Here is a 71,589-nt window from a genome sequence, read left to right on the forward strand (position 1 = left end):
AGCAAAAGAAGAGCACAAATCTAGCAGGTGGTGTAATGAAAGATTGTGGACACTATGTGTTATAAATTTATAGGCCTTCGTCCAACTCATATTCCTGAAAAAAAGAACTACACAGCCCATTACTGAATTGCAACAAAAACTTGCAAATAATTGGCCGCAAAGGAATATATGGGGCAAGGAAGAAGTGCATGTCAATGGCATAATAATAAACTCAAAAGATTTTTTTTTTTCAGGCAACATCTACTCAAGTGTCCTGATAAAATTAGGACACCATCTGAAAAGCATGATCAACTTGACATTTGTTTTCTAGGCATGCAAAGGATAATTGCTCGGACAATCTCATATAGGATTAATGGAGCAATCTCTAGATTTGCACAAGGATGTCACAAAGGAATAATATAGCAGATTTCAGTCGAAGGATCCGAAGAAAGCACTTATATAGGTTTGATGATCTACTCACACAACAAACTGTGAAACTAAGGAAAGGAATCTCCTATATAGCACTAATGCAGCATGGCAATGCAGTTCAGATCAGATTGCTTGCCAAAACTAATGCAACTTACCAAAAGGGCAATGGCTGTTGACAGGTAGCTGTGTAACCTAGAAACAAAAGGTCGAACTTCTCCCTCGACCTGAGCGAGAATCTAACTTATTACCTGAGACGTTCAAGAAGGCTGAGTTCCCATCACGCTCCCAGCACATGAATCGTCATCCTCTGCAGGCCCTCCTAAACTCTATTGCAATCACTGCAGCATATATGCAGCGAAATATGCTGATACATGTTAGCTGGAACATTACATAAGTGAATATATGGAAAGATAAATCCAATATAGAGGAATATATTGAAAGAGCAAGCTATTAGATCAATATCGGTACTGTCAACCAGATTGGTTTGAGATAAAAACCTGATCTCACTCTACTCAGGAAAAAAGCATAAAAGCATCTAAGATCCTGCACTACTATCATGTGAATAAAAGCTAAATGATACCGCTGGACCCAATTGATTGAATCTGTTCAGCATGTTGCTTCCAGAACCAACTTGAGGCATCTGAATTTTCTGATGAAATGGCAAGTTGCCATCTGTATTTTCAGAAAACCATCACAGGAGTGTCAGGTTTTGGTTTTCCTCCACGGTGAGAGTGTCCATCATATAAGAAGAGGCCATTGCACCTTGAGTACCATAGAACCATATTATTTTAAAAGTTTAGTAGAACACTATGGCAGTAGCACATACAGGAATTCATCTTCATCAATGCACATACAGGAATTCAAGTAGTTCTGTGCCCCTGCATTGCTACGGACGAAAAAAAATCCCCTGGTTAGCATTATTGTTAGCACTTCGGAGATCTCTTTATTTCCTTTTCCACCGCACAACAAGATGTCACTCCAATCCCCTTCATGCTGCTAACAAAACTGCATTAATGGTGGAGCTCAGCCCGATGGCCGCCTGTTTGGACTTGCCCTGTTGGCTGTCGAACCAGAAGGACATAAGCGCTCAGCGGGTATGGCGAAGCTTGGAGAGGCAACATTCCTTGATATATTTGCTAAATGAAAATTGATGTTTGCCTTTCCCAGAAAGATAGGAACAATATAAGATTTGATCATGAAACTCTCAGCGCACACAATGCTTTAACTTCAAGAAATAATTGAGGATAACAGAAAGAGGTAAAAGAAACCAAAGGTTCACCTGACAATTTAGTTTCTGAAACTTTTGACCAATTGTATCAAACAATGTTCTCTAATTGTTTGTTTGTTGTTTTCAAACATTATAGTCTTACAAAAATAAATAAGTCATAGAACATGACAGACATTGAGACAACGATTGGTACTTACTAAAATAGAAGACAGCCGTTTTCCTCCTCATCCTGCCATTCGGCTACATCTCTCGAGATAGGAAAAATGGTCCTAGCTGAATCTAACTGCAATCAGCATCAGACACAGGCATATAGCCAATTCAAGGCTGCCGCACACTTGACATGAACAAACGCATGCTTAGTTCCAATCTCACACAGGGAAACAATAATCAATTGCCAAACAGACTGGACTTATCCTCTCGATGCCCGTTGGTAGCGCAACTGTGCCTGGACGAACTCCGGTGAAGACCTCGCGGGCTCATGCCAGACATTCGCTGGCAGAACCGCTGCACAGCGGCTGGCGTGGCCATCACCTGGGCCCCCCTCGCACCAACGCATCCCTCGCACCTGCGGGCGTCTCTCAAGGAGAGGCGGACCTCCTGTAGGCCGGCGGCGGGTGCCGGAGATCGATACCCCGGCGGCAAGCCGAGGTCCACCGGGGAGGCCGGAGGCGTCCGCGACCCGCCGGAGAGGCCGACGTAGCCGCAAATTTCAAGCAGACGGGGGCGCGCCCGCGTCCTAGGAGCGAGGGCGAGGCCGGCAGCGCCGCGCATCGATGACGAAGCGTGGGGGAGGCCAGATGCGTCCGCGCGTGCGAAGATCCGGATGCGGCGCGCCGATGGCAGAGCGACGGGTGAGGTGAGGCCGGGGCAACGGCGGTCGAGGGCGCCGGGGGCGGTGCGGCGGTCAAGGGTGTCGGGGTCGGCGCGGCGGACGTCGGCGAGGGGCGGAGGCGGCGCTGCGGGACAAGCAGGGCCGGGGCCGGGCGACACGGTGAGTCTGGGGCGGCGGCATGCGAGGGGAGGCGGCGCGCCGGGAGCGTGGTGGTCGTCGAGGGTGTCGGGGTCGGCGCTGACGCGCGGCGGCGGACCTCCGGGGTCGAGCACGATCGAGCGTGGGGGACGGCGACAGAGCGGTCGAGTAGCGCGCGGGCCGACGCGGCACGTCGTCGGTCGAGGAGCGCGCGAGCGGGATGGCGGTCTTGGACGGCGTCGGTGTCAGGTGGGACGTCGGTGAGCGAGCGGGACGGCGGCCGGCGACGACGACGAGAGGGAGACCGAGGGGAATGAAATCGATCTAAGTCCCAGAGTATATATATAGGGATACCAGTACGCCCGATACTAAACTGGCTCCCTGTATATTTAGTACCGGATGCTACCAAGGCCCGATACTTAATATGGACACTTTAGTACCGGACCAATGTTTTGCCCGGTACTAAACTGCCTCCACCGGCAGGAAATTTCGTGGAGGCAGTTTAACCGAGCCAAAGCCTTGCCCGCTACTAAAACAAAAAAATTAATATTTTGCAGGCATTATTTTGGTAATGGATTATGCATTTCTAATATGTAAGAAATTGATAAATGCATTTAAAATAGAAGGATATAATATTTTGAACATGCAAAATTATTGTATGGTACTTTTCATTATCAAAATTTTGTAGAATATAGGTATATACGTATAAAAATTGTTTTATTTTCCTTTTAAATATTTTTGGTGTGTAACATATTTAAAAAAATTCATGAAAATGCTAATATATGCTACTTAGATCAAGAAAAATAGTAATAGTGGAGTAGACAATGAAGGGGATCATGTTGAAGAAGGAAACACAGAACGAGCAATTAATACATAGGTAAACAATACTAATTGATATTATTTATGACCACAAAAAATATATATTATTACATAAATTACTTGATCAAATGAACAATAAAGTAAGACATAATGGATACTATGACTTAACATTATTTAATGAAACATTTATAATTTTCCTTTTGACGAGCGTCCCTTGGTCGTGATCGTGGCGTAAATAAGGAGCGTCCTCTTTGACTAACAAGATGCTTGGGTCAACATCAACTGAGAACGGAGGACGGTCATCAAACTGATCAAAGTCTTCTGGCTTATCCGAAATATCCTCAACTCCAATGATTTTTCGTTTTCCTGGTAGAACTATGTGGCGTTTTGTCTCGTCGTCGAACTTGACTGAATTTTTCCTAGGCTTGCTTGACATATTCTTCACGTAGAACACATGTGCGACATCTTTCGCTAAGACGAATGGTTCGTCTTTATATCCAATTTTTTTGAAGTCCACAATTGTCATCCCATACTGATATATCGTTATGCCTCCTCCAGCTCAGTTCACCCATTGGCACCGAAACAAAGGAATCATCAAAGGCCCATATTCTAGTTTCCATATCTCCTGTATGACTCCGAAGTAGCTGTCCTTATTTCCATCATTGCCTATTGCATCTATACGTACATCACTATTTTGGTTGGTGCTCTTTTCGTCTTGAGCCCTTGTGTAAAATGTGTACCCATTAATCTCGTACCCTTGGTACTGCATGATTGTCATTGATGGGCCCCTTGCCCGCCATTGAAGTTTCTTTGCAATCGTGCCGTCACCCATCAATTTTGCTCTAAGCCAAACAACAAAGTTATCTATGTGATGCCTTGTAATCCAGGCCTCAGGCTTCCATGGGTTTTCAGACCGTACGATATTCATGTGCTCATCCATATATGGAGCCACGAGGGATAAATTTTGTAGAATGGTGAAGTTTGCTTTGCGGATTTCACTTTCTGGGTAGATTTCTTCCCTAGTATGCCCTTTCCCTTTAGTCTCCCCTCGTGGCGTGACATGGGGACCCCAATTGGATTAAGATCTTCAATAAAGTCAACACAAAACTCAATGACCTCCTCTGTTCCATAGCCCTTGGAGATACATCCTTCTGGTCGAGAATGATTGCGAACATACTTCTTAAAAACTGCTATGTATCTCTCGAAAGGGAACATGTTGTGTAGGAATATAGGTCCCAAAATATTTATCTCTTTGACAATATGAACCAAGAGATGTGTCATAATATTAAAGAACGAAGGTGGAAACACCATCTCAAAGCTGATAAGGTATTGCACAACGTCATTCAGTAGTTGTATGAGCTTCTCCAGATCGATTGCCTTCTGTGAAATTTCATTGAGAAAAGCACATAACCTCACGATTGTGTCATCAGGGCGTGACAGTCATGAGACTCTAAATTTGTCCAATCTAACATTCTCCAGTAGAATATCCCTCAACGCAACTGGAAGCAATTGTGTCATCGGGACATGACAGTTGTAAGACTTTAAATTTGTCAACTTTTTTTCCTTCATGTTTAATCTTCCTTGTATATTTGACAAGTACCCGGACGGTACCTTTATACTATTCAAGCAATCAAACATGCTTTGCTTCTCCTCTATACTGAGAGTGTAGCTAGCAAGACACAAGTAGTGTTGTCCCTTCTCTCTTTTCTCATGTCGAAGATCTTTTCGTTGTTTCATTTCTTTCAGGTCACGTCTTGCTTCCAGTGTATCTTTTCCCCGACCATAAGTACCAAGGAAACCTAGTACATTCACGCAAAGATTTTTTGTCAGGTGCATGACGTCATTTGTGTTGCGGACCTCCAAGACTTTCCAATAAGGTAGCTCTCACAATATAGACTTCTTTTTCCACATTGGTGCATGCCCGTTTTCATCATTCAGAACTGGTTGGCTGCCGCGACCCTTTCTGAACACTACATGAACATCATTTATCATCGAGAAAACACGCTTTCCGTCACAAAACATAGGCTTAGCACGAGTGTTCGGTTCTTCTTTGAAATGTTTCTCTTTCCTTCTAAAGGGGTGTCTGAGGGGAAGAAATCGACGATGGCCCATATACACGACCTTCCGACAATTTTTCAGGTACAAGCTGTCGGTTTCAACTAGACAATGGGTGCAGGCCTGATATCCCTTGTTCGATTGCCCGGACAAGTTGCTAAGTGCAGGTGAATCATTGATGGTTATGAAAAACAATGCTCGTAGGTCGAAATTCTCATGTTTGTACTCGTCCCATACACATATACCTTCTCTCTTCCACAACAATAAAAACTCATCAACCAAGGGTCTTAAGTACACACCAAAATCGTTGTCAGGTTGTTTCGAGCCTTGGATAAGTGCCGGCATCAATATATACTTCCTCTTCATGCATTGCCAAGAAGGAAGGTTGAACATACAAAGGGTCACAGGGCATGTACTGTGACTGCTTCCCCACTCGTCGAATGGATTCATTCCATCTGTACTTAAACCAAACCTTATATTCCTTGGGTCGCTGTGAAAATTTGGGAATTGTCTATCCACGTTTCTCCACTGAGACCCATCTACAGGGTGTCTCATCATCTGATCTTGCTTACGCTCTTCCTTGTGCCACCGCATCAGCTTAGCGTTTGTTTTGTTTCTTGACAAGCGCTTCAAGCGTGGTATCATCGGAAAATACCTCATCACCTTAGTGGGAACTTTTTTCTTTGCGGGCTCACCGTCGACAACACCAGGATCATTTTGCTTGATTTTATACCGCTTTGCGCCACAGACAGGACATGCATCCATTTCCTCATATTCACCGCGATAGAGGATACAATCATTAGGACATACGTGAATCTTCTGTACGTCCAACCCAAGAGGGCAAACAATCTTTTTGGCTTCATACGTTGTAGGGGGCAGTTCGTTCCCCTCTGGAAGCATGTTCTTTACAATTCCTGGTAGCTCCTCAAATCTCTTATCAGAAACACCATTGGCTGCCTTCCACTGCAGCATTTCCAGTGTGGTACCCAATTTTTTAACCCCTGTTTGCAATCTGGATACAACATTTTCCTGTGATACTCCAACATCTTCTCAAACTTCTTTGACTCCTTCGAAGTTTCAGAGTCTCTGTGTGCATCAACTAAAATCTAACCTAGTTCGTCAGGTGGTTGTTCTTCAGCAGGATTTTCTTCTGCCTCATGCATTGGTTCATCTTTAAAGCCACCCGCTTCATACAAGTGAGCCCAGTCTGGGATGTGATCATCATCATTATCTTCTTTATTGTCTTCCATCGAAACTCCAAGTTCACCGTGCTTGGTGCAAAGAGTATAGTTATCCATGAAACCCTTTTCAAAAAGGTGGACATATAGAGTATATCTTTTTGAGAACTCCTTTTGATTTCTGCAAATGCGGCATGGACAGAACATGAAATCTTTCGACGACTTGTGGGCCTCAGCAGCATCGAGGAAAGTTTTAAGACAGTTAATCCACGTCATTGTGCACCGCTCGCCGTAGATCCATTGTCGATCCATCTACAAATAATATATTCTCGTTGCATAAGCAATTTCATTCATGGAAAGGAACTTCACAGTTTTGTATTAACGAATAATATTATTACATCCAACACAATTTATTCAACAACACATGAGTTTCCAACCATCTAGCATGATCTAGTCAACACTACATATATAGATTGCATTCGAAAGCGAACACAAACATCCCAACAACCAACATGCAACTTAAAAATTCGCACAACAACACATAGGTTTTCAACTGTCCTTGCGTGGGAACGCAGAATACTCTGACGGATTTCTTGCTGGCGCAGAAGAAGATGGCGGAGCTGGAACCTCTGGGTTTGGTGGTGACGAACCGTAACGCCGCAACAAATCCTCAAGATCAAACGGAGGTTCCTCGCCCCTTGCCACACATTCTCTATATTCTTTTTCCAAATAACGGAGCGCTGCCCTATGAAAAGCGCTAGGTTTCTTGGACCGACGACCTACTGGAGTTGTGCCCTTCTCTCTAGAAGGACAACGATCACCCCCACCAGCGCCACTCCCTCCAGCTGTAGAAGCCATATTTAATGAAAAACACTTTTATTTTTCACAACAATACAAATTCTTATAATTACAATAAAACCCGAATAAATTCTTACAATTACAATAAACCTCGAAACAAACTCTTACATTTACAATGTAAATATTAATTACTATTACAATTACAATGATCACATTAATTACTCTTACAAATAACAATGAAAACATATACAAAACACCAATAACTACTCTCACAATTATAATTAAAATATTGACATCATTATATTCTCATATTCGAGTTTCACATGCACTTACCATGAAGTCTGAAATGTAATCAAATTAGAGTTGCTATTGAGGCATTAGTCATCATTGTGTACCGTGCTCTGTCATAGCTTTGTCTAAACCCTTATTCTTTGTCGGTCCTGACCTCACTCTATCTTCATAATGAAGGGTCTAGAAAGATCTGTGACAGAGCAGGCACGATGTGACTAATGCCCCAATAGCAACACTAATTCATTTACATTTCACACTTGCTGGTAAGTGTCTGTGAACTACAATACAAAATCACATTAATTCTCAATCAAAAAAATCTGAATAAATTAATTAAAATAAATCTCTATAACTCCTAATTATTTTGACACCCTTCAGTTTCAGGCGAACACTCTTTTCAATATCTAGAAACCATTTAGAAGAAAAAAATCTTTATTTTGGAAAATGTATATGTCGGTAACCTCGACCCTGCGGTGATGACACTGACTTTCGGGGGACACGGTGCGGTACAAGGACGTCACCAATAGGCCAGTCGTAACACCAATATTTATGGTTGATAGGAACACAGCACTTGGCACAGACAGCATGCTCGTTGATATGCTCTCAGAGCAACAACGGCCATGCTGACTGCGCCAAATGTTGCGTGCGTATCAAACGAAAGTGCTGGTGTTGCGACCAGGCCATTGGCGATGTCCTTATAGCGCATCGTGTATCCCCAAAATGTAGTGACATCACCATTAGATGGAGATTAACGACGTATACTTGTTTCGGAATAATTTTTTAAGCTTTTAGATGGTTTCAATGTGAACCTGAATAAATACATCACTAGAGTGTCAAAACAATCCATTTATAATACAAAAAATTCTATTATACTTCTTTCAATAATTCATTATAAAAAATTTACTTTCCATATATGGTCATATATACAAGTAAATCATATGAACTCTCTAAACTCATTCTAAAAATTTCCATTGTCCACGTATACTCATCTCATTCGAAAAATAAAAAATATACTACAGTCATTTCTAATATATAGAAAATGATTGAAAAACATCTCTACAAATTATCCACATTCAACCTAGCCATAAAAGCTTCGCTCAAATTGAAGTCATGGGTTCTACATACCTCAAATCAATGAATAAATCAAATAAATCATGCTCATTCTCACTATTTCTAAAATCACAAATTCCTCAACTATAGAGCATAAAACGAAGTATGAAGACAATCAATAAAGAGAGAATGAAGTTGCAAATCTTTGGCACACTTGGATGAGTAGAACCCTCACTAAAACTGGAAAAAATGGCGGCACCTCTCTAAGGGGAAGAGGAACCTGAGCTCGAGCTGCTCTGGTGAAATAGAGCTGGCTCGGGCTTGGTGAGGAAGAAGGCGCCAATTTATAGTGGGCGCATTAGTACCGGCTGGTGGCTCGAGCCGGTACTAAAGCGCCACATTTAGTACCGGCTGGAGCCACTAGCCGGTACAAAATTTCCTGGTGGCCATTTAGTACCAGCCGGTACTAAATGGTCTCTAGCCGTTGGAGGCCGCTGTCAGTGGTGCACTTTAGTTCCTTTGGCCGCTGTCAGTGGTGCACTTTAGTGCCGGCTGGAGCCACCAGCCGGTACTAATCGGCTCCCGTGGGCACTGTTCCTTTGGCCCGGTACTAAATTTGCACGTTTGTACCGGCCGAAACCATGACCGGTACTAATTGCCACGGACGAATGTGCAGTTTTCTAGTAGTGGTTGTATAGGACTGGGTGGATAACTGACTGAGACCGCCTCTTGCACACAACCAAAATTCCCTTGTAGGGCACTTCAAAAAAGAAAAATTCCCTAGTAGGTTCTGCTTCATTATTCTCTTCCTTGTCATATATGTAGACCATGCAAATATATTTTTAATTAACTGCGTTTCTTGAAACTAATGGCCATCATAATTTATTTATTTATTTGCTTTTGATGATAGCATTTCTTTTTTTTGTACATTATCTTATGATAAATTCATTATAACTTTTTTGTCAACCCTGTGACTTTGATGTTAAGCTAGAGGACGTCTAGTAATTTCCAACGTTGCTATAAAAATCCTATTACCTACTTTGATTACATGAGTATGTATGGACAAAAATCCCATGAAGTCGACGCCCTCCTGAATTGGTTAATTTCAAACGAAGAACAACATTAATGATTTTATGGTTCCTGGATACTCGGTTGAAAACGTAATAATTTGTTGTCCTCCGTACACATATAATCACAGTGGGGAATAGAAATTTTACGCCAACACTGGAAATTACAAGAAGTTATACCTAGCTTAACATTAGGCAAGTCGGATGGCTGACCTAGCTAGCATAATCTAGTTTAAGTGGTGCACGTGACGCATTCTCGGTCCGTCCTATCAGCAGTGGACAGCGAGATCCTCATGTAGCCAACGCAGAAGCAAACAAAGACCGTGGTGTGGTTGCCCATGAGCCCATCATCTAGCGAAAGGACCTTTCTCTGCTACGCATGCAGTGTTGGATGAATCTAGCAAGTTTGCTTTACTAATTCTAGCCAACTCTTTTATTTGCTATTATCGGGCTAAATTAAAACGACTCTCAAATGGTTATGGTAACCAAATTTAAAGTAGCAAAACGATTATGTTTACTTTTAAAAAGATATCTGCCACAATACGTGAAGCTACCTTAGCTATGAAGGATGTGGCCTTCCCCAAGTTAGCTAGCAAGTATTCTATTATCCAAAGTCCTAGATAGTTGCTTCATAATTTTGTAAACAGAGATAATTTATTTCCTTTAAGAAATGTATTTGCCAAGTATTATATATACTTTGTGTGCACTCTTAAGTGTAACAACTTTTCTTATGTCTATTTGTAATTCGCCTAAGTCAACAGTCAAACAGAGAAACAAACACTTGTACCATATTGGCAGTAATTACACGTAGTACTAGCGCCGGCTTACTAGATTCCGTGTCCCTCTTTATACAACCCTTATTTGGTTTGTGCTATGCTAGAAAATAGTAAAATTTTAACCGCTAATTACGGTGTCAAACAAAGTCAGTTTACAAAACCAACTTCAGAACCCCGCACTAGGAACCCTGAAGAATCTAATGAGGTCTTTGACTGCTTGATTAGAGGACGGTTACTGTAGTATCACTGTAGCCAATTATCGAATAATTACTGTCATTAGATTCATCACGAAAAGTTACACCCATCTCTGAAAAAGTTTTGCAAATAAACTTTATTTAGTACACCATGTATGCGAGATTCTCTTTTCGGTAAACGTGCACGCTAGGAGGGAGGGAGAACCAAACGAGGCCACTGTTATAGTAAGGCCCTGTTTAGTTCCCACCCCGTAAACGCAAAATTTTGCGAAAGAATCTAATGAGCCTACTTAATCCATGATTTGCAACATTGATACTACAGTAACCATCCGCTAATTATTAATTAATTATGAATTAATTAGCATCATTAGATTCGTCTCGCGATTTACAACCCATCTGTGCAAAAAGTTTTGTAAATAGACTTCATTTAGTACTTCAAATTGGTAAGATTCTTTTGCAAAAAATTTTTGAACAAAACTAAACACGGCCTAAGATAGAGTTTCTTTCAGAAACCAGAGTACCGGACTGAGACAACCACAGTTATCTACAGCTAGATGCCTACACCAAAAATGGAAACCACGCAGCACTACTGTTACGAGGGCTGACGCAGAGTCGTCCATGTCAGCTGTTATGGTCTTATCTGCCTTTGGCACTCAATGCATCTGCTTTCACTTAAGTGCCAAAACGAAAAAGGGTGCGAGTCCCATGCAGGTAAAGTCGATGTTTCTGAAACTCGGGTAGAACGGTAGATGCGAGAAAGAATTTAGGGGCAAAAGGTAATCAAGATATCCCTCCGAGATATAATCAAGGAAAGTCGCTCTATGGTGCAACTCCAGATGGCCCAATTTGCAGGCCAGCAATAATATGAGCGAATCAGAGTGAAGCTGAGAAGCAATCGACCATAACCATCTCAATAATTTGAAGCGTGTCGTCTGTACCGAAGAAGACCTGATGGATAACACATATCCCAGTGGGAACTCTATATGAAAGGGACCGGGAGAATGAAGAAATACCCAAACCCAAAGGTAACAGAAGTAAGAAGCTTTTTGTGGCTGGAGAACTAGTACAAGGATTATGAGAGAAGAATTCTACGTCCAAGGCAACGCCATCGAAAGGGCTCAAGACTTTCACAAACAAAAAGGCTCAAGAAAAGAATACATAATGGAAGAAGTGGAAACTGTTACTCAAGCTGAGGGACTAAGGACAAAAAGGTGGACAATCCGAAAGAATGCCAGGCTGTTCTGAGCTTTGATTTTCTGCCAAACAAATCTCAACAAGAGGGTGTGTCGATATTAGTTCTCTCAATCACCTTTGGCGGCCTTTGGATAGTTGATAAATAGTCCAGATTACTCCCTCCCTTTCTTTTTCCAACCTTCCATGCTAAACCAAGCATACAGGTGGATATTTCTTTTGTTTTGCGGTCCCTAAGCAACAAATGGTAAAAACAGTGTAAACGTTGTCTAGACTAGACTTTGCCTTTGATTGTTGTATTTCCCATGATTTGTAAAGGTAGGTGGCAATCGTGCCTATACTCATTGTAATCCTCCACGTCCAAATATATCGCATAAGCCTTTATTACCCGAGCTGCCTGGTTTTATCCAGGAGAAATTGGTAGCCCAAGTAAAAAACTAAATTAACTATCTTACTTTAGATTCTTAGCCTGATAAATTCTTCGTACCCCTTTTCTCTTCAACAGTATGGTGTCCTTGGATGAACTTAAATCTTTGCTCTCACAATTCAGACCACCGTAAATATTTAAGAAAAAATCTGACACTTCTCCTAATTTTCAAGTTCATTATTTTTGTACACTGAAAAGAAAATAGAATTTTGTTTCTTTAGAATTTATGTGTTTTGTTTGTAATTGTATTACATTGAATTTTTTAAATCCCTTGCCCGGAGTCAAGGAGCGTGTTGTACAGTACAACATTCTTTATAACGGGTAAAGTGCACGCGTGTGTATAAAAGATTTTATTGAACAAATATTTATATTTGTAGATACATATATATATATATAAATTGAAGATAAGTTATGCAACATTTTTATCTCTTTCACCTTCAATTTTTTCTGCCTACGCCATCTCTATATACGATTTCTGCATCAAACCGCGGTCGGGGAGCGTGGCCACGTCACCACCATTTCCGGCCGTCGGATTGGCCAGACGAAAAGCTCTGCGAATCTATGTCATTTTGCAATAAAACCCTCGATCTTTTGCGAAATCAACTAATAGTCTGGCCTCCTCTCTTAGGTAATGTTACGACAAAACCCTCAGGTTTTCTCAAAATCAACCCAAAGTCCAACCTTTCCGGTTTAGGAAAATTTGCAAATAAAACCTTAAGTTTTCGTTGAATTAACTTGCCGTCCTAATCCTCTTTCAGTAATTTTTTTAGGAAAAACCCTCACATTTCAATTAAATCAAACCACAATATGTTCCATTCCTTACACTTCTATACGAGCAACATTATACATACAATTTGAATAACAAAAGCAACAAAAGTCCAAAACACATTGGAATCAAAAGTTGTTTAATATAAACCTTGATCTAAAATTTGTAAACTGCAGCTTTATTATAGAAAACCTTATTATAGAGCAAATTTTAGATTTCAAAACGCTATCGCAATTCGTCGCACAAATGCTTACATGCAACCCTTGCACCTAACAATTTGGACACTAAATGTCTTCAAATAAAAAAATGATCAATACAAAAGCGGTTTAGAATCTCAAAATCTATACAAATTTTAAATTCATAACACTTCTAAAAATGATAAAAATTACTCCAAATTTCAAAACCTAAAGATTTGCTACAAAATAAAATTGTAAATTCAAAACATTTTCGTAATTCGTTGAACATAACATCTTCTTTTGCTAAAAATATAGTATTGTACTATTCTTCTTCTATGGATTCTCATGCTACCTCAATAATAACACAGTATATTTTAACATAACCACTTCTTCCTTAAAAAAATAATGTCTATTAATTGCCTATGATTTCCGCTTTCGCAAATACATTGAGTATCCGACTAATTGTGTTCTGCCCTCCCTGATAAATTATTTTACCCCTTCTTTCACCACAATGAATTTAGCAACAAATTTCATACCTCCATTTCGATACCAAAATAATAAACTACTTAAATAATAGGGTCACGGCAATAGAATGCCCAAAATATATACCGAGTGCAACAGTGGGCTGCAGACTATGATATTTTTAAAAAATAACAAAATGATGGATTCATCTTAATTATATTGTTTAAAAAATTATACATTTATCTGTACACAATAACTACTACATCCATGAACTAAAAGTCTGCATCAGCTACAGTCCTACGACGCGGGATTCGGACCCCACGTGGCGTAAGCCGCAGGACAAAAACGGGATCAATATTGGGTAGGTCCATAACCAAAATTTCCTTCTAAACATTGCAAACAAAAAAAGAATAATAATCCTATTCCCACATAGCATACGTAAACTTCCTGTTTTCAAAGCAAACAATATTCTAAGATTAGTGTGGTCCACCTTCAAGTACATCCTCATCTTCTCTCTCCATTCTCGTCTTCGTCCTCGGCCTCCGACCACCTCCTAGCCCAGCCCAACCACCTACCACCTTGCCAAGGTGTCTTTGGTTCCGCTCGACCGGCTCCTCGCTCCGCCGCCGCGGCCCCGCAACTCTATTCGACGGCGGATTTCTCGGCCGGCCACGCCACCACGACCATCTCCTCCAGTGCCGCCGGCTCTGCAGCCGTGCGCCGCCTCGTCTCGCTCGACTGAGGCCATCTTGCCCAGCGCCGATGGATCCGCCCCGCTGTGCCGCCTCAACCGGCTGCGGCGGCCCCACCCAACTATAGTCTGCTGTGCCGCCCAACCATGACTGTCTCGCCCGCTTTCCCGATGGCATTGTTTGGTTGTGCAACAAAACTAGCGCGCACGTTTTTTCGAAAAGAGAATCTCGCATGCATAAAGTACTAAATGAATTCTATTTGTAAAATTTTTTTAGGGATTGGTGTAACTTTTCGCGACGAATCTAATGTCGGTAATTAATCGATGATTAACTATAGTGATGGTACAATAACCATCCTCTAATCGCACGGTCAAAAGCTTTATTAGATTCTTCAGAGTCACTAACGTGGAGTTCTGAAGTTAGTTTTGTAACCTGACTTTATTTAACACCATAATTAACGGTCAAAGTTGTTATTATTCCTACCGCTCTATAATTCTAGTACAAACCAAACAGCCCCAATCTCACTCCGTGGTGGCGCTGCATCCGAAACCATGGGGTCCACTCGGTCCACTCAGTACCGGGCTCTGTTCTACGAGCCTTTGGATGCTGCGGGCAGGTAGGACAGGGCTGGCTGAAAATGAAATAGATTTCACACTCCCCAACCCTCGATGTTTATGGTGTGCATTTCTTCCCACCTCTCTCTCCATTCTAGTGTCTGCATTTCTTCCCACCTCTCTCAATCCTAACAGGTAACAGGTAGGTCCAGCATAAGGGATACGGTGGATCTAATATATGTGAAAAACATTTTGAATGCTTTTAGATGTTTATATTTATAGTATAGATTGTATGATTATTTTGATGTTTCTTTTTGAAGGTATATAAGCAAAGCGACACAATATATTTTTTAAAAGAAACTCTAGAAAAAGGAGAAAAAATTTGCAGTTGTGATTTTTTTTGTTTTTTTAGAATTACACAGTACAATGTAGACGCCCACAACACACACGCATACTCACCCCTATGAGCACACGTACGCAAACTCTACCCCTATGAATACCGGCAGATCTGAAGATTCTAGAAGTTACCACTGGCGTCTCGTTGTCGACAGGAACGTCGCTTACCACTTAACACATAACGTTAAATCCTAGTAAAATCCCAGGAAAATGTGCGAGCACCGGAATTTGAACGCTGGTGGGTAGCGTCCTACTGGACCGTCCTACCATTGGACTATAAGCCAATTCGCATTTGCAGTTGTGATGGGATGTGTGTTCTGAGGCTGACAGCACTGGGACCTCTATCCCATACGGTATGCTAGGATAACATTCAAATTTAACGCACCAAACGTTGCAAGCGGGTACTGGAAAAGGAGCGCTAAAACAGCGGACGGCCTCCGGTTCTGCTAGATAGCGCGGAGGTACGGAGGTCCGGCACCGACCGACGTGGCGCCTGCCTTCGCTCCGACCATCCCTGCTCGCGGCAGCCACCTCCATGCTCGCGCTTGGCCGCCGCACTCGAGGACGGACGCCGAGCCCAGGAGCACCGGTGAGGAGGGAGGAGGAGGTGGGGCGCGCTGGTCTCCGCCCGCCCGCCCGCCCGCCGGGGATGGCCGGTGTCGGGATCTCGCCGGCGGAGGAGGAGCAAGGGGAGGACGCAGGGGCTTGACTTCGAGGATACTGGGCGGAGCTCCACGGAATCCACCTCCACGGCGTCGTCGGGGCACCGCCGGGGAACAGGGCACCCCCAGATCCGCCGTGCGCCGCCGTCCCTTTCACCGCCGGAGACCCCGCCGCCAGTGCTGCTCCGTCCCCCGCCCGCCCCCGCCCGCGCGGCATAGCGGCAAGTGTGGCGGCCACTGTGCGCACACTCGCCGTCGTGGCCGGCCCGCGCACTCCAAGACCACTGCGCGTGCCGCCGCCGCTGCCCGGTCACGCTGCAGCCGCGGCTTCGAGGAGGGAGCCCCGCCGTGGCCTTATGCGCGCCGGTCGAGGGAGCATGGCGGACGGCCGGCCGGCCAGGCTGGTGGCGCGCGTGCACTGGGCGGCGGCGCACAAGGGGACCGGCGGAGCTTGAGGCGAGGAGGCAGGGGAGGGAGGGGCCAGCCGCCGCCAGCCCTACACGCAGCAGCCATGGCGCGGATCCGACCCCGACGCTGGAGGGAGAGGCCGGCCCCCTTCCCTCCGTCGGCCACCGCCATGGGAGGGGCGCCATGGGAGGTGGCCTTGGGAGGCGGCGGCCATGGGAGGGTTGCAGTGGGATGCGGTCATGGCCTAGGGACGCGCCGCCATGGCCCGGAGACGTGCGCGAGGCGGTTGCCATGGGAGGTGCGCGCGATGGCCGGAGAATGGAGCCGAGCTCCCCGTCAGCCGCCACAACAGAGAGGAACAGAGAGAGCAGGGAGGTCGAGAGAGAAGGGAGGTTGGGAGGGGAAAAAAGACGGGAGGAGGCGAAATAGGAAGAGAAAGAAGGGGAAAGAAAGAAAAAAGAGGGGGGAAAGGAGAAAGAGAAAAAGAAGAAAAAAGAAAGAAGAGAAAATTATTATTATTTAACTAAAAAGTTATATTACTAATTTATTGTAAAAGGGAAAGAGGAGAAAAAAGAAAAGGAAAAGGAAAAGAAAAGGAGGCGGAAGAAAAGGAGAAGAAAGGAGATGGTAGTTGGAGATAGTTGAATAAAATATATGGTAGTTGGTATAGAGAATGAGATATAGAGGATGATGGGCGAGGAGAAACTAAGTATAGAGTAGAGAATCTTGATGATTAGAATATAATATTTTTTTAAAGAATAGATTTAGAGTGTGACGAATGCGGAAAGTTGTGATGAGCAAAGAAATGCAGGTGTGGATTGTTCGGGCCTGACCGAAGTAAATTCTCCAGCCAACCCATTTGCCACGTCATGCTACCCAGTCATCCCCTCCTGTAGTCCTGTGTCCATCCAGCCGCAGACAGTGCCAGCTACACCGAGAAGATGGTTGCGCTTCTCCGCCCACTCTCCGCCGCCGCCGCCGCCGCCGCCACCCACTTCGTCGCCCCCGCCGGGCCGCTCACTGGTTCCGCAGTCTCCGCTAGTGCGGCCAGCGGCAGGCGGTGGCGAAGCGTGAGGACGAACGCCGGCGGGGGCTGGCTGTCCGGGCTGTTGGGCGGCAAGGGCGGCGGCGCGGCCACGGCGATGATGGCGACTCCGGGAACCGTGAAGGCCGGTGACCCCGTGCTGCATGAGCCGGCACAGGAGGTGGCGCCTGCTGAAGTGCCGTCCGAGAAGGTCCAGGGCGTCATCGACCGGATGATCGACATCATGCGCAAGGCCCCCGGCGTCGGCCTTGCCGCTCCGCAGATTGGCGTCCCGCTCAGGGTATGTCTAATTCTTTGCCTTGGAAGCATGTTTGCTTGTTTTTAATCCTCAAGAGGACTCCCATTGGTCACCAAATTTCTTTCCTGTCTCAAACAAAGTGGCATTTGTGATGATTAATCGTCGAATTACAGATTATTGTTCTGGAGGATACCCAAGAGTACATCAGTTATGCACCCAAGAAGGACATCGAAGCGCAAGATCGCCGTCCTTTTGATCTTCTTGTCAGTACATTTTTCTACATTATGTTGCATTCATTGCCCATTAAACATGAGCCAATTCCCTGTATGCCATGGGAATTTGATCTGTTCCCTTGTGTGCCAATAAAATTCTACGCTTCCTTGTGTGCCATTGTTTGAAATTTGGCTCACTGAATTAAAAACGATTAACAGAATGATTTACAAACGGCTCACTGGCTTACAAATGATTGGCATAAATGATGATTCACATTCAGACAAATGACATAAATATCTCACATACAATGCCTCAATATTAATTTGTCATACATTAAGAGTTTCATCACACAAGTCATATTAGTCTTAGTTTCTCATCACAAACAAGTGAAATGAGCAGCAAAGTGGGATTAGTTTCTCATCACATAAGTCGTGCTAATCTCATTTCATAACCACATCATACAGACCTTACAAACTGAGAAAAATAATGCCAAAAGCCAAAGCTAGACATTTAGATCCGATGTTTTAAAGGCGACAAGGCGACCCAAGGCGAGCTGGGTACGCCTGGACGCCTAGGCGACAAGGTGTGGCTGTTGCCCAAGGCGAGCTGGGTCCGCCTGGATGCCTAGGCGACGCCTTTAGAACTATGTTTAGATCAGAAATTTTTCTCTTGCTTCTAGTGCTCATTGCTGGGCTGTCAGGGGCCTTGCTTCTGGTGTACATTGCAGGACTATTAGGTGGTGCCATGTTTTGCTGCTTCTTTGACTTCCTTGCCTTTGTCTTCCCAGCCTTTGCCTCTTGTGCATTTTGTTTCTCTGTGGAATGCTTTGGGGGTACCCGGTGGTGCAGTTTGACAATAAGGCAAAGAGTACTCAGTGGAGAGTACCTCAGGTTGGCTGGAGTCACAATGCTCATCTGCAAATTAAGAGTTTTATTAACTTAGTAGCCAAAGAACTGAAAATTGTTAGAGTATATTAGGCAACTCCGGATATTGGTAGTTTAGGATTGATTGTAATCCCGGGATAACCTTCCTTATCTCTAGGAGAGGCTACTTGCCCTCCAAGCCATGTACTCCTATATAATCAGCCCAAGGGGCTCAAACAATACATCCCACACATTATATGCATCCTACTTTCCTACATGGTATTACGAGACTAAGTTCTAACCCTAGGCCTCCGGCTTCCGCTGCCCTCGCGCCGCCCCTGGGGAGATCGATCAGATCGACCTCCGCCGGGGGCCGCGCCCTCGTAGGATCAGCGCGCGGATCCCCATGATCCGCCGCGCCATCACGTCGTCAAGCAGCAGGGGACCTACCTCTTCCCGTCGCCCATTGGATCCATGGCTGCGTCGCCCGTCATCCTCGTCGGGCACTGTGCATCGCCATGGGCCCGCCGCCGGGCCTGCCCTGCCTCCGCGCCGTCGCTCCTCCGGCTCCGCATCAGGACCCGCCGCCCCTTCCGCGCAACGTCCAGGCACCCCCAGCCACCAGCGCCATCGCACCGCTACCCCTGAGCACGGCCACGGAGGAAGTCGTGGGGCCGCCAAGCCACCGCGCCGTCGGGGCCATCGGGCCACCGCACCGCTGATTGACATCGCCACCGTGACGAAGTGCCCAGGGGCTCCGCCCCTCCCGCCTTACATCTCTTGCTCTCTCCTCCGCGCCGTCGAGCTTGCGTCCCCCCTTCATCCTCAGTGCCGCACCCGCCGCCGCCTTGCGCGCGAGGACACGGCTACGGGAGCGGTCTGGGGGGTCGCCAGCCCGCCGCGCAGCTGGGGCAGAGGCCGCTCGGGACGCACCTCGCCGGCTGGCCCCCCTGCTATGCCTCTGTCTCCCTCTCCGCCTTTTTGACTGACGGTGAGAAGAAATAAGGATAAGGTTGGGGCATCCAGGTAGGTGCACCCGAGATTGTACCCGGAGGTCTACCCTGTTGCTGCTGTGTTTCTTTTTTCCCGATCAGAGATCGGGTTTGCGTCGCCCTGCCGTTCGTCTTCGCTCCGTCGTCGACACTCTCGAGGACGAAGTTGTTGTTGCGCCCTCCAGGCTGCAGCGACGTCACTCGTGATCAAGCCACCCCCGCCGGTGTCGCCGCCTCTTCAGGTGGTGGAGCCACCCGCTGCCGGTCCTCGTCAAGCTGGTGCCCGATCCGACTCCACGCCTCTTGCCGTTCTCGCGCGGACACCGCCGCCTATGTTGCTGAAGGAAGACCCCCGTGTGCTTTTCAGCTGCCTGGTCTACCATCGCCATCCGCCGCTCACCGTCCTGCTGCTGTCCTCGGCAAGAAGCTGCTGATTTTGTGTATTCGGACGCCTTCGACGACACTTCGGACCCGCCGCCCTCCTCCACGGCTTCGACCACGTCCACCTCGATTTCGGCTACTTCGGCACTAAGGGGCTACCATCTGCTTGACAAGCCTCTTCGGCTCCCATTCCAGCCACAACATCTGCTGTGCATCGTCGGTTGCGACTGCGGGGGTATGTCATCTGTTCGACTTATTCTCCAGTCTCATCGTTTGCGCGCTCCCGTTGTGACTGCGGGGGATGTTAGAGTATATTAGGCAACTCTGGATATGGTTAGTTTAGGATTGATTGTAATCCCGGGATAACCTTATCTCTAGAAGAGGCTACTTGCCCTCCAAACCATGTACTCCTATATAATCAGCTCAAGGGGCTCAAGCAATACATCCCACACATTATACGCATCCTACTTTCCTACAAAAATGTACCAGTGATCAGAACAATGTGTAATCAACTTGAGCTATCCGTAAGTTTGGATGGGATAAGGCCAAAGAGAGCCAAAAGGGGGATCCATATGGATGACTGGTTACCTCGTGGGGAATTAGAGTGTCTGTGTGTGGGCCAATCTAGTCAATGTAAGGAGGGGCAATGATGACATTTCAAGCTTACTTTGACGGCAACTACAGACGGAACAGTGACATTTAGGTAAGGGATTGACGGTAATGGCATTGAGGGGAGTGTAAATTTCAAACAATGGCACTCGAGGGAAGTGTAGAATTTTAGTGCCACACAAGGGAAGGGATCAAATTCCAATGGCATACAGGGAATTGGCTCATTTAACATTTGGAACTTTCTCATGCCCTGTGCTTTTCCTTGTCATTTCATGAACACAGGTTATTATCAATCCCAAGCTTAAGAACATTAGTAAAAGAACTGCACTTTTCTTCGAGGGTTGTCTGAGGTATATATTCGAATGCTTCTTTCTGCAATATTATCAGTTGTAACTGGCAGTTCATATCTGAAGATACTGTGTATATAAAAGCTGCATTGCATTTTACTTCATTGTATAGTGTATGATCTAATACTTGCTTTATCGGGATGCTAGTGTTGATGGATATAGGGCGGTTGTTGAGCGACATCTAGATGTTGAAGTTTCAGGTTTGGACCGAAATGGCAGCCCCATTAAGGTACAGGCCTCAGGATGGCAAGCGCGCATCCTGCAGCATGAGTGTGACCATCTTGAAGGCACTCTGTATGTTGACAAGATGGTCCCAAGGACTTTCAGAATTGTTGATAACTTGGATCTGCCGCTTCCCATTGGATGCCCTCCACTAGGTGCAAGATAATGTGGATCGCTTGAAATCTTTCCTCATCAAATAGAGGTAATTTCCCTTCGTAGTTTTTCTCAAATAATTTTCCTGTACAATATTGCATTTTTGCTTCTCATCTAACTGTTGCCTTTGCTCAACACTTCAACTATCCAACCAAAGTAGCATTCCTATTGAAATATGAGAATCATTACTACATACCCTCTGATCCAAACTATAAGTGGGCATCTGCATAGTATACAAGGTGACACCTTGACTACTGACTTCTAAGAAAATATGATACTGTATATAAAAGGATTACACATTATGAAAATATTTTCATGAGGAACCAATAGCTTCAGCCCAATCTACATGATTCTTTTTTTAATCTTTATAAAAGTTTGACTGACCAGAATCCTAAAGTTTTTTTGGTGTTGTTGCCCCTGCTTTGAAGTGCAATTGTGGTTTTGGCCCTCATTGTTTTTTAGTTTTCACTTTGACTTGTGAATAAGGCAAAATCACAAAGTTAAAAAAAAATTGGGCAAAATCAAATCACAAAGTTAAAAAAAAATTGGGCAAAATCACAACTACATTTCAAAGTAGGGGCAGTAACACAAATGCCCCAATCCTAAAGCGAATTATATTTTGGTCTGGAGGGAGTAGTTTATATGATGGCTTTCTAGAACTAAAATTAGACATTTTGTTTGGTGCTTTGTTTTTCATCATCTTTGTGACATTCTTGAACTTCTAATTCTTGTCATTTCAATGTAATTACTGTAAACTAAGTTATTACTTGGATTGGCTTTATATGATTGGTCCCCTTTGGTGGCTTGGAATTTTATTATACTCGAAGAAATGTTTATCAGAAGGAACCATATTATAGATTCAGCATCATTGTGTCGTGTACTTTATGGTTTCAGAACCAAAATGAGTATGCAACCTTTTGTGTTATAATACTTCCTGTATTAAATCCATATATCTGTATCAAAGATAGATTGGTGGGTGGTCAAAGGTGAGTCAGTTGGACTATAGATTTTTGGAAAGGTTTGGTATGGTGAAGGCCCTCGAGGATATTCTGGTCTTAGGAGAGAATATAGAAAACGATTGATACTTAGTAGTAGAACTAACCAAAATTACACTTTACAAATGAGAAGAATTTGCTAGACAAATACAATCTCATGAGACTTTGTTGCCCTCAAAATTTAATAATTTCCAATGTCTCTTGCAGGTATTTAGATGGCTCCATACAATCAGGGCAACATAATGATTACTTTCCTTCAATATTCTTACTAGGAATAGGAAGGCTACAGAACTTGGATAACTTTTTCAGAGGCATTAATTTGCAGGTCATGGTAATGAAAAATATAGAAGAGCTTTCAGATGATAAATGTAATCTTCTACTATAATCATAGCCATCAACTTAACATGCAAAATAACACTTGTTCTGATGTGTGCTCTTGCTCTTGAGATTTTATGCTTTACTGGATGCAAAGCAGGCAGCATCTATTTAGTGTAAGGCTACAGGCTTTAGAATCGCAGAAAGGGGCAGATGATAGCCCTGTGAAAGGAAATAAGATAAATAATACAGGGAACACAACTAATGAAATTAGGCTATTGTATCCTTGACATAATAGAGGCATGGAATGATGGAGCAGAAAGAACACTAAAGCTGGTTGCAGTGAGCAGTTGAGGTTTGTTTTATCATGATTCTTAAATGCAATGAGAGTATAAAACGTTAAAAAGATAGAAAAATGTGACTTCGACTTTTAACTTGTTAAGTGTCCATCCATAGGAGCTGCTATGGTTTCATTTTGCATATCATTTGGAACAGACTACAAGAGACAAACTTGTTCATTGTTTAGCATTTTCTCCTTTTATTTATGTTTTCCTGTGATATATCGTCTAATTGTGCAATAATTTGTTCTGATTTGTTTCTGTTCCATAGTCCCATCATTGAAGTCTGATTGTAAGATAGGCTGGGCTGCATGAAATTGATGGGCTATATATGGCTAGTGATAGAGAAAAGGGTGAGATAACCACTGACAAGTTTTCAACTCATTTCCTGGGGATAAGAAGCTTGCCATGGACTGGCAGAAATCTCATAAAATTAAGTTCTAACTCTACTTGACACCTGTAAATCTGTAATATACTAATTGAGCGATGTAGTGAGGTGGTTGAAGTGGTTGAAGACTTGAGGTTCCTTTTCTGTCAGAATGATATAAGGATTATGATCCTCCAAATCTGGCCTTGATGCAGCAACTAACCACCTATGCACTAGCTTTTCTCCATCGTACAGGGCACCATCACCGTAGCGCAGAACAAGGCAACCTGCACATGGTCTGCGGCTTTCTTTATGTTTCTTCTCCTCTTCAAAGAAAAGAAAATTTTGTCCCTTGCCCCCACCCACTCATTGCAGAGTATCCAAACCCATAATCCATTGATTAATTAGTGCCTGGACTATAGGACTCCGCTTGCGTGTGCCATTCTCCACGCTGCTATATAGATGGTGTTAGGAAGACACATACACAGATCCAGAGCCAATAACCAGTTGAGTTGCAGAGATATTAGCAGGCTTGGCAATGGCAGCCCGTCAAGGCAGCAGGAGGACGAAGGCAGACCGGTGGCTGTTTGGTGGGAAGTGGAGGGGAACATCAAAGGAGTCAAGGCATCCTGTTGTTCAGGAGGCTAAGCCTCCGAATCCTCCTATCGTTCAGAAAGATGAAGGCCTCTGCCTTGAGAAGTCTAGAGTGCATGTATCCGCTCTAGATCGGAGAAAGAGCATCGATATCGCGCCTGGGAGGAGATCAATGCCGGAGATGGAGATCAACATGAAAGAAGTTGTTGCTGTGCTCGGGGTGAAGGTCATGGCTGCAGACATGCCGCCGTTCATGCAGTTGCATGCCTTCCGGTGCGCTAAGCGATCCCATGATAGCTTGGACAAGTTCAGTTCAAGGCAGCTGGCCCATGATGTGAAGAAGGTAAGCGTACTGCCTATTGTGATCTGTTTTGCTTTGTCTTCTGAAGAGCATCCATTGTTCTCTTTCTTTCCTTTGCCTTTCAGATGAGTTCTTTGTGAAATCAAACTTTGCAAATTGCCCAGTTAAGCTGTCTGTAACAAGCTGCCAGCATTGAAATCAAAACAGTCCTAATGTTTTCTGGCTTTGGCAGCATGAACCTAATCTGCTTATAGCTTTCAATCTTAAATTGTTGCCATTCCATTTACTTTGTGTTTCAGAGGACAGCTTATTATGAATTAGCATATTTCTTTTGAATAAAATTATGAATTAGCATCTGATGCAGTTTCTGTTGACATCCAACAGGAGTTTGACAAAGTGTACGGGCCCACGTGGCACTGCATCGTCGGTACGAGCTACGGCTCCTTCGTGACGCATTCCCGAGGCTGTTTCCTCTACTTCTCCATGGACAAAATCATCGTGATGCTGTTCAAGACCAAGATAAGGAAAGTGTTGGCATCCTGAGCCCCTGTAATGAAAGTTTTTGTGCCCATCATGAAGGGTTCGGTCGGTCCAGCTCTATGATATCGATACCTGTAAAATATTAGTGCCTGGAGCTGAAGAGCTAACTTGAATCATTGTTGTTTGTGGGTGGCAACTTGCTGCTGAAGGGTGAACGTGGGGCCGTACTGCGGCGCCCTTGTTGTATTGTAGACTAAATTAACAGTTGGAAACATTGATAAAGAGTGCTTGCTTCGGTGGTGTGTACTTTGCTGAGGGACAGTTCTGGCCCTGCCAAGCTGCAGCGATCCCGGTCAAGGTCACGTTGTAAGATTCCTGTTCGGCAGATCTGTTGTCTGCAGTAGCCCATATGGAGGGCCACTGCAAGGAATGACTTGGGCACGCTGAAGCACTACTGTAGTCTAGCATGCTGTTCTACTTTTCCATACGAAATTCCAGATGGATTTTTTTTGTTTTTGTGTTTTGCACTAAGGGCGGCCATGATGTTCGTCACTTAATCAGAAAATTTACAGTAGCCCTTGATGCCATCATTCGGTCAAGGTGCTGAGGCGCAATGTGATCCCAGATGGGTGATTGACCGCAATGGGAGGGGTGTGGTGATCATGAAGTCGATGCTGTCACGCTGGGCAACATGGGGTCGGAAAGATGTAGGGAAAGAGAAAGACGCCGGTAGTGGGATCCTATGATCCTATTCCTATATCGGAGAAGACTAGGACATTGGGCATGTAATTTGATGCCCGTGATGGCAAACCATTTGACTTCATTAGTCCTAAAATTCATTCATGTTCACGACGCCACGACGGGCTGTCCTTTGCAAGTTGCATTGCAACCTGTGCTTTTCTTCTTATAGTTCTTACCAAGTGAGAATTTCCCCGTGAGCATTAGCGTGATCGGTAGGCGAGACAACAAACCAACACTGCAGAGAGATGCGAAACCATACATGCTGGTCGGCACGGAGCGCCGGTTCGGCATCAAATTTAGGGGGAAACGAGATGGCCAAACGCGTAAGCAGTGAATGGGCTAATGTAGCGTTTGGTTCGAGAATGAGTTAGGATATAACAGTTCCATTTCAAATTTTAGTAAGAATGCCATTTCAAATTTTAGAGATGAGATGATTCTATATTACGTGTTTGTTAGATGGATGTGGTACCATTTCATATTTGATTGCGGATGTGAGGATGGAGCTGTCATTGATAAGCACCGTTACGGGGGTCCCGCTTTGTCAGTGACCCAATCCTCTTCTTCCTCCGCCCTCCTAGTTCCCTCAGCTGTGGCTCCTTCCCATGCGCCGTTGGCCTCCCAGTCTCACCCATAGTCACAGGATTCGGGGTCGATGCCTCGTCCCTCGACCCGGGAACGTCGTTCCGATTCGAGGGTCGGGGTCGAAGAGGGTCAGTGTCCCATTCAAGGTTGGATCGCGTCCCGGTTTGAAAGGGGTCGCAGCCCCATTGCTAGCAGATTTAATTGGGATAAGGAGGTTAAGGACAGTGGATTGGTGTGGTTTTTGTTATACAATGAGCTGAGTACGTGTAGCATGGTCTAAATGTACTCTTTTATATGTTTCTTATATGCTTGTGCAGATTAGTTTCTTCATTAGTAGCATATATATAGTTTGTCTTTATCGACCCGAAGATATCGACCCCGATGAATCAGGGTCGCGTCCCACATAATAATTTATCGTTCCATAGATGTATACCCCCTTCGTACCATAATTTTATAAAGTGACGACCCTCGACCCTCGACCCCGTTCCTCGACCCGGTCGACCCAGGAACTTTGTGACTATGGTCTCACCCTCCACGCTCCGCTCCTGCGCCTTGAGCGCGCAACAACTCTATATCATGCGTGCTATATTTTCCTAATCCATCGTCTGAAAGCTGTTTGCGGGCCAGCGAAGTTAATTTTGGTCCAATAGCACTTTGATGCTCCACGTTGCAGTTTTTTATGTTAGTTTTTGGATTGTATTTTTTATTAATTGATACTGCTACTGTATGTGACATTGACCTACACTGTATCACATTACATTTTTTCTAATTGTGTTTTTCATTTTTTACCTGTACTGCTTTGTATTTATTATTTACTTTTTTTTCTTTCCCTCTTTTTCGTTCTAAAGCTCATATACAATCAAATGCTCCATGATGTCGATCCATTTGTTTGCTTTATAGATTAAATTTGTTTCGTGACGTTGATCCATTTGTTCGCGATGTTTAATATTTTATTTGTGTATATTATTATTTATTCATTATATTTAATTTTTTGTTCGTCGGAATTATTATGTGTTCGTCTTGTTAAATTATTTGTTCATAGGATCTGAAATTAATTATTTAATATAAAAAAATTATTTTTAAAAATATCATAAAAATATAGGCAAATGTAGTCTTGTTTTGAAGATTTTGTCGTAAGAGGAACAATGATGCAATCATAATTTAATTTGGATACTCAATTTAAGCATTGTATTTTTTAATTTTAAATTTGCATGCATATGGATGACATCGTCATTGCTAAACAGTCCAATTGTTGGGCTGATCACGACCCATCTAATATCCTTCAAGCGATAGATTTTGTTTCTATCACCTTAAGTGATATATTGCTCCTGCCCGAGCTTTGCGCCCTGCGACGGGGGAGTCTACTCCCCGCATATGCGAGGGGAAAGAAACACATCACAGAAGCCTTCTCCTGCCGCTCCCCTGCCATCCGCCGCCTCCCCAAGCTCCACTGCCTTCAACCCTAACCAAGCTCGTCGCCACCGCGCCGCCGGCTTCTTGTCGCCCCCGCCGCCGGTCGCCGCCCACCGGGGGTCCTACCCCGCCCGGGCGGCGGCGCTCCTGCGCCGCCTCGCCCTCCGTCGGCCGAACCGTCGCCACCGCCCATCCTCCGCCGCCCGGGGCCCCTCCTCTTCTATCGCCGGCGGCCATGGAGCTCCCAAAACCCAGGTAACCCGGAACTCTAAAGCTCCGCCGCCGCCCTCCACCACCCCGGTCGCCGGCGACCTCACCGGCGGCCGCTCCCCCCACCTACCACCCCTCCCCGAGCACCCCCTCCTCCCCAAGCTCCGGCCGCTGCTTACCTCAACGGAGAAGATGAACAGGCGCGGCGGTGGCTCTTCTGCGATGTGGTGACGGGAAATTGCATATGCGATAAATAGATGAATGAAGTCTATTTTTGACCATCCAACTCTGGCGCCGGTTTGATTTTGGCCATCGAACTCCAAAACCGGGTATCTTTAGCCATCCAACTATCAAAACCGTTCAAATTTGACCATCAGACTGTTTTGGTGGGTGGTTTTAATTTTTTTATTTACAATTAAGTCCTTGGATCTTAAAATGATTATTACTTTTTTGCTCGTACCTCCGATTTATGTCATTCGTGCGGTCACGCGTTTGTAACGGTAAGCTTTATCTTTTAAAATATTCTTTATACTATTTTATCACTATTTATTATGTTATTCTTATGTTGTTGTGTAAAAACAACAATATAAGAAAAGAAAAAAAATAATTATAAAATAATATGAACAACATTTTAGAAGATAAAGCTCATCGTTACGAACACATGACCACAAGAATCACTTAAATTGGAGATATGAGAAAAAAATAGTAATTATTTTAAGATCCAAGCACTAAACTATAAATAAAATAGTTTCTCGTATCTCCAATTTAAAATGATTACTATTTTTTCTCGTATCTCCGATTTAAGTGATTCTTGTGGTCATGCCTTCGTAACTATGAGCTTTGTCTTTTAAAATATTATTTATATTATTTTGCAACTATTTATTTTACTTTTCTTATATTATTGTTTTTACACAACAATATAAGAATAATATAAAAAATAGTGATAAAATAGTATGAAGAACATTTTAAAAGATAAAGCTCACCGTTATGAATGTGTGATTGCAAGAATGACCTAAATCTGAGGTACGGGCAAAAAGTAATAATCATTTTAAAATCTAAAGACTTAATTGTAAATAAAAAAAATTAAAACCACCCACCAAAACAACCCGATGGTCAAATTTGAACGGCTTTGATAGTTGGATGGCCAAAGATATCCGGTTTTGGAGTTCAATGGCCAAAACCAAACCGAGGCCATAATTGGATGGTCAAAAATGGACTTCACTCTAAATAGATTGCCCCCTTGCGGCGCCGGTGCTCCGTAGCCCACGCTCCGCTCCGAGTCGTGCTCCGCCCCGGGCCGAGGTCCGTCTTTGCGTCGTGCTCCACCCTAACCAGCGCGCCACGCTTCACACCGTGCTCCGCCCCTAGCCGGAGCTCGGCCTCCACGACATGGTTCATGCTGGCCCGCACTCCGCGCGCGGCTGTGACCCCGCTCGAGCTCGTCCGCGCTTCCTCAGAGATTGTTTAGGTCCAGATACTAAAGTTTAGACTATATATCAATGAGAATTTTGATATTTATTAGTATCAAATAAAGTTTAATTATAAAATTAATTGCAGAATTCTGGAACTAAACTTCGAGGTGAATCTAATGAGGTATATTAATTCATAATTAGCGGATGATGTTGTGGAAGTGAGATCGCTCAATTCGGTTGATTTTGCGGGATGAAACCATCATAGATCTGAAGGGGATATTCTTTCTCTAGAATGGCTCCATCCCCACACTTATGAACTAAACGCAGAATGGAATGCTCGCTAAGCAAACACCAGTACAACTAAGATGCTAAGACGCTGGATGACGGTGGATCCATCATCCGTGTGGAAGTTTTTCCAAATCTCCGGAGCGAAAATTCAATATTCAGAACAACCTCCACTCTATTTCCATATCTCTGTTTTTATATCGCAAAATTGTATTTTGTCGAGGCTGTTCGGGTGATATAATGAATAGTATTCAGCTGGTAGAATGAATAGTATTGTGTGAGAGGAAATAAGCCGAGATGAGACAAGCAAGCCAAGCCAAGAACCGATTAGACTAACAGGCTCTGTCCAAAACCTAGGGCCTAGTAGAGATCAAACATTCAAGCCCAATGATTCCATTAATTAATTAATCTATCCGATCCGTTGGACCCGTTGTTTAAGCTTCGCTTGCCTCGTCACGACCATGATCTCATAACGAGAGCAGCAGGTAGGAAGCCATGGCGCCACCGACGAGGAGAGAGAGGGCGGCGGCGGCGGCGGCGATGTCGAGCTCGTCGGTGCCGGCGGCGGCCCGGCCGGGGGCGATCGAGGTGCAGCGCCGGCGGGTGGGCAGCTGGTGGACGAGCCGCCGGATCTCTTTCTACGCCTCCCGCGCCTACTTCCTACTCATCATCCTCCAGATCCCGCTCTTCCGGTCGGTAACGACTCGCTCGCGCGCTCCCTCCCATCTACTCCCCCTAGCAATAATCACCCAGATGCTTTGAGTTTTCCATGACTGTCCAGTTCTCATAGATTTCGGCGGCCCTGATCATCGGGTGTGCTTATGTTTTGGGCTAGATCCATTATTTACTAACTCATGTTCTCACGCTTTTGCTGTATGTGGGCATCGAGAGGGTTGAACGCAATTTTTGTGATTCCGTGCCTTGTCGCACGCTTTTACACACTAATTGTAGTAGTGTTTTGTTTCCATGCCTTTATGTGATAAACCTTAATGATCAATTCTGTCGGTGCTGGACTGCTGGTGCTTGGCGTGATTGCCATTTCAAAAGCAGCAAGGGGCCGCGTTGCAACCAAATGCTACTGTTACATACCTTATTGCTCAGCACATTGGTGATTAATAATCTACATCATCAACATAGCCTTTTTCCCAAACAAGTTGGGGTAGGCTAGAGATGAAACCCGAAAGAAATTAGTTCAAGGTTCAGGCACATTGATAGCTAGTCTCCAAGCGCTCCTATCCAAAGCTATCTCTTTAGAGATATTCCAGTCGGTCTCTCTTAACCGACTCATCCCACGTCAGTTTAGGTCTACCTCTACCCCTCTTTACATTATCGACCCGCTCAAGAATCCCATTACGCACCGGCGCTTCAGGAGGCCTTCGTTGGACATGTCCAAACCATCTCAGCCGATGCTGGGTAAGTTTCTCCTCAATTGGTGCTACTCCGACCCTATCCCGAATAACTTCGTTCCGGACTCTATCCCTCCTTGTGTGCCCGCAAAACCACCGCAACATCCGCATCTCTGCTACACTCAGTTGCTGGACATGTCGCCTTTTTGTAGGCCAACATTCAGCACCGTATAGCATCGCCGGACGAATTGCTGTCCTATAGAATTTGCCTTTTAGCTTTTGTGGCACCCTCTTGTCACAAAGAATGCCAGAAGCTTGCCGCCATTTCAACCAGCCAACTGAAATTCTATGCCTAACATCTTCATCAATGTCGCCATCCTTTTGTAGCATCGATCCTAAATACCGAAAAGTATCCTTCTGAACCACCACTTGTCCATCTAGACTAACGTCTCCCCCCTCATGCCTAGTCGCGCTGAAATCGCACATCATGTACTCGGTCTTGGTCCTACTAAGTCCGAACCCTTTCGACTCTAACGTGCGTCTCCACAGCTCTAACTTCCTATTAACCCCTGCCCTACTCTCGTCAACTAGCACCACGTCATCAGCAAAGAGCATACACCAAGGGATCTCACCTTATATATCCCTTGTGACCTCATCCAGGTGATTAATAATCTACAATTCATATATTATTGTTAGCTTACAACAGTACAATTTTTTTTTCGTGAACACTCAGGAGAGTTGCGTATCATTGTATTAATAGTAGAGAAAGGAGTCATACTCATACGGAGACCCAAACACACCCACTAAACATACCCACAATATGAAAAAAAAAGATAAATACAGCAAAGCATAACAAAGAAATTTAAGATAATGCTTTTAGAGATGTCTGAGTTGTGCTAAACGTAGTATGCATTCTACTCCAAGGTGCCATAGATGTGAATAGCAGTAGCCCAAATTGAAGAGAAAAAAAAATGAAAACTGTTTTCTCCAGGCTTTGTCAGGCAGTAGTCAAATTATGAGAACCCTTGCCTTGTCCAAATGAGAACCATAGATAAACATACTGGATTGTTCCGCTTCTTCTCCAAGCTGTGTACTTGCATCAAACTTGGCTACCATTCTTAACTAACTGAATTGGACCAGTTTAGTTTTGAATAGAACACTTATGGCATTATTCAACCTTCTAATGTCTTTCTTTAAATTTATGTATGGACAGCGTATTGCATGCACGAGTGGAGTTGCCTCCCAAGTACTACAAATCTTGATGAAATGTTAAATTTTGCATAATGCATTTTCATTGTCCCTTGCAAGTAGTAACTGACATGCATGCTTTTACATTTTTATTATTAATAAACCTGATATTTTGTTTTAGCATTTTGTTTCCTATTCTTTCTGCTAGTATTCAGCCATTTGCCACTGATTCCTAGCAGTTTTTTTTGATGAAGCATCAGTACTGTGGTTTGCTCATCTAATATTGAGTTATACTCATAGTCACAAAGTTTCTGGGTCGACCGGGTCGAGGAACGGGGTCGAGGGTCGTCATTTTATAAAATTGTGGTACGAAGGGGGTATACATCTATGGAACGATAAATTATTATGTGGGACGCGACCCTGATTCATCGGGGTCGATATCTTTGGGTCGATAAAGACAAAAACTATATATGTGCTACTAATGAAGAAACTAATCTGCACAAGCATATAAGAAACATATGAAAGAGTACATTTAGACCATGCTACACGTACTCAGCTTATTGTCTAACAAAAATCACACCAATCCACTGTCCTTAACCTCCTTATCCCAATTAAATCTGCTAGCAATGGGGCTGCGACCCCTTTCAATCCGGGACACGATCCAATCTTAAATGGGACACTGACCCTCTTCGACCCCGACCCTCGAATCGGAACGACGTTCCCGGGTCGAGGGACGAGGCATCGACCCCGAATTCTGTGACTATGGTTATACTCCATTGAGGGTCTATCTGAATTGCACACTGAGTGCATGCTTCCTTTCATTTTAACTTCTTGGAGATCACTACCAATATCTTGACATGAACAAAGGCTGGAATGCCTAAGGTCTTTTGTAATTTATTTGTTCTGGGTGGATCGGGTTAGCAGAATAGGTTCACTAACTGTGGTTGTTTGCTTGCTGCCACATTCAGATAGCACCCATAAGTCTCAAACTTTACACTGGCTTTATGCAAAGAAAATAGATAAAGAGACCTTTCGACAAGCATGTATCCCTTGTTCCTAAACCAGTGGATCTGAATTTTCCCGGCCCCTTTCCATGAGTAGCACTACTACCACTCCCATCACCAGTTCACCACGACGGTTGCAGTTGCAAACTAGTAATCGTTATGACCCAACTCCTACTTTTAGGGTTGAATAAGCGCGTTGGTGTCACCGTTCCAGCCACTGAACCATAGAAATGGTGGACACACTTATATATCAGAGTACAATGCTATGAGCCTAGGAAAGTTTATGCTGTCCATTTGACCTTTAAAAACCAAGATTTGTAGATGCACCCTCCTTGAGTATAATAGTGGAGATTTGTATAAATGCATGTCAAGTCGAAGAAAAGTGCAAAATACTTCTTGGCTCGCAACTGGAAAGGGTGCAGGCATTAGATCATCAGTTGATAATAAGTTCGCACTTTGTCTTTTATGGGAGATGATAAAGACTACCAAAATCTCCACTACGTCAAATCTTGCTTCCTAAAAATCAAGTGGTAGCATTGTAATATGATATATAATGCGGCTGCCTTTTCAATGGTTCTATGGCTGGAATGATGGCACGTTTTATGCGATCCTGACACAGAGGAGTTAGGGCCGTGGTGATTGCAACCTCCATCCCTCCCTTTTTATACTGAACGCTAGTGTTGTCTATTTACATTTTATATTGATGTTTGTTAGTTGGCGGACTAGAAGAGTTAATTACGTTTTGAGCAGGAACATAATAAGTAGATTTTGCTTGCTTTTGGCATTTCAGGGTCCCTTGTAGAGCAGGTACATGCACAACACCAATTCAAGTCACCTCATCTCAATTGGTCTCAAACGACATATTCCCACCGGCTGTTGTGAAGGCCATGCTCTACCCTGGAGCTATCGTGAGCAGCCTCACTAAAAGCATTGCATTTCCAAGGTGGAGTGACCTGTTTGACATTTACAACCTGACAGAAGCCAAAAATGCCTCTGAAGTAGTTGATCTCCAGCGTCTAGAGGTGCTTTTTAAATAATTAATCTACAACTCATTTTGGAACAATGCCTGTATGAACTCTTTACATAATTGTCTGTCTTCTTAATCAGATACTTGCTGGAAGCTACTTCTGTGTTGCTGGAGCACTTGTCGGCATCATTAATCCTGGGAGGATGACTTTGTTTGGTACCCTTTTGGTTATATGGGGTCTAGTGAAAGAAGCACTGTTTGGGAAACCTGTAAACAGCGATCCAACACAATCGACTTATGTCTACCCGACCATTTTGATTGCACTGATCTGTGCATTTATGTCAATAACATACAATGTAAAGACGACGGCAAAAAGTAGTCCTGTTTCTATTGCAAAGCCACTGAAAAGTTCTGCCAAGTCAAAACTGAAGTAGACATTGTTGCAACTTCAATCCTTGTAACTCATTTCCCCTATTTATGTCCTAAAGACAGGTTTGAGGGTAATCTGAGGATTTTTTTGGTGTATCTCACTTTCAATACTGTAACATTAACTTTCTACCTTGCAGTGATGATTCAGGCGGTCACTCATTTGTACTGTTGACCAAACACACATCTGTAATGTTGATAAAAGACAGCTAATCCCCAATGTTGAGATTGTTGGTGTATATGTGAGCCTTTGTATAGAGGCCCATCTAGAGGTTCATGTATAGAATCTATATATCCCACCCTTCTAGGGTTTGGAGGAATACAATCCATTATTCTCTCCTATCCTCTGTCTAACATGGTATCAGCTAGCCATCCTCCTCTCTCCTCCTGCCTCTAGCTGCCGCCGCCCCTCTCCTCTGCTGCTTCCCTCTCCTCTGCTTCTGTAGGCACCCTTGTGTCGCGCGTGGCCCCAGGGCCGTGCGCCCCGCGTGTCCGCCCTTCCTCCTCCGGATCTGGCCGCCGCAGCCCTTCCTCCTCCGGATCCGGCCGCCCCTGCCGTCGCCCTTGCCACCGAGCGCGAGCGCGCTGCGGGGGTCGTGGCCCCATCCCCGGCGCCGGCCGCGATCTTGGTCGCCGCTGCGCCCCTGGATGTCGCGCCCCTAGCCGCCCTCTCCTCCCTGCCCGGTGCGGATCCAGCACCTGTGGAGGACGCGGCGAGCGCTCCTCTGCTCGTTATGGGCGAGGCAGCTGCTGGGGGTGGGGTGGATGTGCCGGCCCCTCTTGGGCCATAGCCCAACGGGCCGCCCCCCGCCTCCCCATGGGCCACCACCCCCTGGGCCGCCGCCGCCGCCGGTCCTTCCTGCGCCGGCCCATCCGTCCCCGGCCGCGCCGGCCCAGCTGCCCGCCGTCGCGCGCGCCGTTGCCGCCGCTGCGGGCGCCACAGATGCCGCGCACGCCATGGTCGCTGGCGCTGCGGACGCCGTAGTCACCGCGCGCGCTGCTGGCACCGCGGGCGCCGCCGCCGCCGCCGCCGCTCCTCCTCCGTCCTGGCCGGCCTTCGGTATGCGTCCCGGCGACGCGCCATACGCTGCCGCTGCCTTTTGCGGATACGCCGGGGCTGCTTTGGCCGACGCTGCCCTCACTGCAGCTAAGGCCCAGGAGCAGGTCCGCGCTGCTGCCCTCGCTTGGGAGCCCACGGACTCCGTGCTGCTAGCCGTGGATGCGGCTGTGGGCGCGGGCGCGTCCCCAACTGCGGGCGCCGCGACCGCCACCGTCGCCGCCGCCTCGTGGCCGCCCTGGCCGCCGCCGCTGCCGCCAATGGCGCTGCGCCCACGCCACACATGGCCGCGACCGCGCCTCTTCCAGCGCCCGCGCCGCTCGTGGCTGCTCCCGCGGTGCCTCTACCCACGATGGCCGCCAATGCTACTACGGCCCTCCTCACCGCCAAGTCCGAGGCTGCGACGGCTCAGGAGCGGGCCCGCGCGGCTGCCCTCACTTGGGAGTGCGAGCGCTCCGCGGCCGACGCTCCCTACCTCCCTGTCCCGCCCGTCGTCCCCTTCACCGAGCACGGCCCCCTCCTTGGTGCTCCTCTCACCGGCCAGCCCGGGGGTGGGGGAGGCCGAGGGCATCGTCGGCGGAGGGGACGTGGTGGTTGTGCTCGGGGTACTCCGGACCCGACTCCGGCTCCCACTCCTGCTCCTGGCCCTGGAGGTACGCCCTGGCCATCCTTCCGCGCCCCATGGCCAGAGCGCATCCCGATGTGGCCGTTTCAGGGTCGGGGGGGGGGGGAGGGGCTCGTCCTCAGCCCTAGCCGACGGCCATGCTCGCCGCTACTGCTCCCCTGTTCGCGCCTTTCTGAACCCCGCCCGCTCCACCCAGCCAGCAGCCGACCTGGCCTGGGGGGTGGGACCAGGCCACACTGGCGCAGTCCTTCAGCGCCATGGGGCGGACGCCGCCGGTCAGCACCGAGTGGATCGCCGACTCGGGTGCCTCCTTCCACACCACCCCAGATGCCGGTATCCTCTCTTCTGTCCGACCCCCACACCCCTCTTGTCCTTCTTCCATCATGGTTAGTGATGTGTCTTGTCTTTCTGTCACCGCCATGGGTTCTGCTCCTGACTCTTTTTGTTTTCCCAATGTCCTTGTTGCTCCTCAGATGGTTCATAATCTTCTTTCCATTCGTCTGTTTACAGCTGACAATTCTTGTTTCATCGAGTTTGATTCTTCTGGCCTCACTGTAAAGGATTCGGCCTCCCGGCGTCCGCTACTCCGATGTGACAGCACGAAGCCCCTTTACACCCTTCGCCTTCCTTCTTCCGCTACACCACTCTCGCCTTCTTGTTTCTCTTTGACAGCTGAAGACTAAAGCTGAACATTTAGAAGCTAGCGATGCCAGGGAGATGGGAGTCGGTGTCTGCTACGAGCTGAAGAGATATCTTTTATGTTTGAGATATGAGCTGAAGAGATATCTTTTATGTTTGAGATGTGAGGCCGTTTCCAAGTCACCGGTCACAATCTTCCACAGTGCTTCCTCTTGGTTAGAGCTTCCTCACAAAAAGATAAAACAAGCATCATCTTCATTCCAGTTCAATTATTGAGATTCCTCTCTGTCTATTCCCTCCCTCCTGCTGTTATAATGATTGTTATTGTTAGCCAGTGTGAGTAATACATGTGCATTTGATGTTGTCCTTATTTACTACTAGTAGTTAATAGCTATTAAGATGTAAGCCCAGTAGCTCACGCACCCTTCCACCAACAAAATACTTGTAGCTGCCACTTTCCGCATCTGACTGCAGGGAAGTGGGAAGAAGAGGGATAGTCTCCTCTCCAGTTACTCTGTTGCCAGTCTCCCTACACATTGTCACTAGACCTGTTGGTGTTCAGAATTCCCAGGCCTCGACTGCCATGGTCCAGATGTCTCTGCAGAGGTAAAAATTGTACTTTACCTTTTTGTTTACTGGTGCTTAGTGTCTTTGTGTTTATCTAGGATGCCACATCTGTTATACAATGAATCAATGATTCAAAACCTGTTCCTGCAGGAGCATAGCCATATCTCCTCGTGGCTCCTTATCTGAATCGCTGCATTGTGTGGGTGGTGCAAGAAGAAGATGGGCGTCTTGTAGATCCCAGTCTTCAAGCTTTGCTTATAGTGCGAGACTGTCTCCGATCCTTCTCAAGACCGATAGTGAAATTGATCCCTCCGAACCAAAGAATTTGGATCCGAGCTCCTCAGCTTCAAGAAGTGGACCTTACAGTGCAGCTTGTCATCCATCAGGCACTGTTGGAGTAATTGGAGCATCTTCCACTTCCTCTCTCAGATTTTTTAGAAATTTTTTTGTGTTGGAGTACCAGAGATGGAGAAGAGGCACCTCCATTCGTCATCTGTAATGATCCACTCGTCAAGAAAGAGCTATTGTCTTCTGGAAACCATCTCAATTCTGACTCTAGTATTGCTCTTGGGAAGTTAAGGCAGAAGAGGCTCTTCTTGGAGCAATCTGGAGCATGTTGCATTGTTATGCCATGCCAGTTCTTACATGCCTGGCGCGATGAGATTTCACAGGGTTGCTCGGTTCCTTTCCTCCATGTTGGTGATTGTGTTGCAAATGAACTCAAAGCAGCAAACTTGAAACCTGTTGAGTATGGAGGTAATGTCTGTGTAGGTGTTCCAGCTACCAATGATACACTGGCTAGAAAGTGCTACTTAGACAAGCTTGAGAGACAGGTAAACTGACTCTCTCTCTATCTCTCTCTTCCAATCAATCGTTGCATGCTTAAAGATTACCTATCTTACCCTTTCATCCTCTCCTAGAAAAAAAAATTAGAGTGGTATCAATGTTTGTTTTCAATATAAGATGGGTTTAATCCTCTTATGGAATTGTTCAAATATCTTGAAGAATGGAATAGCAGGACATAGAAAGAGCGGTTTTTAGACCACTTTGATCAGGCATTTTTAGTAGAAGTGAGGCTTTTCTTTGAAAGTTCGTATTTGACAACACCATCATTCATGTGTATTTTCCAAAAATAAGACAATTCTGCTCCTACGTCACTGATGGATAGTCAGATTTTTTCCCAGTCACTTTGCGTGATACCTCCTACCTTTGTCTGAAAGCTAAGGTCACAAAAAGATTGACAACTGCAGGGCTTATGGCCAGGCTGTCCATTCTTCATTTGCCAGTCCCATGATAAATTGTACAGTCCCAATTTGTCATCAAATTTTTCTTTGACAGTACTCTATATTCGTCCAATTTGAGTGTATGGTTAAATTGTTTCTTGTTTAAATATCATCATCAGGGTTTTGACGTGCTATGTCCAGATAAAGCTTCCATGCAGCACACGGTGTTACCATCAGTCGATGCATTTAGGAAGGGGGACTGGGAAGGTGCAAGAAATCTACTGCGAGTGTCACTCCAAGTTCTTCTTGTGCGAGCTGTCAATACGGTAATCCTTGCGTCTGATGACCTTGTAGGCATCCTGCCTGATGACGACCCTCTGCTCAAGAAATGTATAGACCCAATGGATGCCTTGGTCCGAGAGGCCATTGTATGCACAAGAATACCTCGACCATGATATGCCTCAGATTACTCTGGTTCTTGTGTAGGTCCCAAGCCCCAATAGTAGCTGTTTGCACATTGACTTCCTGTGAGCACATTTGTAGATTTTAAGATATACAGGACTCATCTCGTCAACATCATTGATGGTTGAACACATTGTGCATTTTGATCTGTGGTACCCTTCTGTTTTGCAAGTTGCAACCAAGTCATCAGAGATGGTGACGACCCCACCCGCAAGCCCAGATATGTGAAACATTTTGTCCTGGCTGCTCCATACAGAAGAATTCCAAACAAGAATATAGGAATCAAATAGCTGATGTGATGTTTCTCGAGATCAGGTTGTCGATAGAAGTAGAACAAATGAAGACACCGTCGAATCTAAACTTTGCACAAGGAGCACATTTTCCTTTCAGATAAGTTGCAAGTATAACTGTCGTAAAATTTCACTTCGATGTCTGAAAGAGAAGCTAAGGGAGCAGCATCTTGAGATGTTAAAATTTCCATCATAATTAGAAAGAATCTGTCCTCAAAGTTGGTGAATGCTAGCTTATTGCAAGTGCTTGTGCTGCAGCCAGCCAGCCATCACAAACAAATTGCGCAGGGCATTAATCCAGAGAGCATCCTATGATCCTATAACAGCAGGATTACATGCCAGGATCTGGAAGACACAGAGATGAGTGTGTCCAAATTAGCAAGCATCTCCAAATTTTGGTGAATCAATACCGCTTCGCAAATGCTGCAGCAATTACAAATTCTTCAACGCATCAATTCAGACAGAGCATCTGCTTCCGCTCTTCCTCTATCACAGCAGGATTGCATGCCCGGACCTGCAAAAGTCTGTGATCGGTGGTGTGTTCATCAGGAGTTCCAACAGTGCATTTGACCTAGGAAAAGGAAAGCAGGTTGTGGGGCCCTGGTCACCTGGTATTCCATCGAATCCACTGATTGGTGAGGAATGCATAGGAGGGCATAGCTGAATGTTCTGAGAAGGGGTGGGATGGGGATTGCAAAAGCGGTGCATGATTAGCGAGCAGCGATGCAGGCTGTCTGCAGGCCCTGCGCCAAACAAGTGGCTCCTGCCCTTTCTCCCAATGCAGGAACCAGAAGGCTAGGGTCAGAGACAGAAAGGGGGAAGGAAACCGCTGAAAGACACCGGCGCTGCAGCACCAGTTGGCTCCCTTTGTTGAGGGTGAGGCAGGCACTGAGGCCACTCGCTACCCTTTTTTTTTTATTTGTGCAGCATGCTGAACAGTACGCATGGTCACGCATTATGTGTTCAATCCATATATTCTGATGCTTCCTGTTGCTGAAATCTGATCACCATCTCACACTTTTCATCTTTTCATCTCCGCAAAAGGCGGTGTTTCTGGTCGAGATGATTTGAGGCAGAATCCGAGATTTTAATCGAGTTATGCCTTAGTCTATCCACACTCATCCTTCTCTATATCCATCCTCTAAAAGAAATATTCTATCAGGGTCATCAATATTCTTTCCTCCATACCATATTCTCCTGCACCCATCATTCTCTAAATCTCTACTCTATACCAACTACCAAAGATGGGCCTAGACATCAATTTTTTTTATCTTTTTTTACTCACTCGGCGCCCTCCCTTCCCTCCTCTCTCTCATCCTCCTTCTCCGCCGCCGGCTCCCCTCCCCTCCTCCCGCACCCCCTCTGCTTCCTCCTCCGGCAACCTGCGCGAGCTTGAGCTCGGCTGCCGGCGCCCCTCTTCCCTCCCATACGGCGGTGGTGGCAGCTGGCGCGTGCAGGGAGGAGCAGGGGTGGATCCGCGGCCCCGGGAGCACACCTCTTCCTTGTGGACCGCGGCGGCGGCCCCGGGAGCACCACCGCCTCCGTGCGCGGCTACGGGTGCGGCGGGACAAAGGGGCAGCAGCACATGGCGGTCGCGCCGCAGCGGCACAGAAGCACGGAGCATAGTGGCGGCGGCAGGGCAGGACGGAGCGGAGTGGTGCGGTGCACGGGAGGGTGGATCTCGATGGCGCGCGGATCTAGCACCCTTCTCCTCCCTCGCCGGAGCCCCGGAGCCCCTCCTCCCTCTCATGCGGTGGCGGCGACACCGGGCGCGCGCGAGCGGGACGTACGGCGCGTTGCGGCGGCGGCGGCGGCAGGCGGGCGGGCCTGCGCGAGCTCGAACTTGGCTCCTGTGGTGGGCTGCGGTGCTGGGGACGGTGGTGGTGGAGGATCCCAATGGGGCACTAGGATGGTGGCGGCAGCGGAATCCGGTGGGGCGCTGGGGACGGTGGCGGCGGCGGATCCCGGTGGTTGGGATGGGCACAAACAGAGTGGAGCGCGTGGGCCCGCATCGATAGCGGGCGTCCTCCACTTCTGCTCAGAATAGCGGAATGGGGAGTGTCCGCTTTTTTAGTGTACGCCTCCCAGTACCCTACTGCAGCCCTCTAAACTCTAAAATCGTACTGGAGGGTGCTATACCGTTTGCTAGTGTGGGCAGCCTTAGCCTCGAACCTTTGGTGGTGGGAGTGTATATCTGCACGTCTTACTAGCCGTGCTACGCTCAGTTCCTCGAGGCATTCCAGCCTGTTAGAGAATGAAAATTGTAGGGACAAGAATGTAGTGAATGGAGCAAATTTTCTCATTGATCTCAAGGTCTCTTTATATAGGGAGATTACAACCTAGTTAAGACTAGGCATTTAGAACATCAGTTTCTCTTTCTAATGGCAGACATAAAACTGATTCATAGCATAGCAATAAACTCAATTTATATCCTTAACCATGGCTGTTACCATGGTCTTGATAGCTGCTTTGATGAGATCAAATAAAGAGCTTTCGTAACACTCCCCCTTTTGATCGAGTCCTCCTTGAGATCAAATGTTCTTTAATTCCTTTGAAAAACCCTATGGAAAAAATAGGAATAATATGTCTGGTGATTACTCTACTATAAACCTGAGGGTTTAAGGAGTAATTTATGCCTTGATTATCTCACCCCCCCTTGAGGAAAAAAATGAGATATGGCAATTTTTTTTGTGTGAGTCATTGTCTTATCCACGTTCCTCCAATAAAAACCCTATGGGGAAAAAATTGAGGAACATGTGTATGAATATGCAACTAAAACCCCTTTAAACCCAGTGGGAAAAATAAGGATAAAATTGGTATGGCATATGTTGATTATTGTCTCATTGTAAACTCATATGGGAAAAACCTTGGAAGGAAAACCCATGACAAAGTTTAGAGAACAATAAATATGATCTGAGGATCATAATTATAATTATATGTCTTTGATACCTCCTCAAAAACCCCTGTGGGGGGAAACATGAGATATGACATAGGCTATGTCTTTGATATCCCAAACAAAAAACCCCTGTGGGGAAAACAAGAGATATGACATATGAACTTGTATTGATATTGCCTCATTAAAAACCTTCTATGAGAAACCTATGTGAGGAAAAACTCATAGAGGAAAAAAGTGCAATATGATGTTTTGAACAGGTTATAGTTTCAAGAGGAGTCTCCCCCTGAACCTTGCAAATATCAAACCCATCACATACCAATCTCAACAACATATTGTGATAGGTGGAAATTGGTAGGGGCTTTGTGAATAAATCTCGTGGAGTTATCACTTGATTTAGTTCGCAAGGTGTTTATCTCCTCACTTTTGTGGGAATAAACATTTCTAGAAGGCAATATAGTGATATTGCTCTTATGTAATCTGTTGACATCCAAGCAACACAAGTTGCATTATCTTAAATGTAATGGCTTGGGATTCGATGGAATCAAATGTGACCATTCGATGAAGTTATACATGTTCATGTAATACTTTAGAATGAGGAGTGGAAGTAGCCATTAGAGCCAAGTTTGATGACTCCTATGAGAACTTGTTGGCGCTCCTTAAGTACCCATTTTATTATATGATTAGGAGTGGTTTTGGTAATTTCTTCGGGATGATTCATGTACTAACCCGTCACTTGGCACCCGAACTTGACCATTTTCGATTTTGTCCTGGATTTTGGAGCATGTTGTGTTTTGGCAGGAAGTTGGACATTTTCGGAGATGTTTTGACGCATAGTCACAACTGGGCTAAGATGAGGAATAAGGAGAAGAGGCCGCACGCGAAAGATGGGACCGAAAGGGGCCAGAAAGGGCCCAGGCCGGCCGGCCTGGGGCCCTCTGAGCCGGCCTGCCTAGCCCATTCCGGGGCCCAATCGGCCTCAATTTTCTTCAGCGTGAAGTATGCGTCAACCCTAATCTGTGTTTTACCAAAACCACTGACCAGAACCGCCTATATATACCCCAAAGCCGCCGTCAAAGAGGGGGATCGCAGAGATCACAGAGAGAGAGAGCATCCAGAGACGAGTTTCAGAGATCCATTCGAGTTAGACACAAGAGAAAGGTGACACCGGAGGCATCGTCCCTCGGCGCTACTGCAAGTTGGAGGACAGCAAGGGATCCATCCCTTGCCGGAGATTTCATCACCATGATCGACTACGCTTCGCTTAGCTTCATGGGGTAAAGTCCTCGTTTGTTCATGGGGTTGTAAGGAGATCTTGAGTTGTAATTGCCGAATCCTTTATGAGATTGATCTATCACGATTCTTGTTGATGATGCTTTGATGCTTAATAGTTCGCGACTTGGCTTTGGGTTTGCTTTGCTCTTGCATGGTTTATTTAGATTACATCAACTATCGTGTTCTTGTTGATTCGTTACCGATTATCCTCGTGTAGTGACAGTATGCGGGAGGGAAAGGTTTTGATCTTGGAACACACCTTTAGTAGATTAGATCCGTTCTTCGTTACTTGGCGATTACATCTCTAGTGATCCTAGACCCTATGGACAAATGCTCTTCATATCTTGTGCACACACCTATCATTGCTCACTAGTCTAGATTGGATTAGATTGGATAGATTAGATCTATTTCACACTCAATCACTCAATATAGATCTTTTACCAACATCATTAGTGCTTAGTTAAGCATAGTAATACACTTGTTCCGTGGATTGATAAACCTTGGGGGAATACTCTAAGGGAAAAGCTACACGATCCGTGCGCTTGCGGTACGTAAATTGGCGCTCTAAGGAGCGTCAACAAGCTTTTCTGGTGCCGTTGTCGGGGAACAAGCGATTTCGCTACGTTTAGCTTTGTATTAATTTTGTTGGTTACTAACACCTAACCTTTTCCCTAGAAAAATTTTGTTTTCTTGTTTTTGTTTTGATTGTCTAGATGGCCCATCTCATTCAACACGTGGAGGAAGGAAAAAAATCACTAAGGGATTATGCAAGCCCGCGATTGGAGGACTTTGACATGCAAAAATCAGATTCGGTGTTGCGAGCCACCGAATACGAGATCAAGCCTCAAATCATCAAGATGGCGGCGGCAAACCCCTTTAGAGGAGATGAGACGGACAACCCATATAGACATATCAAGTGGTTCACATTGCTATGTAACACGGTACAACAAGACGGAGTTCCGCTGGATTGGTTTAGATGTAATCTTTTCCCATACTCACTTGTGGAAGAAGCGAGAAGATGGTTTGCACTTGCATCCTTCGAGGTAAAAGGAAATTGGGATGACTTGATGAAGAAATTTTGCGAGCGATTCTTTTCGTTAAGCAAGGTTCAACATATTCGGAAGCAAGTGATCAACTTCGCACAAGGAGAAGAAGAAGGGATAGATCAAGCATGGGATAGATTCAATGGATTGATTGAACAAGGACCGAAGCTCGGATTTTCCGGTGAAGTACTATTGCATACCTTTTATTTTTCCCTAATCCCCGAGTGCATGCAGTTTGTTCAAATGTGTGCAGGAGGAGATCTCATGGAGAAAACACTCACGGAAGCCGCCCAACTCCTACAGAAAATCACCAAGGGTGCGGCCATGCGATGAGATTGGGAAAAACGATGTTTGACAAGCTCCGAGGAAGAATCTCAAGTGCGGGTGCTTGCTGGAATTTTTAGAAAAGAGGCATCGGAAGCGAGGGAAGAACAACCGAAGCATGGGAAAGTCATAGAGACAAACCATAATGAAGAAGCATCGATCCAGAGTGCAACGAAAGACGACCCGGAAAACAAAGGAAGAACCATGGGCACCGCCAAATCGCTAAGGGAATTCGAGCAAATGGATTGGATACCAATTGACTTCGGAAGATTGTTCGACAAAGCAAGACCTTATCCAAATCAACGAGGAATGGCGAAGGTGATAGCGGAAGATTTTCCGCCGGATAATCACACGGGATATACATTTGGCAAGGAATCAGCCGGTGATATTATTCGGAAACTTTTTGAAGAAAAAGAGGAAGAGATTGACTTGGACGAAGTACTGGAGGTCAAAAAGATCATGGGAGTGAAATCGGAATCATCACCCTACGTGCACATAGCCCAAGTATATGCGATTGGAAGCGATCAAGGCGAAGGTAATCCATCACCCACATCTCGTGTTGATGGCATGATAGACGGAACAAAATGTTGCAATGTTTTATGTGACGTTGGCGCCCATGTTAGTGTGATGAGTTCCAAGGTTTATGTTGAGCTCTTCAATGAAACACCGAACTTAGATGCTACAATCATTAAATTGATCATGGGAGATGGTAGATTAATCAAACCGCTTGGAGTGCTTAGAAATCTAAATGTTGCCATAGCGGGTAAAAAAATTCCTCCCGACTTTTTTGTGATTAATGCTAGTGATGATGTGCATGAAGGCATAATCCTGGGAAAACCCTTTCTCAAATTAGTAAATGCTGTTCTAGATGTTGGAAAAGGGATTGTCACTTTTGATCTAGATGGAGAGAAGCGCACATTCGAATTTCATTCAAAACCGTCTTTTGCTTCACCTCTACCTCTTGATAACGAAGAGGTAGAGAGCATTCGTTCCATTGATTCTTTCAGGGATCCTCTCCAACGCGCTTTGGAGAATGGAGACGCTCAAGATGATCAAGACGGAGAACTAGTGGAAACAATGGAAGAGTTGAAGCCGCAACACGGGAATTTGGGGGAAGAAAAATTTGAAGACATTGGAGAGTTAGATCAAGAAGAGGATGGTGCGTCCGATGTTGAGATGAAGCCACTCCCCAAGGGATTGAAATATGAATTTTTGGGAGATGGCAAGACTTTTCCGGTGATTATTAGCGACGAATTGAGCCCGGAAGAGACGGAGAAGTTGCTGAATTTATTGAAGAAGCACAAAAAGGTGATCGACTACTCGATTATTGACATGAAAGGTATTAGCCCCGCTTTTTGCACACATCGTATACAACTTGAGGAGCAATACAAGCCGGTCGTAGAGCATCAAAGAAGGTTGAGCCATGCTATGCGTGATGTGGTGAAGAAGGAGGTTATCAAATTGTTGAATGCCGGAATAATATACCCCGTGCCACATAGTGAATGGGTAAGCCCCGTGCATTGCGTTCCGAAGAAAGGAGGACTCACGGTTGTGAAAAATGAGAAGGAGCAATTGATACCGCAAAGAATCATCACGGGATGGAGGATGTGCATCGATTATAGAAAATTGAATAAGGCAACGAGGAAGGATCATTTTCCACTACCATTCATCGACGAGATGCTAGAAAGGTTGGCAAAGCATTCACACTTTTGTTACCTTGATGGATACTCGGGATTCTTCCAAATACCTATTCATCCGGATGATCAACATAAGACCACGTTTACTTGCCCGCATGGAACTTTTACATATCGGAGGATGCCTTTTGGATTGTGCAATGCACCCGCTTGTTTTCAAAGGTGCATGATGGCTATATTTTCAGATTTCATAGAAGAGATTATGGAGGTATTCATGGATGATTTCTCGGTGCATGGTATTAGCTTTGAAAATTGCTTGGTAAATTTAGAGAAAGTTCTTAAAAGATGTGGAGAGGTTGATCTTGTGCTTAATTGGGAGAAGTGTCATTTCATGGTGAAAGAAGGAATTGTCCTCGGTCATGTTATCTCCGAGAGAGGTATAGAGGTGGACAGAGCAAAGATAGAAACCGTGGAGAAATTGCCACCACCTACGGACATCAAATCTTTGAGGAGCTTCCTTGGTCATGCTGGATTCTATAGGAGGTTCATAAAGGATTTTTCAAAAATCACCAAGCCATTGACACAACTTCTCCAAAAAGATGTGGAGTACATCTTCGATAGTGATTGTCTTCACGCATTTCGAACACTCAAGCAGTCCCTCATAAGTGCTCCTATCATGCAACCTCCGGATTGGAATCTACCTTTTGAAATCATGTGTGATGCAAGCGACTACGCCGTAGGAGCCGTTCTTGGACAAAGAAAATAAGGGAAGGTAAATGCTATCTACTACGCAAGCAAGACTCTCAATGAAGCCCAATTTAATTATGCAACAACGGAGAAAGAATTACTTGCCGTGGTATTCGCCTTCAAAAAATTCAGATCATACATAGTAAATTCAAAGGTGATAGTTTATACCGACCATGCGGCAATCAAATATCTCTTGTCCAAGAAAGATGCTAAACCATGCTTGATTCGATGGATCCTATTGCTACAAGAATTCGATGTGGAGATAAGGGACAAGAAAGGGGCAGAAAATGTTGTGGCCGACCACCTATCAAGGATGAACCATGGAGATGATGGAAAAGAACCTATCGAGGATCAAATGAGAGATGATTACCTATATAGAATTCTCAACAAAGATAGTTGGATGAATGAAATAATAAGGGCAATAAAAGGGATGCCCTTGGATCACTTTGTCAAGAATGCAAGGAAAAGAGTGATCGCGGAAAGAAGAAAATACTATTGGGATCCACCATACTTATATAGATATGGAGAAGATGGAGTCCTAAGAAGATGCATACCAAGGGAGGAACGTGAAGAAGTTCTAAGGAAGTGTCACTCGTCTAGATATGGAGGACATTATGGGCACTTTAGAACTCAAGCTAAGGTATGGGCTAGTGGATTCTATTGGCCCGAGATGCATGAAGATGCAAAAAGATTTGTTTCGACTTGTCCGGAATGCCAAAGGACGGGGAATATCTCGTAAAGGAATGCCATGCCATTGAACTACAACTTGCAAATAGATCTATTTGATGTCCGGGGAATCGATTTCATGGGACCATTCGTGAACTCACTTGGGTATGAGCATATATTGGTGATGGTGGACTATGTTTCAAAATGGGTTGAAGCTATGCCATGTCGGAAGGCATCAACGGAGGAGTCCACACACATGATTAAATCGGTAATCTTCCCTCGATATGGCATCCCGAGAATCTTGATAAGCGACGGAGGAATACACTTCACGGGCAAAGACTTTGGTAAATGCTTGAAGAAATTGGGAATTGAACATAGAGTGTCCACGGCTTATCACCCCCAAACAAACAGACAAGCGGAAACTTCGACCAAGCAATTGAAGGATATCTTAAAGAAGACCGTGGTAAAAGGAGGAAAAGATTGGTCGAAGAGACTAGATGATGCACTATGGGCATATCGTACGGCACACAAAACCCCGATTGGTATGACTCCTTATCAATTTGTTTATGGAAAAACATGCCACTTGTCGGTTGAGCTAGAACATAAGGCGTATTGGGCGATGAAGGAGATAAACTTTGATGCGGAAGCCGCTGGAATTAAAAGGAGAATCCAAATAAGCGAATTGGAGGAGTTAAGATTGAAAGCGTACAATAGTGCATCAATTTACAAAGAAAGGATGAAGAGGTGGTACGATAAGCGATTACAAAACAAGGAATTCAAAGAAGGAGACAAGGTCCTACTCTACAATTCAAGATTCAAACTTTTTGGCAAAAGAAAATTGCAAAGCAAATGGGATGGACCATACATCGTACACTCAGTTTCACCCACGGGAGCGGTGAGAATCATGGATGTGAAAGGTGACCAATATGTGGTGAACGGACATCGACTAAAGGTATTCTTGGAACCCGACGTCATACCCCTTCATTACATCGACATATACACCATGGAGGAGGAACTGGAACGTCAAGCCTAACGACGTTAAGCAAGATAAGTTTGTAAATATTCTCTTTTAGATTTTATTTTCGCAGTTTTATTTTTGTTCTGAACGAACTTTGAGTAAAACATAGGCTCATATTTTGTTGGTGGGCACCTCGAAAAAAAATTGGAGTCCAGGGGGCCGAAAAACCCCCTGGGCCGGCCGGCCGGCCTGAGGCTCCTCGTGTGCGATTCGGTCTCGATTTTTGGTAGGTACGAGATAAGGAAATTTCAAACCTGTGCCTTATAGATTTCGCATGCCAAAACCGAAGAGATATTGGACTTCTCGTCCAAGTCTTTTCGGGACTTAAATAGAGGCGCGGGTTAGATCTATTCTCTCATACTTTTCAATCTACACCACCACCTTGTGAGAGATGTCGACAATGGCCGGTCCAGCGAGCGCAAGAGCTATGATTGAAGCAATGGAAATCAAGGAGAGGGGCATGGCACCCGACACCCCCACGCCAAGGACGCCTAGCCCCATCTCGGCGACCGGTGTGCCGCCCCTCCTTGTCGAAGCAAAGCGATGTGAAGCGAAGGCCCCTCCGAAGAAATTCAATACTCAAGCAAGGATGAGCGTCGGAGGGAAGGGCCTTCAATGGTGCAATGAGAAGTTAGCTCAAGCCCAAAGGGTGGTCATCGTCATCAGCAGCGACGAAGACGAAGACGAGAAGTGACAAGACAAAAAGCCACCTGCACCTAGGCGTTCCTTGCGCCTTCTCGGAGTTAAAAGGAAAAACTACGTCGAGCACACCCCGGAGCCGAAGGATTATGCGGGGGACAGCGATTGGGAGAGCTGCATGAGCCCTAGTTCATGGGGCGCCACCGGTCGTGACTACGATGATGATTGGCCGGGGTGGGCCGAAGAGGAGAGAAGGGAGGAAGATGACCCCTCTGAAGGTGACAGCGGCAAGAAGAAGAAGAAGGATGACGACGAAACCGAAGATGACAGCCCCAACCATGGCGGCCATCACTTCGGGTGCTGTGTCAAGTGGCGCAATGAAATCGCAGACCTCCATGCCACCATTGATAGGTGCCACGATCGAATCGTGGCAATGGATCGAAGGATGGACGACATCGAGAGCTTGGCCGAAAGAGATTACAACTTCCTTCTCCACAACATAAGGAAGTTATTTGGGATGGTCGGAGATCTTCAAAAGCAAGGAGGAGGGCGCCCTTGATGCAATTTCCCTAGGTGCCGTTGAGAACACCGACGAGCGTCACACCCATCTTTTATATCATTGCGACGAGGACGCCGCATAATCTAAGCATGGGGGGAGGTGTGACGGCTCATAGATCGATTTTGTTAGTCTTTGTTTAGTCAAAAGTTCGTCGTGTGCATGTCTTTAATTCCGCATGTGTGAGAGTCATAGTCTAGCGTTGTGTGCTTTATTTTTTCGCATGTGTGAGAGTGAGTCTTAAATTAGTGTTGAGTCATGAAAACAAAATAAAAAGAGTCTTTGTTTTTTGTTGGATCGTGTAATTTATTTATGCATTCAATTTTACTTTATTTTCTTTAAAGCAATTGTTCACGAGCGTTGTCATGAAAATTAATTCTTATTTGTGGAGCTTAGTAAATTATTCGTCCATGTTAATACCCACACTTGAGCTTTGATCTAGTGCTTGGTTTTGATTATGCTTGCGAGTAAGGCATGATTTGGAGGACCTTAATTTCATAAAAATAATAAAACCCCTACAAACATAAGGTTGATCAAGTTCTTGGCAAGTTGAGAGTAAAAATTCTATCATCCAAAAGCTATATTCGTTCCACCATAAGTATTGGATGTACATTGAGTTGAGTTAGGATTTCTTTCTCTTGGGAGTTTTAATTTCGAGCAATGATCATGTCCATATTTTTCATCTCTGAATTGCTAGCCACGGTAATATTCGGTAATGAGAATTCCTCATCGGAACAACTCATGAGATCTACCGGATTCCAAAACCCGAACCTGAGATTATCTTGTTTATTATCCTTTTCCTTGACCACAACCCAATTATGAGGATACGTTCTGTTTCTGCGCATGATTTGTATAAAACATAATTTTGGGATGAAGAAAGGAAGGAGTACTAGAAAAACGGACCGAAGCCGACTTGGGAAAGCCCCAGGCCGGCCGGCCTACACCCCTTGGGCCGGCCGGCCTACACCCCTTGGGCCGGCCGGCCTAGGACCCTCTGGCCTCGGCTCGGACTCCAAAAATTCAGGAAGCCACTTCGGAGATTTGCTTATCTATGTTTTATAGAAAGTGTCCTATGAAAAGGTTCGGAGAAGAGAAAGAAAATTCGGGAGAAAGAAAGAAAGAAAAAAAAATGTATGAGAAGAAAATAATAAATGAAGGGATTCTATGGTTAGAGAAGTGCAAAGAGATATCACCTTGTTGTTTGTGAACAATATCCTCAATTCCAACCATGTGCAATCCGACAACGAGGACGATGCTTGTGCCTTGAAGTCAATCTTTTTGTATACCTTTGCACATGTCCACCATTCTAAATCTTCTTACCCTTGAACCCTTTACATTATGGAGAAACTCTCATGATCATTGGCTCGGAAGGTAAGCAATCATTAGAAGGTTTTCTTAATTTGACAATATATGTATATACTTTGCTAAGCCTCACCTATAGCCCCACTTTATACTTGAGAGACTTTTGGGAGATGAGAGTTTGCAAATAATAATAGGATAGCCACTTATATCGAGAGACATGAAAGGACTTGTGCAAGAATTTTTGGTCTAACCTTTGTTGCAGGGTATTTTGCTTCTAAAAACTAAAAAAAAGAAAAACCTCCAACGATGGCAAGAAAAGCAAGTGTTGTCGATATTCGAGTTGCCGGTTAAAGGTAAGAGTCGTGGAGTAATATTGGATGAGTTTTTGAACGCCCATGATATGATTATCCTCGCTGCTCCTCTGACCTTTGTTTGAAGAAACATTGTTAGATTTGTTTGCATAAGTAAATTTTGCAGTTTGAGAACTCTCGAGCAACCCATGGAAGGACTTGATGATTTGATTTGCTCGAGGATGAGCAAAAGCTAAGCATGGGGGGAATGTTGGCGCTCCTTAAGTACCCATTTTATTATATGATTAGGAGTGGTTTTGGTAATTTCTTCGGGATGATTCATGTACTAACCCGCCACTTGGCACCCGAATTTGACCGTTTTCGATTTTGTTCTGGATTTTGGAGCATTTTGTGTTTTCGGGATTAGGAGATGTTTTGACACATGGTCACAACTGGGCTAAGATGAGGAATAAGGAGAAGAGGCCGCACGCGAAAGATGGGACCGAAAGGGGCCAGAAAGGGCCCAGGCCGGCCGGCCTGGGGCCCTCTGAGCTGGCCAGCCTAGCCCATTCCGGGGCCCAATCGGCCTCAATTTTCTTTAGCGCGAAGTATGCATCAACCCTAATCTGTGTTTTACCAAAACCACCGACCAGAACCGACTATATATACCCCGAAGCCGCCGTCAAAGAGGGGGATCGTAGAGAGATCGCAGAGATCGCAGAGAGAGAGCATCCAGAGACGAGTTTCATAGATCCATTCGAGTTAGACACAAGAGAAAGGTGACACCGGAGGCATCGTCCCTCGGCGCTACTGCAAGTTGGAGGACAGCAAGGGATCCATCCCTTGCCGGAGATTTCATCACCATGATCGACTACGCTTCGCTAAGCTTCATGGGGTAAAGTCCTCGTTTGTTCATGGGGGTTGTAAGGAGACCTTGAGTTGTAATTGCCGAATCCTTTATGAGATTGATCTATCACGATTCTTGTTGATGATGCTTTGATGCTTAATAGTTCGCGACTTGGCTTTGAGTTTGCTTTGCTCTTGCATGGTTTACTTAGATTACATCAACTATCGTGTTCTTGTTGATTCGTTACCGATTATCTTAGTGTAGTGACAGTATGCGGGAGGGAAAGGTTTTGATCTTGGAACACACCTTTGGTAGATTAGATCCGATCTTCGTTGCTTGGCGATTACATATCTAGTGATCCTAGACCCTATGGACAAATGCTCTTCATATCTTGTGCACACACCTATCATTGCTCACTAGTCTAGATTGGATTAGATTGGTTAGATTAGATCTATTTCACACTCAATCACTCAATATAGATCTTTTACCAACATCATTAGTGCTTAGTTAAGCATAGTAATTCACTTGTTCCATGGATTGATAAATCTTGGGGGAATACTCTAAAGGAAAAGCTATACGATCCGTGCACTTGCGGTACGTAAATTGGCGCTCTAAGGAGCGTCAACAGAACTTTACCACCATAACATCAGTATGTGATATGGCAATATAGGGGATTAAATAGCCAATATCTTGATACCCCACATGATCATATCTTAATTTAGATAATAATAAATCAAGATCCTTTGTGCCTATAGATATTTGTGGATATCTACTTTGACTCCCACCTTTCTGTGGTGTAGAAGTAGCACTATTTTGAGCTATAGCAAGTATATGCAAATGCAATATCAGGCCTGATGCGATATGCAAGATACATGAGCACTTTGATGGCACTAAGGTTGCAATCCCAAGGGTCAGCATAGATAGTGATCCATATTTAGGGATTGAATGACCATATTGTTGGTAGTATGATTGTCCAATATTATTTAGATATTAGTATACAATATCAATGGAATATTGGAAGACTGATGTGTGCTTAAGTTATGGACTCAAGCATAATTTGGTTTTATCCAAATATTTCATCTCAAATCCGTCTTATATGATGACTACCTGTTTGATATGTGCCATAGGAGATGTATAAAATCCAATGGGATTTTACTGTGGTCACTTAGGTGAAATCATCAATATGGAAGACATCCTTCTATGGAAGGAACTCACCTAGTCAGTTGTACCACAACCAACTTGACTATCTCAAGTCATGAGTGACTTGATTTATACACAATGATGTTGCGACTTATGTTTCGATTTAGAATACAAAATCCATTGGGACTTACAATCTAAATCTATCCAAATCAAGTTTGATCTGCCAATTATTGATATAGGAACATAATTTCCACACATACCAACGGGTATGTTATGCTAGGTCTCTGCGTGAAACCATGTGCTACAAGCTCTCACTATTTCACCACCTTATGGATTTGTGAATCCATATTGCTTCCGTTGAGAAAGCATTGTGAGGAGAAACCATTAACAAAGTAAAGATTTCTCACTTTGAGTGAAAGCACTTCTCCTTAATTGCCACCTTTGATTGACCCAATATGATGAGTGTTGGAACACTCTGCCTAGGACTTGTGGTCTGGATCTAGATAAGGTGCGTGGCAATATTGAGGAGTATGTCGACATTTTGTAGTCTTTTGGATGATTGATTCAATGGAACCAATTTTAGCATGTGGAAATATTGATCCTTTTGAACTTCATGTTATTTCCCATAATAACAGAGTTAGGGCGTTCCAATGACCCAGCGCCTATATTTGTGCACAAGTTGTGCTGGGCTTTTGGATGTTAAACATCCATAGGCTTTGGATAGTAAATATCTATATGTTGTCTATCAACATGAGGTTGATATGCATGTATTGTCTTGGATAATTGTCTCCCCCTAATCCGAGAATGCTTGCAAGAAGCTGCATCTCTATGTGGCCATACTTGTCCTCTCTTATTTAGATTCAGGAGTTGAGTGGTTTTGTTAGGTATCTCCACTCTTTCTGGCACATTAGATGGGAATCGGATATGGTGACGATTTTATGACAAGTAAATGCATTTGGCAGAGTATTTGCAATGTGTTGCAAATATAAGATATTCTGAACCGTTGGTTCAGATTCTTTGGTACGTGGATTTGAGGATCGAATATCAATAGTGACATTCTCTTTTTGATTCATGGCATTCTATGTGTGGTAAGTATCTCCCCCTAATGCCTGGAATCTTCCTCAAAGGTGTGTTCAACATATGGGCAATGAATGAATCCCCTATTTGAGATCTGAGATATTATTGAATGACGGATAATGATACCTCATGTCGATCTCAAAAATTCCCTTTGATGTATGTTGCGGTGGTGATATTGGTACGTGCAAAATGTTACCAATTCGCAGATGGGAAATATTTGGCTGTTGGCCAAATATCCACATACTAACTGCAACGGGGGGAGCCGTATGATGCAGTTTGATGGATTTGGATTTATGATGCATTGTATAAATCCGCATGTCACCAATTTGATGTTGGCAAATTGCAATTCTACTTTGGGTCATCAAACAACAAACTTGATTCTCTTGATGAGAGGTTCAGTTTGACCATTATGTGTATGAACATGAGATACTTAATGATGTAGTCCCTAAACTAAACAGTTCCATGTAAATGGATTAGACCCCGCGTCCAGGATCGTTTGCTTCAAATTGATGAATTTGAGCAATGAGTTTGGTAGATTTGTGGTACCTTATGAGTAAGGCGCACTTTTAGGACAACATTGTAGATAAATGTGCATTACATAGTATCTTTATGGTCCATAAGATGGCAAATGGAGTCGCATGTATGTTCTTGAATTTCTTCAAGAAATTTGGTGGCTCACATTGATGTTATGACCAATAGAATTGATAATAATTTTCTCGTCATTTGTACAATGATCATGGCAAATGTGCCAAATCTTGAATGGATCAAGAGATAAAATTATTTTGTACGCAACATGTATGAGGTACATATTGTGGACATCATACTACATGCAGTAGTATGACATTAGGCTAATAATATTTTCAATGGAAATATGAGGACTTTTGTAAGCGTTCGCTTGTGAAAGTCAACTTTAAATTGATCCAAAGAACTCGCTTGCCTCCAATGAGTTAGAGGTATAGTTTAGCCAAATGTTGGATTTGGCATTTCTGTGTACATGGATTGTACAATCACATTTTTGTTTGAAAAATGTGAGATTTGTCACACACATTCACTTTGCTAAGTGAAAAAAATGTTTGCATTCATGAGGATTCATAAGTTGTAAATTGCCATGGATCGAAGATCCTTGATAAATGAATGAGTAAACAATCATTTATGATTTGGGCAAAATTACATCCTTTGTTGAAATCCCAATGAGGGGCATGCAAAGGGTAGATGGATCTCACTTCTTTGAATACACGGATTTGTAAAAAATCCATGTGTTGGAGTTGCATAAAAATGCAAATAAATGCAAGTATGACAATATCCAGAATGGATTGAGCATTTGGTTGGGGGTTGAGGAATAACTGTTGTTATGCCATATGCCCCTAATGATATCATTGATATCTTAATGCTCATGTTAGGAAAAATTAATTCCATCCAATGCGAGGTTGGATATATCCTATGCTGGATATATTAGCCATGCTCGAAGAGTAAATTGTATAGCATAAGGGCAAAACTTTTGGGGATTCAAGGAGTTTTGGGATCTATTCCTGTGGGAATAGATGATGCGAAATCTTTGCCAAAACATAGGCTCTGTATGCGACAGAATAGCCCCCCAAATTATGCGCTATATATGCTATTTATTTAAGTAAATGGTTACTTAAATAACTTCATATTCAAGATGTGTCTTGAATTGGCATATGCATAATTTTGTGAAGTCAAGATGAGTCTTGAATCACATATAGTGTTTACCTCATATTGGATAGGTGATAGAAAATCACTACTATCATCACTATGTACAATGATTATTGCCAAGATATAATCTCAATTTGATATTAGCAATTTAACACACAAAAGCGCAAACCAAATTAGTGACCTTGTAGTAGGGAGCATAATCTGCAAATATGTGTATGTGCAGTAGATGTCATCCCATTACCTTTGTGTTTATGCCAATAATACGAGTTGATCACACTTTGAAGGTGGTCATATGACATCGACCTTATTGGGTGATTGAACTTGGAGGTAGTCACTATGTTTGTAGAAAACACGGTGTAGACCTCAAATCGTGAGACTATTGTTTTGAAAGTCAACATCAAAATGATGTAAACCTTATGCAATTCATATTTAGATTGGATAATCACATGCAGATAGTCACTTTGTGATGGACATAGTGTAGATGCTGCAGTTGTATTGTGATACTAACTTGTGTATGACCAATCTCAAAGATGAATTATGGCAAGCACCTGTAGGTGTAGACCTCTTTTGTAGTTCATATTTAAAATTGGGACGCATATATTGAGGATGAAATCCTATAGTGGTATTGTGGTACACCATGCGTGTATGACCAATTTTGTAATGAACAAAAGTTATCACCATGAAGGTGAAGGTCCTTTATTCTAAAATTTGATATTGGATACGCACGTTGAAGATAATCACTATGTGTGACATAGTATAGATCTCGCAGTAGTACTATGATACTACCTTGTGGTTGGCCAATATGCAAAGTTTCATAACATTATACACAATGAAGAGGTAATCACGTAAAACATTTGCATGAAATAATTTAAGCACTAGGAATTTAAAATATAAGTAAATGTGCTTAATTGAAAACATAAATGTCAATTGCATAGAATAAATTAAGCACTTGAAAACTTAAAGAATAAGTAAATGCGCTTAATTATAGAAATGCAAAAATAAATTTTATGGAAAATAAATTGCATACAAAATAAATTGCATAAAAAATAAATGAAGTGGAATATATTGTTAATGGGGATGTCTGATGACAATACTTTGAACAATATACTCAACACCTTGATTACTTGTTATTGGGAATTGCCGTGGGCAAACTCTTTGAACCATGTAACTGAAATTCCTATAGAAATAGGAACTCGAATGTATGAATTTACTGTGGTAAACTCATCTATAGTACATATTATGATACAACTTCTGTTGACATGTGGTCACAAAAATATTCATTTACATGAGGTAAATATTGTGCATCATAATTATATTTACATGGGGTAAATATAGTACTTTATAGATCTGTTAAAACCTAAGGGCTATTTGCGGAATTTAAATTGTTCGAATTACAAATACTTGAATTTAAATCCTTGCTGAAATGTAAATATTGAAAATAGTAAATATTATTGGGCGGCGGGCCGAGACAATCTCGTTTTCGGCCCACCGCCGCTTTGGGTCGGGGGGGGGGGGGGCTGGTGGGGCGAGTTGAGCGGCGCGGGCTTTTTGGGCCGGTCAGGCCGGCCCAGCAGCCGCCGGCCTTAAGGCCAGGCTCGGGCTAGGGTTGGGGGGTAACCCCCTCTCCCTGCCACCGTTGCGTGCCTAGGCGCCGCCGCCGCCGCGCGTTTTGCCCGCTGCTACCGCGCCATGCAGCCGCAGCCGCAGGGCTGCTTGGCCGCCGCCGGTGCGCACAGAGGTGCCGCGCCGGGCCGCCATCGCCGCGCCACCGGCGCGCACAGAGGTGCCGCCGGGCTATTCGGCCTCCGCGCCTAGGCGTGTGCTGATGCGCCGCTACCCCGTCACGCCGTCCTCCATGACGACGGTGGTGCAGTGGATGACGGAGGCCATCCAGGAGCAGCTGACGAAGTTGACGTCGAAGTTCGAGCGAATTTGGTGAGTGCTTCGGCATCTTACTCTTTGTTCGTCGGAGTTCTTGTCGTCTTCTTCTACTCAATTGGCTAGGGCCAGTGCTGATAACGTGTTAGAGAATGAAAATTGTAGGGACAAGAATGTAGTGAATGGAGCAAATTTTCTCGTTGATCTCAAGGTCCATTTATATAGGGAGATTACAACCTAGTTAAGACTAGGCATTTAGAACATCAGTTTCTCTTTCTAATGGCAGCCATAAAACTGATTCATAGCATAACAATAAACTCAATTTATATCCTTAACTATGGCTGTTACCATGGTCTTGATAGCTGCTTTGATGAGATCAAATAAAGAGCTTTCGTAACACAGCCTTAGCCTCTCAGCAGCTAGGGGGTTGTGATCGAAGCCCAAAGTGGCAACACCATTCGCTGCATCTCTCTCTCTCTCTGCTCGCTTTGGTGGTTAAAGCAAGGCCATGATTGTCCCCTGGAATCTTATCCGGCTATGGCTCTAGTACAACTACATGCAATGCAAGAAGAGACCGATGGCCCCGCGAGGAAGACGTCGTGGTCACGTCCTGCACCGGATTAGACCATGGAAACATTCGCTTGTGGTTGTGGCCGTTAATAGAATGCAGCATTCGGCTTTTGCATATGCTATAAACCGATTAGCGGCGAAGCAACGCATCTGTGTGTTTATGGATATAAGAGCAACTCCAGCAGGGTTTCTATTTGGGTGACTAAACCCACATTTTAGTCATTCTGCTCAAATTTCCATCTCCAGCAGGGTTTTTACTTGGGTGACTAAAACGAGGGGGTGACTAAATTTCCTCTCTCACTCCGTCAATTTGGTAACTCTCTACTTAGGCTATCAAAAGTAAAGTCCACTATTTTTTAATCTATTTAGTCGGTGCTGCTGGAGTAGAGACTATATTTTAGGTGACTAAACTTGAAAAGTGGGTGACTAAAATGAGTTTTAGTCACTAAAATTTAGTCACTCCACTGGAGTTGCTCTAAATATCTTTTTGTTTACACTGGCTGCCATTGGAATCGCGGTAAACAGTCAGGAGATTGGGAATCATCCATGTCATGCTCCATTCAGTTCGTTGGGATTCCTTTTTGTTAAGTGCAGCATGCAAAGTGGAGTCAAAAGTTGCGTAGGAACTTGTTATTAACTGTAAAAAGGGTTGAGTGAAAAAGTTGGGGGACAGATCGATCAAGGGAACTCGCATTTTTTTCTTCCTTTCTTTAACCTCAGCTTTTATTGGAAAAAAGGACGGGACAAAGAAGACTACTGACTGTTGGCATCAGTCACACTCCTTTTTCTAATTACTCTCACATATCCTCCTCTCCTTTTTAGCTTCAGTTGCTGCTCTTCCAAATGACTAACCCTCCTGGGGGTTGTCGAGGGTCACTTATACTCATTCAAAAGAAAAAAAAAGAAAGGATAAATGTCCTCGTGATGCGGCGATCGTTGACGATCACCAATTGCTCTTCAATCTCGTACAATTTTTTTTTGTTTTCTGTTTTTTCTCTGTTGTGTAGTTGCCTGATCAACCTGTAAAAGGCAAGGAACAAAAGAAGAGAAGATTGCATTAGTTGGGAGCACTAGGGCAGTCTGTCACTGTCATGTGTGTAATGTCGTCATCAGTTGTATTGACAGGCCAGCACAAGGGAGTGCTATAGTGTGCTTACCGTTGTATGATCTGGGCATATTGCACCTGAAGCACTCGGTTCGGTTGGCGTAGTTCTGCACGTTGCAACCTAGTCTGCAGAGACGAAATCAAACACGAAGCAGCATTAGCTTTCAGCAAGTAAAAGGATAGTAGACACGGACACTTGAGCAACTGCTAGTCCAGAAGGAATGCAGAGCCCACACGACAGGAAATTCCGTTTGGCAGCTCAGCATTCTTCTGGGCAGAATATTAATATTCCAGGGGACTTGAGTTGCAAATTTTTTAACAGAAAAGGGCTCAATAATGAATGTAATCTTTTTTCCCCCTCGATCTCATCCTGATCGATACGATCTTCATTTAATATTTGTGCAAAGCAGGGGGTTTCATGCATGCGTGTGTTGTTCACTATTTGTTCCTTGCCAAATTAAAGGTATACTTGCTAGAATACTTAAGTAGTTAATTAAGTGACCCCACTAGTTAAACTGCAAGCTAGTGCTGCTGCATGCATCATGCATGCGTGCAGATAGGCTGCATTCTGGCTGAGCACCAGGGGATTAGCAAGAACCATGGACGATTGCCGTCTAAAGTATATTTGGTTATAATATATATAAGACCAAGCTAAGATCGAGGCGTCACCTTGGGCAGATCCAGTCGCCGGGCTTCATCCCGGCCTGGCCGGCGACGGTGAACCCCCACCCCTGGGCGACGGCGGCGGCCGCCTCGTTCTTGGCGGCGGAGCACTTGAAGCAGCTCCCGCGGGAGGCGTAGTTGTGGACGCCGCAGCGGCAGCAGTACCAGTCGCCGGGCTTGACGTCCCAGTCGCCGCCCAGCGCGGCGTAGTCCGTCCGCTCGCCGCCCAGCTTGGCCTCGCCGCAGCGCTGGCACGCGTCGCGCTTGCAGAAGTTGACGTACTGGCACGACCGGCAGCTCCAGTCGCCGTATTTCATCTTCTCCATTTGCTTTTCTCTTCTCTGTTCCGACCAAAGAAAGCTTGTATATATCTTCCTAGCAGCTGCTAGCTACTCGATCTTCTCTTTGTTGAATTGTCTGGCGACAATCTAGCAGCTAGTTGTATTGTATCTAGCTACCTATATATGCGTCGATCGATCGATGCCGATCGGGAGCGAGCGGTCGAGCTAGCCGGAGCTGCTGGAATGCTGCTACTGCTGAGCTAGGCAGCTAGCTGAGCTTCTCGCAGCTCGCTTGATCTGGGCGAGTGGATGGACGGCTCGTTGTTGCTTGGGTTGAAGAGGGAGGAGGCGCGCGCGGGCTTTTATATAGGGTTTGGTGCAGCTTGGTAGGAGGCGAGGCAAAGTTGGTAGGGGGGCCCAAGGAAGCTACCTAGCTAGTTAGCTAGAGCTGCCGCATGATGTGCTGTGTGAGCTGAGCTGAGTGTGCGCTCTCCGCTCTCTGTCTGTCTGGCTCATCATGCATCGCTTTTCAGTTATACTGTTACACTGTGGAATCTCCAGGATTGATGGGGACCTATACTCGGCATGCAGGAGATCGAGGTCGAGCTGGGGCGTGATGAGGTAGGAACCAAATGCCACCTGCCTCCTCCAGTTCCCAACTTCATCAGGCAATGCGTGCCCCCTCTGCTAGCGTCTGAGATCGATATATGCCAAAGCATCCATCCATGTCGCCATGGGTACTGATCACATTTTTTGACTTTTGAGTGGTGCGCATTTGCTCGGCGTTCATGTTTAGTACTTTCACAAGAGTACACTGCCAAAATCCTTTTTCTTTGTTTTGTCTATGAAGTTTTGCATGAAAACTTTTTGAGTGTAATTATTATTAGAAGATATATGTTTTTACTAGGATATAGTCTGGTCATCTATCAGTTTCACCAAATTTTTGTTGGCTCTATATTCGCATGAAAATTTTGGGTCGTCATCTACTCATCTAATGGTTTCAACAGATTTTCATTCTTTTTAGATATTTCATCTTTGTAACTTAAGCGTAACAAGGCACAACTCCACCACCCACACTAGAATTAAAAATTCTGATTTCCACGATTTACTTATCTAAAGAAAAGTTGTGAGGTCATGACATATATATATATATATATATAAATCAAAGAAGGCATAAGAAATGCTGCTAAAATGAGACTCAACCATTTAACATATCTTTACGGTATTAGAATGTATTAGAATGGCTGATGTTGATGCTATTAATTTCCTCAATTAATTTATATTATGAAGTACTAATTTTTAAGAAAGCAACTCTCTGTAGGTGTTCCTTCCATTTCAGAAACTTGCCTGCGACTATCAATTTCATATTTCTAGGTGTTCTCTGATTTATTTCTGCCTCTAGCTAGTACCAAACTTATATACATGCATGGCTGAGGTTAAATTAAATTAGCATAATATTTTTGCTATAAATCAAGAGCCTCGGTAGCACCTCAAGTCCTAGATTCGACTCCCCGTGAGAGCCAACATTCTACGTTTTAATGGCGTTGTGCTTTTAGTAATAGGCGACGTTTCCATCGACAGCGAGGCGACTGCGTTGACTTCATCAATCTCGAAGATTTGTAGGCTCAGTCTTCGAAGATACTCATAGGGGTAGGGTTTTCGTATGTATATTCATAGGGGTGAGAGTGCGTGCATGGTGAATGTTTGAGTTGTACTGCAGTGTGAGAACGAAGCAAGCAAATGGGGAACTTCATCTTGTACTATTTTAATAACCCTGGTTCCCAGGTTTACATACAGACGCTAGTATTTTTAGAGGAATATTGTCGAAATATGACAGGGGCATGCATACTCAGGGGTGCACATGAATGTGATGTGTGCGTCACCTTGTGAACTGAAAAAAAAGCAAGATCATATCGTACATACTTTGAACTAGATTAGTTAAAGGGAAGAGGAAGAGAAGCGATGTGAATGGGTTCCACACTGCAAGGCCAGCAAGAATACAATACGCGACGAATAACAATGCAAACTGTGGGGCGACGAATAGCAATGCAAACTGGGAAGGCGGCACCACAACGAGGTCCAGTGATGAGGAGGTGGCGCGGCCGGCGTAATGTAGTAGGTCAAATACCCTAGCCATTATTAGGACATATAATTTCTCAAATTCTGTTCCCATTTTCTAGCTAGCTAGTACGTCAGCCCATACGCGAGTAGTTATCTTTTATATCACGATTAAGTAAAATATTCATCATCATCGTTCAAAAGTGAGATACGCTCCGGAGACCTTATTGTTTTTCTTGTTTATCAGTGGGACCGGGGCTAACCATGTAATAAATATATCAATGACCAAAAAGGTTCCCCCCCATGTGTGCAATCAACCTATATCCCAATAACTTTGTTATTACCAGTGTCATGCGGCATTAATGTATAGACAGATACTGAGAGCATGTTTAATAGTCACGTCCGCTCCTCGCCAGTTGCGGGCGACGAGGCATACGCCAGAGGAGCGGGTCCCGCTGTCTACAACGCAAAGATTCTTGGCCACCCAATTGCATCGCGCACAGCGCGTTTTCGCCCACCCCTGCAGGCGTCTTGCCATACGCCGGTTCGCTTCTCTCTCTTCGTTTCTCTCTCCTCCACGTAGATATGTGCCGGCTATCCTCCCATCATAATACTTGCTCTGATGTACGCGTGCGCGCGCAATGTGTGGAGCATGCGGTGGTCAACTAACTAATTGCTGAGTGACACATGTAAAACATGCACTGGGAGAGCTAATTATATAAATATCCCAAAGATGTATCTTTTCTGCATCAACTAGCAATCTAGCATATGGTCACCAAGATAACCTGAGATAAACTGCCCAGGAGTATCGTATTTCAGATTATTTTGATGTTCCAGACTGGTCAGGGTTATGTATTTGGATCATAAGCTAGATTATATAATCTAGAAGGCAAACAAATAAACAAATCCTAGTAGCATCATCGTCTCTTGATGATGGATTATGTGTAGCACGTGAATATCTTTTTTATATCGTCACACCAACATATGTAGTGCATATTATTTCTTGTTAAAGTGCATGAGTTGCTCACCATTTCGATCTCAACGGCTACACTATTTTTCTCTAAATTATCAGTGTATGACAAACAAATCCTTGTCAAATAATCGACTCTACTACACACACACACACAATAATGTACCCAATGCCGGCGTTATTTCTGAGGGCATGCATGCAGCTAGCTATGGCCAGTACAATTATATGTGTAGACCAGGGCCGACAGAGATGTCGTATAACGGTACACATGTGGACATGTGGTATGCAGTATACATGTGATGCCCTGATCCTGAGCAGGGTTTACAAAACCGACCGGTCCGGTCAAACCGCCGACCTTCGGTAGCGGTTTACCGGACCGGTTTGACCGGAAACTGGTGGAATTCAAATCCAAATTCAAAAGCACATGTGTAACCGGTTCCGACCGGTATACCGACCGGTTTGACCGGTCCGGTCTGACCGGTTACCGGTGTTTTAACTAAAAAATCCAACAGTTTAAAAGTGGTTTCCCGGTTTGACCGGTTTATCGGTCGGTTTGACCGGTTTACTGGCCGGTTTGACTGGTTTACCGGTCGCCATATGCGGTGGGCCTTAATGGGCCGGCCCATTTTTTCTTTTTTTTGATTTAACTTCATATGCCCGCAAACTATACTAAATGGACGAATTTTTGAGAAAATTTGACACCATTAGATTCGTCACACCTTGAAGTATTTTTAGGAATTTTTTGAGAATTTTTCATTTTTTTGAATTCAAATTTGAATTTTGAATTTGGACCGGTTTGGTACCGGCTCAAACCGAAACCGGGCCGGATCGGTTTGACCGGTAACCGGTCAAACCGGAACGGTTCTCACTGGTTTGGTTAACCCTGATCCTGAGACGAGAGATGCCCCCCTCCCAACAAAAAAAAAAGGGACGGGGGCTTTACGTGATTCCGATCGTGAAAGGGCCTGCTAGCTGCTCTCCGAGCTAGCTGATCCGATCGCTATTGGCTATTGCGCAGTGTCAAAATGTTGTAATGAGGGAAAAAGCTAGCTAGGAAGACTAGACTATGCAAGGCAGGTCTTATGTGGGGGTTGCATATTCTCTCAGCTGTATAGCTACCCACAATCATGCAGAGGCCCATCCCCAAGGTAGATGCCCCCTTCCATGATGTAATGTCCACACAAATCCCTCGTGCATCTACGCGCGCGATTCGATCGTATCTTCTCCTTCACCTATGTATATATGTGACTATATATTGCCACTGTGTAAGTGTAGTATATATTATTCATGTCACTTTACATGTCTGTCTTGAATTACTAAATTCTCCCTGTTATTTACGACAACCATGTGTTTCTCTCTAATGGACCGGCTGGCATACCTGGAGAGTAATAACAAAGATTGATGAATTCACCACAGACATCTTGTACCCGCTGAGTCACGTACTCGAACCTGGGTGACTGGGTGAGCAATAATGTTATGAACAACGAAAATCAAAGCGGCCTACTCTGATCAAATATTTATCTAAGCCTGCATAACACATCACATCTTCAGGTATATTGCATCAGTTCTGATCATTGTGCTGTCGACCGATCAGACGGTCAAGATATATAGCGGGATAATGCATTAGCAACAGCTAGCACCACAGAGAAAAATAAAGCCCGCCGACATTATTCCACCACGACGACGATGGCGCATGGAGAAAGGATCCTTCAATTTCCATGTGAGCGATGGGCCTAGCTCCTGCCTGCCTGTGCAGTTCTGGTCTAGATAGCACGCCCGGCCCGTTCGCCGGCCGGTGCAGGCCAATTGGCATCTCGGCATGTCACCATGCTGCGCGTACGTGTCAAGGGGAATCAAATCTTTCCGCTGCGCCTGTCGGAAGGACGGCCATGGTTCGGCCCCCCATTATTATTGATCGTTTCTGATCTCGAGCTAGCTATAGCCAATCGATCCCTCCGCGCCCACTCCTATAATTTTAAAGCTCAAAGCCCCAGCGCGCTGCCACCACCGCTTCTTGGAGCTTGATTTCGACTGCTCCGATCCATTCCATCGAATTATTCACCGCCCAGCTGTTCACACTTAAAAATGGCAGATCGAGGTAGACCGGTCAGACCTCCTTGCTTAATCGGTCAGACCGGTCTAATTAAAGTTCTCAAAATGCAAAATGAACTTCACCATGTCGTATATCTCGTCGAGACGATCAAAATGTATATGTTGAACGTCCGATTTGGACTTCGGATGAGAGAGATATGGCTTCGAGAAGTTCTGCACCCCGGCAGACCGGTCAGATCGGTCTACAGGAGCGGTCAGACCGGTCCGAACAGTCCAGACCGAGTTAGGAGTTATATTTTAGCACGAAATTAATTAAGATTTCGACTCCTAATGGGATAAGACCATCTCTCCCTATAAATATAAAGGGTCACGGCCGATTGAGGGTATCCAATCGAATCTATTAAACACTTTTATCAACACATTTTTTGGCGACTCCGCTGGGGAACGAGAATCTAGCTATCATGGCCGATCTATCAAACTCCAGCAATATGATGACACTAGAAGGATTGCCTGAAGATCTATGCAAGGACATCGACATACATTTGCATACTCACTGTTATCGGGTAACGGAACAAGGCGTCATCATGATGAAGATGTTTGTCATCGACGAGTTGAGGATGTTCGATCTACCAAAGCACTGTAAGTCCACGGCTAAGTTCATAACTGATTTGCTTAGTTTTGTGGATGAGCTGATTAATAAAAAGAAGAGTGTAGATCCAATTTCTGTTCCTGAAAAGTCGGTTGTTGAAAAGCCGACTAATAATCCTTGCAATGATTTGCCAACTTGCGATGTTGTTGGTCAAGATACAATTCGGCCGTCTCAAGCCGAATTTATCGAACCGAATTCCCCAAGCAAGAGCACAACTAAATCTAGTACTTCAACACTCGGGGGGCAACAAAACAAAGGCAAAGGTGCCGGTTGTGCCTCAACCGGTCTGACCGCCTCATCTAAGGTTTTGCAAAATATGTCAAAACCGAGGATGGTTAAGCTGAAGAAACCTGAGATCGGTGTTTGGAAGACCGTTCAAGCCAAAGGTCATAGTAAGCATCAAAAGTCAAAGCCGAAGCCCATTGGAGAGTTTCCAGCTAAACTTCCAATACAAAAAGATGCTAGTCGGCCAAATAAATCCAAACAACCAAGATCATCTCCAAAATGCCAGTTCCATAATAGAAATCGGCAATGGAATAATTTTCCTACTTCATCAATGCCGTTTTCCTCACATGAATCACCTATGCTTATGCCATGTGGACCTTATTTTTACATGCCTTATTCTTGTCCAACATGGCCTTATAATCCTTGGATGCCGGCTTCTCATAGTTATTTTAGTCAAAATCATGTTACTTATAGAGAGCCGGTGATTAATGAATCATCACTTAGAAATCATGACCGTTTTCATCAAAGAGATCGGTCTATGCAGAAAAATAAGCATAAGGTGATCAAACAAGTCTACCGTGTCAAAATGGATGGTAGGTTTAATGAAAATTCAGATTTGACACTAGATAAAGAAAAGCCGGTTGTTGAAGAGCAATTGGTTAACTCAATTGATGAAATTGTGCTCCATGATGATCATGGTTCAAACAATATAGTCGAACAATATTCAAGTTCCGCTGGGGGCAAGATAAGAGCACCCATATCGGTTCTGACAGGACCGGTCTGACCGGTTCGTCAGACCGGTCAGACCGGTCTGAACCTAGAAAGTCTGGTGGTGCAAAAAATAGGACCAAGCCGACCTTTGAGGAGCTTCTGGATAAATACAAGAAGATGTCTGAACAAAAAGAAAGCAATCAATTGGAAAGCAAACAGAAAAGGAATTCTTCGCCATCAAGATCAAAAAAGCATCAACGGTCACCGTATTGGTCTTCATCATTTATTTCATCGATGCATGTGCCATGGAACGCGTGTTCAGGTATATCCAATTATAATCCATGGTTTTGGTATAATCCTTGATTGCCATATTATGTCTATCAATCTCATACTTATGCCTTACCAAGAGGCCAAGATTTGAATAATCGGTTGCATTGGCCGTGTCAAGATTTCTATTATTAAACATGCTAAACAATACAAAGCCGAAATAATTTGTTCATCCTAGGCTAGAAATTGCTACATTTTCTAATTCTCTTATTTTGGCTATTTTAGCATGCTTAGAGATAATATATGGCCGATGCATTGTTAGTCATCATCCTTGAGCAGTTATAACCAATGGGAGTGTTTTATGGCACGCAAGCTTTGCCATAAAATCGGGGGCATATGTTCACACTAAAAAATGGCAGATCGAGGTAGACCGGTCAGACCTCTTTGCTTAACCGGTCAGACCGGTCTAGTTAAAGTTCTCAAAAATGTAAAATGGACTTCACCATTGCGTATATCTCGTCGAGACAATCAAAATGCATATGTGGAACGTCCGATTTGGACTCCGGATGAGATAGATATGGCTTCGGGAAGTTTTGCACCCCGGTAGACCGGTCAGATCGGTCTACAGGAGCGGTCAGACTGGTCCAGACAGTTCAGACCGAGTTAGGAGTTGTATTTTACCATAAAATTAATTAGAGTTTCGACTCCTAATGGGATAAGACCATCCCTCCCTATAAATATAAAGGGTCACGGCCGATTGAGGGTATCCAATCGAATCTATCAAACACTTTTATCTTTTTTACCTTTTCTTTGCCCTAATCTTTTCCAACCCTATGTGCTATTCTTCTCTCGTCTCCATGGCGTGAGGGGGCTCCCTAGCTGGCCTGCCGAGCCTAGGACAACCTAAGGTGCGCTTGCCCTGACGGGGTCCCTCCCGGGCGAACGTTCGTTGGATATTCGTCGGGCTTCCTGGAGAAACCGGTGTGACCGGCATACAAAACCGGTCTGACCGGATCTCGTGGAGGCGCTGCAAGGAGCCCTCGACGAGGTGCATGTGACGTGCTCGTGTGGCGGCGTGTTTTAGCGTCAACAGCAGCCCATGTGTGCAATGCTATCCCTGTCTTATTCCTGACGGTTGAATGAAAAAGATCTGGATGAGGTGACGGCAAGACAAACCATGCATTGAAACTATACTGGGGAGCAGAGTTGTTGATGTAGGGTTGGAGAATAATGGAGACCCATCTCGCTCGCTCACGGTGGTGATTGGTCCTGAGATTGGATTGGACATTAGCATTGGAAACAAGAACATTAAGTAGATAGGATACTAAAACCATTACGTACATCACCGTGTGTTCACTTTAAGTCTTACTCTCCCCAGTCAGCCTCACTTTATTACGTACCACGCATATGGAATTTTTAAGTAACATGTGTGTATTTTGTTACCAAAGTTACCATGCATGATAGAGTTATAATTCCGAAATGAGAATTCAAACTTCATACTCCCTAACCTTCAATTTAAATTCAGAATTTGAATTGTGCAATTCCAAATTTTGAAAGAGAATTTAATGTATTCCTTCCATTATATATTGACATAAATGCATTTGATCTAGATATCCTTTAGATCTATATTGATGGTCAAGTTACTTTTTTTTACCCGAATCCATTTGAAATCATATCGTTTGAGCAGCATTATATTCATCATCAATTAGTTACTGTTACTTGGTAAACTCATTATTTGATACGTTTTATTTTAAATTTCTTTTTTCCAACATTGACCGACAAACTTAGCATTAGAGACATAATTTGATTTCAATATGTTTTGCCACAGATCACGTTTGAATAATGCACATGTTGCAGCCATAGGTGTCTAGCTGTCTTTGACGTCCCTGACACTTCATTTCTCAGGTGTCTTTTAGAGATGCATCGATGATGACATCTTATATTCTCTTCAACGGGGGGATAACGAATGAAGGCGAGCAGGTCGTAGTAGAACATGTCAACCAAGGATATGCACTTGTACGAGCATTGAATTCCTTGTGTTACAGACAGTGTTATTCTATAGTTGACGGTATAGCTAGAAAGCAACGAAGTGTTAGATACACATAGAATGCAGACATCACGAATGATGTAACTATAGAGGCTATAGTTCACCTAGAGAACATCATGGCGTGCTGCCGTCCTTCCGAACACATCTGTAGCGAAAATAGCCTCTCATGCCATATTTCAATATAATGTTTTGGTGATTGATATAGACAACACAACACTTGGACTAATATGATTGTTAAGATGACCATTCTCAGCCTTTTAGATTCAAGTGATGACAAAGAGAAGATAGGCGTAGCTAGGCCCGAAGGGCCACACCTACGGTGGTTCCGCTAACCGATTAGCGGACGGGGGTCGAGGGGGAGCCGCCCCTCGCGGGTCTCAGGGCAGCGCCCTGAAACCTCTTCGGTCCAAAGGACAAGAATTGAAGAGACCGTGAAGAAATCCAAGTCAAAGAAATCAAGACAGAGATACTTTAGTATCACCGGTTGAACCGACGCTGAGAAAATCACATACGTCGGTGCATTGACTTGGAGCACACCAGGAACTTTGGTTTCACCGGTTGAACCGACGTTAGGGAAGTTGAATTCGTCGGTGCGATGGATCCAGAAGCTGAGGCAAGGTCTATACACCGGATGAACCGACGATGGGGTCTTGGTGAACGTCGATGCAGTTGTCCAGAGAGTTGGTTTTTCAGAGTTCACAGGACAACTACACTCACCGGTTAAACCGACGCAGCATCGGTTGATTGCCCGTACACGTAACGGCTAGTTTTTGAGGCGGGCAGTTTAGTATCACCGGTTGAACCGACGATGGCTATTGGAGGTGCGTCGGATTAACCGGCGTTAAGTATTTTTCTGGCAGCTTTTCTCCAACGGCTATATTTGCTTGTGCTGCTTATATATACCCCAAGACCGGGTCATTTGAGGTGGCTAGAGTTGCTGAAGCCTGCTACACTTGAAGAACACCTCCAACCACCTTAGAGCTTCATTGTACATCATATAGGCGAAAGCACACTTGTGAGAGTGCTTAGTGTTTGATTAGGCTTAGTTCTTGAGAGAACTAGCTTGAGTGAAAGTCTTACTGCGGCAAGCATCTTGTGTACTCGTCGTGTGACCCTCCGACTTGGTGTGGAGAGGCAACGACACTTTGTGCGGGGAAGGAGACCCCTCTTGGTGAGAAGCTCCGACAGTGAAGACGGTGCCGTGGGTGACGCTTCGAGAGAGACGGTGGCGGTGGCCTTGTCTTGGTGACTTGGAGTCACTTAGCCTTTGCTTGCCGGGAGCCTTGGTGGCGAATGCAAGACGGTGATCAAGCGGAGAGACTCGGCATCACACTTGTTCGTGTTGGACAAGTGGCCGTGGACGTAGGGAGGGACTTGGTGTCCTAACCGAACTACGTTAAATCGTGTATCTTGGTGTCTTCACGGGAGTTTGCATATTCTCTCCCTTACCTCTTTACTTACCGTATTATGTTTCCGCATTTACTCTATCTTGCGTGCCTTTACTTTCCTAGTTAGTTTGATTAGGATTGGCTA

The 71,589-nt window shown here is 44.6% G+C and overlaps 4 protein-coding genes, 1 long non-coding RNA gene and 1 pseudogene across 5 annotated transcripts; 5 read left to right on the forward strand and 1 right to left on the reverse strand.

The window, feature by feature from the left end:
- Positions 1 to 17,432: 17,432 nt before the first annotated feature.
- On the forward strand, positions 17,433 to 25,324 carry LOC120673837 (peptide deformylase 1A, chloroplastic-like). The gene is made up of 6 exons (XM_039954858.1): positions 17,433 to 17,890; positions 18,022 to 18,111; positions 21,189 to 21,256; positions 21,401 to 21,677; positions 22,831 to 24,580; positions 24,923 to 25,324. The coding sequence occupies exons 1-4, from the start codon at positions 17,507 to 17,509 to the stop codon at positions 21,639 to 21,641; spliced, it is 783 nt and encodes a 260-aa protein (XP_039810792.1). The 5' UTR covers positions 17,433 to 17,506; the 3' UTR covers positions 21,642 to 21,677; positions 22,831 to 24,580; positions 24,923 to 25,324.
- LOC120674776 lies at positions 24,182 to 25,081 on the forward strand. The gene is made up of 2 exons (XM_039955901.1): positions 24,182 to 24,580; positions 24,923 to 25,081. The coding sequence occupies exons 1-2, from the start codon at positions 24,182 to 24,184 to the stop codon at positions 25,079 to 25,081; spliced, it is 558 nt and encodes a 185-aa protein (XP_039811835.1).
- A 4,691-nt stretch (positions 25,325 to 30,015) lies between the features above and the next one.
- Positions 30,016 to 34,812, forward strand: LOC120674186. The gene is made up of 3 exons (XM_039955328.1): positions 30,016 to 30,353; positions 33,990 to 34,221; positions 34,307 to 34,812. The coding sequence occupies exons 1-3, from the start codon at positions 30,157 to 30,159 to the stop codon at positions 34,598 to 34,600; spliced, it is 723 nt and encodes a 240-aa protein (XP_039811262.1). The 5' UTR covers positions 30,016 to 30,156; the 3' UTR covers positions 34,601 to 34,812.
- Positions 30,360 to 31,979, forward strand: LOC120674188. The gene is made up of 2 exons (XR_005675003.1): positions 30,360 to 30,769; positions 31,668 to 31,979. It is a non-coding gene; the product is annotated as an uncharacterized LOC120674188 (long non-coding RNA).
- A 2,092-nt stretch (positions 34,813 to 36,904) lies between the features above and the next one.
- Positions 36,905 to 39,320, forward strand: LOC120674283 (annotated as a pseudogene).
- Positions 39,321 to 59,706: 20,386 nt separating this feature from the next.
- Positions 59,707 to 61,518, reverse strand: LOC120676868 (zinc finger Ran-binding domain-containing protein 2-like). The gene is made up of 3 exons (XM_039958198.1): positions 60,803 to 61,518; positions 60,186 to 60,259; positions 59,707 to 60,048 (listed from the first exon to the last, which is right to left on the reverse strand). Exons 1-3 carry the CDS (start codon positions 61,120 to 61,122, stop codon positions 60,044 to 60,046), a joined length of 399 nt encoding a protein of 132 aa, XP_039814132.1. The 5' UTR covers positions 61,123 to 61,518; the 3' UTR covers positions 59,707 to 60,043.
- Positions 61,519 to 71,589: the final 10,071 nt, after the last annotated feature.

The sequence above is a fragment of the Panicum virgatum genome, chromosome 5N, assembly GCF_016808335.1.
Source record: "Panicum virgatum strain AP13 chromosome 5N, P.virgatum_v5, whole genome shotgun sequence".
Classification (NCBI taxonomy): Eukaryota; Viridiplantae; Streptophyta; class Magnoliopsida; order Poales; family Poaceae; genus Panicum; species Panicum virgatum.

Excerpts from the sequence above, each read along its gene's own strand:
- LOC120674776 (XM_039955901.1), top strand. The coding sequence starts at position 24,182 with ATGGCAGCCCGTCAAGGCAGCAGGAGGACGAAGGCAGACCGGTGGCTG. Across the intron at positions 24,581-24,922 it reads TGGCCCATGATGTGAAGAAG|GAGTTTGACAAAGTGTACGG; the intron begins GTAAGCGTACTG and ends GACATCCAACAG.
- LOC120673837 (XM_039954858.1), top strand. The coding sequence starts at position 17,507 with ATGGTTGCGCTTCTCCGCCCACTCTCCGCCGCCGCCGCCGCCGCCGCC. Across the intron at positions 17,891-18,021 it reads AGATTGGCGTCCCGCTCAGG|ATTATTGTTCTGGAGGATAC; the intron begins GTATGTCTAATT and ends GTCGAATTACAG. Across the intron at positions 21,257-21,400 it reads TTCTTCGAGGGTTGTCTGAG|TGTTGATGGATATAGGGCGG; the intron begins GTATATATTCGA and ends TCGGGATGCTAG.
- LOC120674186 (XM_039955328.1), top strand. The coding sequence starts at position 30,157 with ATGGCGCCACCGACGAGGAGAGAGAGGGCGGCGGCGGCGGCGGCGATG. Across the intron at positions 30,354-33,989 it reads CTCCAGATCCCGCTCTTCCG|GGTCCCTTGTAGAGCAGGTA; the intron begins GTCGGTAACGAC and ends TTGGCATTTCAG. Across the intron at positions 34,222-34,306 it reads TTGATCTCCAGCGTCTAGAG|ATACTTGCTGGAAGCTACTT; the intron begins GTGCTTTTTAAA and ends CTTCTTAATCAG.
- LOC120676868 (XM_039958198.1), bottom strand. The coding sequence starts at position 61,122 with ATGGAGAAGATGAAATACGGCGACTGGAGCTGCCGGTCGTGCCAGTAC. Across the intron at positions 60,260-60,802 it reads GGCGACTGGATCTGCCCAAG|ACTAGGTTGCAACGTGCAGA; the intron begins GTGACGCCTCGA and ends TCGTCTCTGCAG.